The 72,089-nt window shown below is 37.1% G+C and overlaps 1 protein-coding gene and 2 pseudogenes across 1 annotated transcript; 2 read left to right on the top strand and 1 right to left on the bottom strand.

Annotated features, from left to right (window-relative positions):
- The first annotated feature begins 14,946 nt into the window (after nt 1-14,946).
- On the top strand, nt 14,947-15,879 carry LOC127690011 (olfactory receptor 145-like; annotated as a pseudogene).
- A 29,739-nt stretch (nt 15,880-45,618) lies between these two features.
- LOC127690010 (olfactory receptor 8B8-like) lies at nt 45,619-46,547 on the top strand (annotated as a pseudogene).
- Nucleotides 46,548-64,187: 17,640 nt separating this feature from the next.
- On the bottom strand, nt 64,188-65,120 carry LOC127690009 (olfactory receptor 145-like). Its single transcript, XM_052189578.1, has one exon. It carries the CDS (start codon nt 65,118-65,120, stop codon nt 64,188-64,190), a length of 933 nt encoding a protein of 310 aa, XP_052045538.1.
- Nucleotides 65,121-72,089: the final 6,969 nt, after the last annotated feature.

Here is a 72,089-nt window from a genome sequence, read left to right as displayed (position 1 = left end):
ATTCACATTAGCAGTATTAATATTGCAAAGATATACCATCATATATATATGAGATGGCCAATCTTATAGAGTTTAATGAGATTAGAGTGCCTTATGTTAAAAATGACAATTAAATCATAACTCCAGAGTAATCTGTTAGACTTGGTTTTACGTTTAGCAGACTTAAAATTGACTCTATATCTACTGTATTCTAAAAATATCATTTGACTTAGACAATATTGGAATAATAATTCTCTTTTGGAATTTGGCTGTGAATTGAGGAAATATAATGCTAGTTAATTAATTAACTAATTAATTAAATTTGATTCCTTTCTTCATCCTATCCATTTTTGAATAGAAACTAGTTGATACATCTCAATTTGAGCAGGAGGATATACATTTTGCAAGTGCAGCTGGGAAAAGATTTTCTGAAATTTGACCCTGGTATTCTTTTTATCAATGTTTCACAATCTTTTAATTGCTCTGTTGATAATACTTTTGCTGTGGTTTCTATTTGTACGAATGATTCATTGATTCTCTTTGGTTCTTTTCAGCTCCTTGATTTTCTTGCTGATTATTTTCTCTATGATTTCAGTATCATCTTTGGAATGTGTTCCTGAATTGTCTGGGTTCTAAATTGATTTCTAGGTTTCAAGCATCTTATTATTTGAATCCTCTTTATGGTCACTGATTTCGTTGTAAAGTATGCCTTTGAATTTTTTATTTCTGTGTATTCCCCTCTTGTAGATATTTCATAAAGTAAACTAGAATGTCGCACTCTCTTTTCTGATTCCCTTCTTGTAAATGTTTATGTGATAGATCCAAACCTTAGAATGAACCTGTGCTTTATTATTTTTTTATAGCTTAATATATTCTGAGAAAGGAATTTAGAACATTTTGTTTATCCATTCAATATTTAATATATATATATGCTAAATTTACACAAAATGAACTACATCTTTTATTTTATTTTTATTTTGTTACTTTGTTTTGTGAGAATTTTTGGAGGGTGTTTTATTGTATTTGTTCTTGATTTAGCATTCTTTATTTTATTAATATTTTGCTTCATTGTTTTTTCTCTGCTTGGAAAAGAACTGAAGTTGAATGTGTGAAGATGAGGGAGGATCTGAAAATAGGTGGGGCATGGAAAATGATGAAGATATTGTATATGAAAAAATATTTTAACCAAAGTATAAAACCAATATCTAGTTACTTTGCCAAAAAAATGTTCTAAAATATGCTCATTTTTTAGAACCAAGTTAATTGTACAGACATTTTCAATTCCATTCAGTATCTATTAGAGGTAGAACTTCTAACATAGTGACTTTCTAATTTTTTAAACTGTAATTTTATACTATGAGGTAATGATATTTCATTACATTTCTGTTCAAATGTTTATGATTATGAGCAACATATGAAAAATGTCAGATCCCATGCACTACAATAAACATTTGTTGTTTTCCTTCTTTTATATTATTCACCATAGGGGGTGATGTTGGATTTTATAGAAAAACCAGCTTAAGATGAAATATGTATTCTGAGGGATTAGCATCAATGTGTAAAATACTGTGCAAACATAATTTTGAATCAACTGCAGGACAGAATACACCTCCAGACTTAGAGATAGTGCCAATACTCATGACAGTGACCCATTCTCATGGTCTCTGGCACCTTTCAGGGTACCAGGAAAAGACTTTCCTAAACGTGATACTCATGGAAACAGCTGCAGTAGGGACAACAGCTTGGAATGATTGAGAAACAGAAACTTAGGAATTCTACTAAAGACATGCTGTAGCACAGACTTTGAGGCATCTCAGCTGCCTTGTCCATTAATAAATATGATCTTGTTGTGTTCGCAAAGTCAGAAGATACAATTCCTTGCCAAGCATCTTCTCTGTGAACATCAGCTCAACTCACTGCTAGTAACAAGGGCTCACCCCACATACACACACAAAAGAGGATGATAAGGAATCAGGAAAACAATTTTTGAAAGGAACATATATTGATTAGAAATAATCAGCAACTTCTAATAGTGAGTAATAAGTTTTAATAAAAAATTATTAACAATTAATTTTGGATACATAAAAAGTGATCATGAGATAATAAGATGTTTGAAAAGAATTTCTGAGGTTTTAATGTAATTTTATTTATACTTGCTTGGCTGTTTTGTTTAAAAAATTTTCAAACAGTATATTGTTATTCCACTTTTAGATAATGGTGAAAGGGAAGCTGTGGGATTCTTGCAAATTTGCCAGTTAAAAGTGTGAAGATGACCTCATGGGGCCATTTGCATCAGAATATATCCCTGATGTATGTGCAATAGCAGTTTAAAATCAGTGAAAAATAATTTTGTTTTTATGGAACAATGTGTCCTTTCTTTTATATTTCACAATTTAAAAATCATCTGTGCTTTGGCTACTTGCCCAGAAGTGAGATAGTTGGATCCCTTGATAGACATTATTTAGTTTTAGAAAATCCTTCATTTTGCTGTTCTACCTCATTTCCCATGAGATGAATGGGAATAGATGAATGAATTATTATAATATTTCACCCCTCTATGCAGTACACGTGAACGAAGACATCATATCTCTGATTATGTAGACCAAAATTTGTGGGAAATCCATATCTTTCCTGAAAACTTAAAATTAATATGTATTAATGTAAAGGCAATTTAACTGCTAAATTACTGCTACTCCTTTTTTTTTCTTTTTTTAAAATTCAATATATTTTTTATTTATATTTCAAATGCTTTCTCCTTTCCTGGCTCCCTACTCACCCAAAGTCTCATAAGCCCTCTTCCCTCCCCCTGTTCCCCCTTCCACACCTTCCCACTTCCCTGTTATGGTGTTGCCCTATACTGCTACACTGAGCCTTTCCAGAGTCAGGGGCCATTCCTCTGTTCTTCTTGGACATCATTTGATATATGGATTATGACTTGGGTATTCCAAGTTTCTAGGTTAATATGCGCTTATCAGTGAGTGCATACCATGATTGATCTTTTGAGAGTGGGTTACCCTACTTAGGATGATGCTCTCCAGCTCCATCCATTTGTCTAAAAATTTCATGAATTTATTGTTTCTAATGGCTGAATAGTACTCCATTGTGTATATATACCACAGTTTTTGTATCCATTCCTCCCTTGAGAGACACAAGGGTTCTTTCCAGGTTCTGGCTATTAGAAATAGGGCTGCTATGAACATAGTAGAGCATGTATCCTTATTACATGCTGGAGAATACTTTGGGTATATGCCCAGGAATGGTATAGCAGGGTCCTCCAGAAGTGACGTGCCCAGTTTTCTGAGGAACTGCCAGACTGATTTCCAGAGTGGTTGTACCAATTTGCAACCCCACAATCAGTGGAGGAGTTTTCCTTTTTCTTTACATCCTCACCAGCAACTGTTTTCTCCTGAGTTTTTGATCTTAGCCATTCTGACTGATGTGAGGTGAAATCTCAGGGTTCTTTTGATCTGCATTTCCCTAATGACTAATGATGTTGAACATTTTTTAAGATGCGTCTCAGCCATCTGAAGTTCTTCAGGTGAGAATTCTTTGTTTAGCTCTGTACCCCATTTTAATAGGGTTATTTGGTTTTCTGGGGTCTAAATTCTTGAGTTCTTTGTATATATCGGATATTAGCCATCTATCGGATGTAGGGTTGGTGGAGATCTTTTCCCAATTTGTTGGTTGCTAATTTGTCCTTCTGATGGTGTCCTTTTCTTGGATACCTGACAGAACCAGTTAGCAGACATATCCCGAGGCAAACATTGCTTGGGCCTATGCCTGTCATGTTTTTACCTGGACTCAGGGCCCGGGCAGCTAGATGGGCCATTTGTGCAACAACCCAGTTGTGGGATCTTTTGCCCTGCAGAGGGATCAGCACTTGGAAAAGGTCCCCACAGCATCCAACATCATCACTCCCTGAAGGAGTAAATGAGCAATACCAGGTTCATAGGGACAACTTGGGGCAGGTCATACTAGGGCTCTAAGGGCACCCAAGAGGAGGGCAGCACATGAGAAATCTGTGCCACGTCATCCAGAGGTGCTTAAATAGCCTTACAGGCTCACAGGAGGTTCAAACACCAGCCAGTGACAATAAGACCAACTAATGCCTGAGATAACAAGCTGGCAAAAGGCAAATGTAGGAATGTTACTAACAGAAATCTAGGCAATATGGCAGTGTCTGAACCCAATTCTCCCACAACAGCAAGTCCTGGATATACCAACACACCAGGAAAACAAGGTTTGGATTTAAAATCACTGGTCATGAGGCTGCTAGAGGAACACAAAGGATATAAATAAATCTCTTAAAGAAATACGGGGGAACATGAATAAGTTAGAAACCCTTACAATGGAAACACAAAAATCACTTAAAGAAATTCAGGAGAATGTGAGTCAACAGATAGAAGCCAATAAAGAGGAAATGCAAAAATCACTTAAAGAAATGCAGGAGAAATTGAGTCTACAGGCTACTCCTTTCAAATATTGTGAATTTCATTGTAGCTCTGTGTACTAAACAGGATGATATGTTCAAAAATATAATTTAAAGGAAGTTTCTATGGAGACAATGTTAATGGCGGCTACTTTGTTATTTAGCTTTGACATAGGCAAGGGACATCTTGGAAAAGAAAACTTCCATTGAGAAAATACCTCCTGAAAACTAGACTATGGAACATTTTTGTGATCCAGTTGGTGGGCTAGCCCAGTATGAGGTAATCCCATCCATAGGCAGATGATCTTGAGTCCTATAACAAAAGGGTGAGCAAGCCATGGAAGCAATCTATTAAGTAGTGTCACTTCCTGGCCTCTGCTAGGTTAATACTGGAGTTCCTGTCCTGACTCCTCTGGTTGATGGGTTTTATACTAAAGATGTAAGCTGAAGTAACTCTTTCCTTTTCACATGGCCTTTGGTCATGATGTTTTACCATGCCCCGAGAAATCTTAGGTAAGTATTTTGCATGTGTAGATAGGACTATGCCCAGAAAATTACATATGATTGCCAATTTTATGATATTTTATGACTTATGGTTAGATATACAATAAAGGACATTACTGTTGATTTTAATTGATAACTAAGACTAGACAGTGATATCCTGTGGCTGAAGGCAACATGCATATTAATCACAAAATACTGAGAAATCAAGCTGGATCTGATCTAGAAGCTTCTATTCTTCTGGCTAGCTCTTGTGAGGCTAGAATATATTATGCAGGTTGTTAGAGAAAGATTTTCAATAGTCATATCCACCTGTGAACCCTAGAAGCTGGAATGTCTTCCTACCAAAAACAATGTGCTCATTATCCCAAGAGTAATATGACTGCTCTAGTAATAACTATTCAGTACATTTTTTGAGGTTCACTCAACATATGATGGGGAATCTCTACATCATACTGTATACTTAACCAGATCAGTCAGTAGCCCATGGCAAGGGTGGGCCATAAGCCCTATCATGGAATCCACTAATATTGTCTTGTAAATGAATATGGTGTTAAATTGCATTTTTAAATAAATGCTTATACCCAGAAATTAGACTAATGATGTTGAACATTTTTTAAGATTCTTCTCAGCCATCTGAAGTTCTTCAGGTGAGAATTCTTTGTTTAGCTCTGTACCCAATTTTAATAGGGTTATTTGGTTTTCTGGGGCCCTGAGTCCAGGTAAAAACATGACAGGCATAGGCCCAAGCGATGTTTGCCTCGGGATATGTCTGCTAACTGGTTCTGTCAGGTACCCAAGAAAAGGACACCATCAGAAGGACAAATCAGCAACCAACAAATTGGGAAAAGATCTCCACCAACCCTACATCTGATAGAGGGCTAATATCCGATATATACAAAGAACTCAACTAAAATTAGAAATTTTATACTTAGACAGAAAATGAGTAGCAGAGTTAATGAAGAGACCCATAGAACTGGTCAAAGTACTAGAAGCTGGGAATATCCAAGAAACAAATCACATGTCATATGATGCCCAAGAAGAAGGAAGGAGAGGCCCCTAGTCCTAGGTAGGCTCAATGCAGCAGTATAGGGGAATACCAGGATAGGAAAGTAGTAAGGGGTCGATTGGGGATCAGGGGGAGGGAAGAGGGCTTATGGGACTTTTGGGGAGGAGAGATCCAGGAAAGGGGAAATCATTTAAAATATAAATGAAGAATATATGCAATAAAATAAAAGAAAATAAAAAATGTTGAATGTTCATCTCTAAATACAACATCAATATTGCCCCCTAAGTCTCAGAGAACATCATGGAAGAGAGTGAAAAGACACATAAGAGCCAAAAGATGAATAGAGATATTGATGTGAAAAGTTTTCTTCAGGATAGGACTTAACCATTGCATTCATGAAGTTACAGCAACTATTGTAACCTACAAATGACTGGAACAAGATTGGTCCATCATCACTCAATCATGATGGTGGAGATATCAATAAGATCCACGCCTTTATGAAGAATGATTGGCTATTATTGCCTGCTAGAGAAGGAGTTGTTTCTTACAGTGGTAACTACTGATAAGGTTTCCAGGTTCTAGTAAACAGAGCATACAAATAGTAATATTTTAATACTAAAATTTCAATATTACGTATTTAATACAAAATTAATTTCTTACATATAAATCTGGTTAAATTATATATTTTTAAAATATTCATACACAACACACAACAGAAATATTGCAACTAATTGTATTTCCTAGTGGTCATTCCCAAATACAAGGATATAACAGCAACATTAAATGGATTTAGTGAATTGCTTTATTTTATAAATATGCTCATTTATGTTTTTCATGAATAATTCATAGTGAAAATGTATCTGCATCAAAGGATTTAAAGTTACATGTCAATACAACTATTCATAATAGCTTGCATTTGATTTCATTGCTTATATTTGTCATATAATAGAGTTTATCATTTTTATACATAGATATAATTGTTATTTTCCCATACTTACCTCCATTACATTTTTCTCCTCTCTTCATAGTCACACTAAGCTTTGTCCTTTTGAGTTTTTTGATCATACAGAACAGAAAAACCATGATGATTATTTTTCTGAGTATGGTTTATGTTTATTAACTTGGAAATCTTCTGTTTTCTGCATTCTCCTTTATAGGCCTCATTTTTTTTTTGTTTATGCTTGAGAAAAATTCCACTGTGTGTGTGTGTGTGTGTGTATTTGTGTGTGTGTGTGTGTGTGTTTGTGTGTGTCTGTGTGTGAGGATAAAAACTTCCTTTATGGGCACAACAGTTCATTTTTACCCTCTGATATCCCACATTGATCTATAAAGCTCTTTGTGGCCATTGTCTCTCATCCCTTTAGAATACACCACTGTTTGCTGTAAAAAAAAATTCTCTATAATAAGCTAAATGCATCTTATTTTAATTATTTTAATTGAGATTCCCAAAAGCTGAGTAGAAGACTCCATGTAGAGAACCCAGTGACAGAATGGTATTGTAGGTCATGTGTGGGTGGAAATTCCATGCTAATTATCATAGAGAGTACACAGATAGTAGATAGGCATTCCCTCTTGCATTTGTTATTTGTTTTATTGATAAAATTTATTGTGCCATTTGCTTTTGGTTTACACAGTATTTTTTCTCTTCCCTTATATTAATTCTATGTGTCTCCTTAAGATTAAAGAGAGTCTCATATAGATAGAGTATATAGGCATTTTGTTTTGCTTCATTGAGTCATTCTAAGTCTCTTGAATAAGGTGTAAATGATTATTTTCCTGTATGATTCCTGATATTTGAAGATTTATTAATTCAATTTTCCTACTTTATTTTGTTGTTTTATGGCATTTTCCCTACTTGTTATCTTTTCTTGAGGATTGACGTGTTATGCAAAAATTTTGGTTTACAGAGATTATTCCATTTGAATCTTTTCCATTTTTGTTTTGGCAGTTCCAAATAAAGTTTTATTTTATGATTAGTCTAAAAAAATCATACTAATAAGAAAACAAGCATTTTGGCCCATTCTTTCTTCTGGGGCAGAATGGTATCTAATCTGCTCCCTGGAAGACACCACATTCCGAGTCTTCCCAGAAAATACACTGCACTAAGAGTAGTTGGGCAACTGACACCACAGCCTGAGGCATTCCAGGAGAACTATTGCACATATGGCAACAGAGCAAATAAATGGCTGCCAGCTAGTATGATTTCCTGAAGACACCATAGCTTGAAGGCATCCCAGGAGCTCCTCTGTACACAGAACAACTGGTCTACAGACAAGGTTCTCTGAAGACCTCCTGGGGGTCCTGCAGTATGCAGGGCAAAGGACCAGCAGACTGAAATCTTCACTGTAGCTCTGCTGCACAAAGGCAAATAGAAACAACCATCCATAGTCCCTATGGATAAAATCTTCACAAAGACAACACTTTAACTGCTCCTTCCAAAACCCAACAGTCTGAAGACCTCCCAGGAGATCTACTGCAGTTAGGGCAAAAGATCAGAAGCTTCTCTACCCCTCTGAAGAGCTACTAGTTGGAAGGATGCTAGGTGGTCTGCTACAGCCAGGGCCTCTGGCCTACTGGGAGACTTGAAGCAACCCAGGGACAAATGAGGCAGACTCCAGATGGAGTCACCCAGACCAGAAAACACCAGGGATAAACATGTGGTGGGAGACAAGAACAAGACCATAAGTAACAGGAGCCAATATGCATGGGCATCATCAGAACAAACTTCTCCCACCACAGCAAGAAATGAGTAGACCAACACACCTGAAAATCAGGAAGCTGATATAAAATAAAATTCTATCACAGGCCACTATACCCAGCAAAAGTCTCAATAAACATAGATGAAGAAACCAAAATATTCCAGGACAAAACCAAATACAAACAGTATCTATCTACCAATACAGATCTGTAGAGAATACTAGAAAGAAAACTCCAACAAAAGGAAGGAACCTACATCAAAAAATGGTCAAGATATAAAGCCTCTTAAAACAAAGCCAGCAGTAGAGAACCACAAGCACAAAAATCCACCTACTATAACAAACATATCAGTAACCTACTGTCATCTGTTTTTAATATCTATCAGTAGTAATCGACTCAACACACCTATAAAAAGACATAAACTGAAATATTGGATAAACAAACAGGACCCAGAATTTTGCTGCGTGCAAGAAACATACCTTGATAACAAAGGCAAACACTATCTCAGAGTAAAAGGATGGAAAAAGATCTTCCAAGCAAATGGTCCTAGGAACCAAGCTGGCATTGCCATTCTAATGTCCAATAAAATTGACTTTCAACCAAAAGCTATCAAGTGTGATGAGGAAGGACACTTCATATTCAAAAGGGAAAATCTTAAAAGAGAAAGTTTCAGATCTGAACAGCTATGCCCCAAATGCAAGGGTATCCACAATCATACAAGAAACTTTAATAAAGCTGACAATGCCTATTGAACCCCACACATTAATAGTGGAAGACTTCAACACCCTAATCTCACCAATGGAGAGGTCACAGAAACAAAAACAAAACAGAGACACAGTGAAACTAATAGAGGTTGTAAACCAAATGTATTTAACAGATATCTACAGAACATTTCACCCTTTCACCCTTAAAGGGAAAGAATACACCTTCTTCTCAGCAACTCATGGTACCTTCTCCCAAATTGACCATATAATTGGTCATAAAACAAGCTTAAACTGATACAAAAAGATTGGAATAATTTAATGTATTCTATCAGATCACCATGGCCTATGGCTGGTCTTCAATAACAGTAAAAAGAAAAAAAAAAAAAAGAAAGAAAGAAAAGAAAGCCAGAAAGCCTACCTGCATGTAGAAATTGAACAACTCTTTACACAAGGATAACTTGGTCAGGCAAGAAATAAAGAAATTAAGCCCTACTGACATTTAATGAAAATGTTCACACATTATACCCAAATTTATGAGACACATTGAAAGCAGTTCTAAGAAAAATTTCATAGCACTATGTGCCCTGGTAAAGAAACTAGAGAGCTGTTACACTAGCAACTTGACAGCACACTTCAGAGCTCTAGAACAACAAGAAGCAAACTCACCCAATAGGAGTAGAAGACAGGAAACAATCAAACTCAATGCCAAATCCAATCAATTAGAAACTAAGAGAAAAATGCAAAGAATCAATGAAATCAACGCTGGTTCTTTTAGAGAATCAACAAAATAGATAAACCTCTAGTCAAACTAACTAAAGGCAGAAAGTCAGTATCCAAATTAATACAATCAGAAATGAAAATGAAGGCATAACAACAGAAATGGAAGAAATTCCAAAATCATCAGATCCTACTAAAAAAGCCTATTCTCAAGGAAACTGGAAAATCTAGATGAAATGGATGGTTTTCTAGACAAATATCAGATATCAAATTTAACTCAGAATCAGATAAACCATTAAAATAGACTCAAAACACCTAAAGAAAAAAATCAGTCATTAAAAGACTCCCAATCAAAAAATAACAGAACCAGATGGGGTTAGTGCAGAATTCTATCAGACATTCAAAAAGAACTAATACCAATACTCTTCATACTATTCCACAATATAGAAACAGAAGGAATACTACAAAACTCATTCTATGAAGACAAAATTACGCTGATACCAAGAACACACAGTGATCTAACAAAGAAAGAGAACTTCACACCAATTTCCCTTATGAATATCAATGCAAAAAATACTCAATTAAATTCTTGCCAATGCAATCCAAGAGCACATCAAAGCAATCATTAACCATGATTAAGTAGGCTTCATCCCAGGTATGCAGGGATGATTCAATACACAGAAATCCATCAATGTAATCTTCTACATAAAACAAACTGAAAGAAAAAAATAGCCATTTAATTAGATGCTGAAAAAGTCAAAAGACAAAATGGCAATCAACAGATTGGGAAAAGATCTTTTTCAACCCTCCATCTAATATATGGCTAATTTCCAATATATCTTGAGAATTCAAGAAGTTAGACTTCAGAAAACCAAATAAACCTATTAAAAATGGGTTACAGAGCTAAACAAAGAATTCTCAACTGAGGAATACCAAATGGGTAAAAACCACATAAGGAAATGTTCAGCATCCTTAGTCATCAGGTAACTGTATATTAAAACAACCCTGAGATTCCACCTCACACAGTCAGAATGGCTAAGATCAAAATTTCAAGTGACAGCAGATGCTGGCAAGGATGTCGAGAAAGGAAATCTCTGTTACTGCAGGAGTGCTTGCAAGCTGGGACAACAACTTTAGAAATCAGTTTGGCAGTTTTTTGGAAAACTGGACATAGTACTGCTTGAGGGGCCAGCTATACTACTTCTGGGTTTATACCCAGAAAACTCTCCAACATGTAATAAGGAGACATGCTTATAGCAACCTTATTTATAATAGCCAGAAATTGGAAAGAACCCAGATGTCCTTCAACAGAGGAATGGATACAGAAAATGTAGTACATTAACACAATGGAATACTACTCAGCTATTAAAAAAAATGAATTCATGAAGTTCTTAGGCAAATGGATGAAGTTCCACAATATTATTCTAAATTAGGTAACCCAATCACAAAATAACACACATGGTATGTACTCACTGATAAGTGTGTATTATCCGAGAAAATAAGCATACCCAAAATACAATTTACAGACCAAAGGAAGCTCAAGAAGAAGGAAGAACAAAGTATTGATCCACTGGTCCTTCCTAGAAGGTGGAACAAAATACCCATGGAAGAAATTCAGAGACAAAATGTGGAGCGGAAATTGAAGGAAGACCATCCAGAGTCATCTCCTCCTGTAAATCCATTCCATTTACAATCACCAAACCCAGACACTATTGTAGATGCCAACAAGTGCTTGCTGACAAGAGCCTGATAGAACTATATCCTGGGATGTAGCTGCCCATGGCAACATTAAAACAGTTTACTGAGCCAACTGGAAGGAAAACTGGGGATGGGAACAGGGTGGCGAGAGAAACATGGAGTCAAGACAAGATTTCCTTCTCAAGACTCAAAGTTTAATGGAGGTCCCCAAATATATATAGGCATGGTAAGACCCTTTCCCCAAATTCCAGGGTGTGTTCCAGGGAACTGGTCTGGCTCTTCACTGGGCATTGGCTCCATTGCTCATGCAGCTGGGAAGGTAACCTGCTTAATTCAGGAATTCATAGACCGGAGGAACAATGAACTTCATCTTGGTCGATATCAAGTTCCTACCCGGTGGCATGACACCCCAATATGGTCTGTACACTGAGAGGCTCTGCCAGTAGCTTTAAAATACAGAGGTGGATGTTCTCAGCCAATCATTGGACTGATCACAAGGTTCCCAATGGATGACCTAGAGACAGGACCAAAAGAGATGAAAGCTTGCAGCCTCGTAGGAGGAGTAACAATATGAACCAACAAGTACCCCCAGAGATCTCATGGACTAAACCATCAACCAAAGAGTATATATGGAGGGACCCATTGCACCAGCTGCATATGTATCAGAGGATGGCCTTGTTGGGCATCAAAGGGAGGAGAAGTCGTTTCCTGAGAAGCCTAGATGCTCCAGTATAGGGGAATGCTAGGACAGGGAAGCAAGAGTGGGTAGGTTGGAAAGCAGGGTGATGGGGCATGGGATAGTGTGTTTTCAGAGGGGAAATCAGGAAAGAGGATAAAATTTGAAATTTAAAGAAAGAAAATATCTAATAAAAAAGACAAGAATTAACTCCACCCAAAACAATAATAGCTGTGTGTGAGTGTGTATGTATGTGTTTGTGTATGTGTGTATGTGTATGTGTATGTGTGTTTTATGATATATGTTAGAAATTTTTAGAACTAATTGTAAGAAAGCCTGAGGGCAAATTCTGTGGAAAATTAACATTAATATCATGGCGACAACCAGAGAAATAACCACAACAATAGTTTTCCCTGAAGAAAAGAAGTGGTTGGAATCTGTGAGTTCAGCATTAGGTCTATCAAGGAACAACAATAATCCCCAAAGAGAAGGGTATTCTTGAATGAAATACTGAGTTGCCAAGGAAATATAGACGTATCAGCATCTAAATGGCATCACCTCATCTTCTTTCTATATCTAGTATATATTTCCTGGGAAGAAGCTAAAAAATATTCTGCCTTCCTTATGATGTTTAACATGACATTAAAACATGTAAAATGTTTTATAGGAGACAAATATGATCAAAATGAAAGCTGTTTTTTCTTTAGAGAATTATGACTATAATCATTAAACAAAAGCAGTGATTCAAAAAAATGTCCTGAGCACATAAAACAGTAATTTTTTTTTGCAGGATTCTTTTAGAATACAAGGACACAGAGCTCTGGAGCCTGATGGTGTCTTTCCAGAGAAAGAGGAACAAATACCAATGAAAAGGGCCAATAAGATTTCTCTCTTAAATATGGTAAGTTTTGAAATCTGTTTATACTAAAGGCTTACATTTCCTTGAATATATCTACTGAGAAGTAAATATTGTATAGCAGGGTTTATGACATATAGTATTTGTTTTGACCACATATTATTCTGGAAATGATCCAGGAGTAAGGCTCATTCACATATGCCTTTCCTGTATGTTAATATATTGTGTAAATATACCGGCAATAAGAAAATTTCAGGGAAAAAAAAGATAATTTCAGATCGATTCTGTTCGCAATTCACCATTAATTGCTGTTAATAGGTTGAACATTACATCCACTCTTCTGTTGAGGGATATCTGGGTTCTTTCCAGCTTCTGGCCATTATAAATAGGGCTGCTATGAACATAGTGGAACATGTATCCTCATTACATGCTGGGGAAACTTCTGGGTATATGCCCAGGACCCAGACTCAAAAGATGAATCATGGTATGCACTCACTAATAAGTGGGTGTTAACCTAGAAAACTGGAATACCCAAAACATAATCCACACATCAAATGAGGTACAAGAAGAACGGAGAAGTGGCCCCTTGTTCTGGAAAGACTCAGTGAAGCAGGATAGGGCAAAACCAGAACAGGGAAGTAGGAAGGGTTGGGTGGGGAAACAGGGGGAGGGAAGGGGGCTGATGGGACTTTTGGGGAGTGGGGGTCTAGAAAAGGGGAAATCATTTGAAATATAAATAGAAAATATATCAAATAAAAAAATCATTAAAAAATAGGTTGAACATTAGATTTCCAAATACTTTTTATTTTGTAAGAATTAATTTTCCTTTCCCTGGGCCATTTTCATTCCCACTAGCTCTACCACCCAACATTATTCTGCCCTTTAGGTGACTATAATTGTTATTTGACATCATATAGTATTTCTTCTAACAATTTGGTTTTAGTTTTCATAGTGGCTTGATTGTCACAAAGAGCCCAAAAATCTGTAACATTATGAGAAAGTCTAAGGTTCAAAACAAATAAACAGAAAAATATCTAGATTTAGAAAGGGAGAAATGTTACAGTCACTATAAGCACAAACTATGGTGACTGATTTAATAAACTACATTTCTGTAAGAGAGGCCAATATATCTAGATTTATGAATTTTTGTGAACTGGCTATACACACACACAGGCACACACAGGCACACACACACACACAATTAAGGAGTTGGTTTCTTTTGCTTGATATTGGAAATACTGCTCATAATTCTTAGTATGCTGAAGACCAGTCTAGAGATAGATCACCAGCAGAATGCTAAAATTTTTCCTTGAAACAAGAATTGAGAGTAATAATAAAGAAAGGATGAAAAGGAAGGAAGGAAATTAGTTCCTGTGCATCCTATTTGCCCTTTGACTTTAAATTTTTAAATATTCAGATTAGCAATATTAGGTCACTGGTCAAAGCAGTGGTTTATTAGCGATGCTCTTTACTGTGATTAACCTCTATGATGCTAGTTGAGGAAGGCAATGTTGTTCTGTACCATGGTTTCATGAAAGGCTGGTTCAAAGAATTTGAAGCTATTTGTTTATTGACATTCAAAGAAGAAATTGCCATTTGAAAGAGAAGATGTGCTTTTAAATTCTTCTTTTCCTTAAATTTCACTTATTTTTCTGTCTCCACAGAGACTCTGAGAAAAGAATGGCTTTCAAAAATGCTTCTATGGTAATAGAGTTCATTCTCTTGGGGATAACAGACTAACCTGGCCTCAAAATTCCATTGTTCCTACTCTTTTTTGTAGTATACATGATAACTGTGTTGGGGAATTTGACCTTGATCATTTTAATTCTGCTAAATTCTCACCTCCACACACCCATGTACTTTTTCTTGTTTAACTTGTCTTTCATAGATCTCTGTTATTCCTCTGTGATTACACCCAAAATGCTGATGAACTTTATACAAAAAAAGAATGTTATCTCTTACACAGGGTGTATGATGCAGTTATACTTCTTTTGCTTTTTTGTCATTTCTGAGTGTTATGTGCTGACTTCAATGGCCTATGATCGCTATGTAGCAATCTGCAATCCACTGTTGTATAATGTTACCTTGTCTTTTAAGGTATGTTGTTATCTGATGCTTGGCTCATATTTCATGGGCTTTTCTGGTGCCATGATCCATACTGGATGCATCCTGAGACTGACATTTTGTGATAGAAATACCATCAACCACTATTTCTGTGATCTCCGCCCTTTGTTGCAAATCTCCTGCACCAGCACCTATGTCAATGAGATAGAGCTGTTCATTGTAGCAGGAAAAGATATAATTGTGCCCACTCTCATCATCTTTATCTCCTATGGTTTCATTCTCTTCAGCATTCTCAAAATTAAATCCACTGAAAACAGGTCCAAAGCCTTTAGCACCTGCAGTTCCCATATGCTTGCTGTTTCTCTGTTCTTTGGATCAGGTGCTTTCATGTATCTCAACCCTACCTCCACTCTCTCTATCAAAAATGGGAAATTCTCTTCTCTTTTTTATACCATTGTAGTTCCCATGATGAACCCTTTAATTTACAGCTTGAGGAACAAAGATGTCAAAGTTGCCATGAGAAAAACTTTGAGCAGGAGAATATTTTGAACAGAAACTAGCTATCTTTAAGCCTGTAGTTTAACAACAGAGATTGTGTTTGCTATATTTTTTACACTATTTCTGTATTTAATTTTTCTATTGTAATACCTATTATATTTATTATGTTTTTAAAAATGTTTTCATATTTGCTTTTTTTCCTCATTTGAGATCAGATAAATGCTTTTTAGCATTTTTAAATAGATTTTTTTCTCATTGTGTGTACAATTGATGCTTTTTATAATTTTACCTCTTTTAGAATAGCATTAAGTAGCTCTTCTCTTCTGTTGTTTCTTATTATAAACATTAGCACAGGAGATATTTAACCACGTTGTCCATTAATTTAATTAAAATAACATGAATTTGTCAGTATGACTATGCATACAACTAGCTGCACTTGTTATTTGAAATCAACTTTCAAATTCTCTTTGTGTCTGTGTGTTTGCATTCTTGTTTTGTATCCTTCACTGGACAACAATATATTATTCTCTAAAGACAGTATTAAGTAGGTATAGATATGTCTGTCTTGACCATGGTCTCTGACCAATATTTCAGGTATAAGGATGGTGCGTTGAACATTGTTTTGCTAGATATCTAATATTTAACTTGTAAATATAAAGGCGGATATTTTATTGCTAAAATACACTATGGCAAACATATAATAATAGAGATACTGAGATTAACAGTTTACATAATAATATAGGATTATTTAAGAAAGCCCATGAACCTTTAGATTTTTTATCTCTAGCCTACCAGTCTTAAATATACCTTCCAACTAGAAAGAAATATGAGGAATTATTTCTAATGTGTGATTTTATTTTGTTTGCAGATAGTCTATAAATTCACATCAGCATTGTATCTCTCTAGGTGTGTGTGTTTATGTTTGTGTGTGTACCGTATTTATTCAGTAAAACTGTTTGCTATCTCTTTTTATTTTTAAACAGCAGATACATGTTTTATTGGTTAAGTTCCAGATGATTGTTTCAATATGGGGTGAGAATTCTTTAGACAAAAAGCATCAAAAATGTTTTAAGAGGCATTTTGATAAGATATTTGGGAAGAATAGAAGGTAAAGGAAACAGGTTAAAGATAACCATTCTAGAAATATGAAATCTCTGTGTGTAAAATGAGAAATAAAAACTACACTGAAATTTCATCAGATTTTGTGTGAATTTTTAGGCTGAGTTTTTATCTCTGATTATTTTAAATCTTAACTATTCATAAAACATTGCACATTATCAATGATCAATGGATGTATGATGACTAATTTGGTTGTCAACTTCACACATCTTAGAAGAGGGACTCTTCATTCTGGAACTATTTATATCAAATTGACCAGTGGGCACAGGTTTTTTTACGGTATGATCTTGAATGTTCATTGATGTGGGAGTGCCCAGTCCACTGTGAGTTGTGCTGCTCCTAGGTAGGTCTTAGGAGGTATAGGAAGTAGGTAAATGTGAGCCTGAAGGCAAGTAAATATCATTCCTCCATAGTCTCTGCTACAAGGTTACTGCTTTGAGTTTCTGGTTTGAATTCCTTCAATGATAGATCAGGGCCCAAGGACTTGTAAGACAAAATGATTTTTTACTCTAAAATGATTTTGTTCATGGTCTTTTATCATAGCAAGAGTAAGCAAAATAGGATAGTAGATTAAGAGAATTAGAGAGGAGTATTGAAAATGTGGATATTTTTGTGGAAAAAGTTATTAGAGAACTATCATAATAGACAACATTAGTTGCAATTGAAACTTGCTTTAGGGAAATTAATTTTAAATAAAAAAATAAGAATGAAAAATGTCTTACTCTCTTCTAGGGAAATATTTAGAAATAAATGGATATAAGAGTTCTCTCAAGATAACTTTGACTTGACTTATATTATTTAATACTAAGGAAAGTTTAATTTCAAAGTGGAGGAGGAACAGGATAAAACTAAATCATCCTTGTCTTTTTTGATTTTGTTTTCCTCCCCCTCATATATAATAAAAAGACTTTAAAACTTTGTGCTGAGAAAGTAAAGCAAAATTGAAAAGTGTATTTAATGAATAACTCCTACTATGAAAAAGCCTTTCTGAGAGGATGATGAGAAATATAAAAAGAGAGGGGGGCATAATAAGACCAGTAGTTTGAAAGCAGGTTCCTGAGACGATCGATGTCTTCTGATTCTTTATGTTGATTTTTTCTTTTATTACTTTTATTTTGTTACAGTTGAACCATCTTCTTGTTACAGTCCACCTCCTGATCCTCCCTCATAGTTCCTTATTCCATTCCTCCTCCCCTTTGTCTCCAAGAAAATTCAGCACCACCAGGCCTACACAGTCCCTGTGGCCTCAGGTCTTTCAAGGGTTAGGCTGTTTTCTTAGACTGAGGCCAGACCAGTCATCTGCTATACATAAGTAGCAGCCTTGAACCAGCTCCTCCATGCCTCCTGGTTGGTGGCTCAGTATCTGAGAGATCTCAGGGGTCCAGGTTAATTGTGAATGCGGGTTTTCCTGTGGTGTTGTCCTCTTCCTCATCTTCTTCCAATCTTTCCCTAATTCAACCACAAAAATTGCAGACTTTAGTCCTATGATTAGATGTAAGTATCTGTATCTGTCTCAGTCAGCTCTGCTTATTGGGCCTCTCAGAGGACAGCCATGCTAGGTTCTTGTCTGTAACCATACCATAGGATCAGCAATAATGTCAGGACTTGCAGACTCCCCTACAGAACTCAAGAAGATTAACAAGCAGAGGGTTCTAGTGAGGATGCTTCAATCCCACGTGGGAAGGAGAAGAAAATAGTCATGGGAGGCAAACAAAGGGAGGAATGAGGGTGGGAGATGGGAATGAGAGGGGAAATGGAATAGAGGAATATGATCAGGTATGAGGTAGGGGTGGAGAACAGGAGAGGATAGTGAGGGCCTCCAGAATTAAAGGAAATATGCAACATCATGGGGCAGGAAGAAGGCAGATCCCCTAGAAAGTACCATAGATCTTGGAGGTGAGAGACTCTCAGGACTCAAAGAGGGACTTTAGATGAAATGTGCAACAGTGTGAAGAAGGAACTCGTAAAGTTTACCTCTTCTAGAAAGACAGAGAATCATATGGAGAGCTGGGGTTGCCGTCCCACAGTCAAAAATTCTGACCTAGAATTGTTCCTGTCTAAAAGACCTGCTGGGACAAAAGGAGAGAGAAGGAGATCAAGTGTCTTCTGATTTTTAGGAGACATTGCAAGGAGAAATGACAAGAAGGCATGGAGAGCCCATAGAGAAAACCAAGGATCAATAATCCTATAAGTACTTGGCCAGCGAGGACTTCGGCCAACTGTCCTTCTATTCTGAAGGGGTAAAGCTGCTGTTACTCTTGCTTTGTCTAGGGACTGTCTGTCCTTCCTAGACTTCAGTTATTTTTCTGTGTCAGGCAATGAACTCAGGCATTTGTTAGACAATCACCAATACTCATGCTACAGGTTTTGTTTGTTTTTTTCATGAGCAAACAATAGTAAAAAGCTGAACTTAGATTCTTTTAATCTTTCATATTTTCATCACCATGTCCCCAATCAAATATTTTCTAGCAGACTGAGAAAGAAATTAGGTAAATGACACTCTTCACAATAGCCACAAACAACATAAAGTATCTTGGAGTGACTCTAACCAAACAAGAGAAAGAACTATATGACAAGAACTTCAGATCTCTGAAGAAGAAAATCAAAGAAGACCTCAGAAAATGGAAAAATCGTTCATGCTTGCTGATTGGCAAGATCAATATAGTTAAAATGGCCATCTTGTCAAAAGGAATCTACAGATTCAACACAATCCCCATCAAGATCCCAACTCAGTTCTTTATAGGGTTAAAAAGACCAATTCTCAAATTCATCTGGAACAACAAAAAATCCAGGATAGCTAAAACTATTCTCAACAGTAAAAGAACTTCTGGGGGAATCAGTATCCCAGACCTGAAACATTACTACAGAGCAATAGGGTTAAAAACTGCATGGTATTGGCACAGTGACAGACAAGTAGAGCAATGGAATACAATTGAAGACCTAGAAATGAACCCATACACCTATGGTCACTTGATCTTCGACAAAGGAGCTGAAAACATCCAGTGGAAAAAAAGATAGCCTTTTCAACAAATGGTGCTGGTTCAAATGCAGTTCAGCATGCAGAAGAATGCGAATTGATCCATTCTTATCTCCTTTTACTAAGCTCAACTCCAAGTGGATCAAGGACCTCTACATAAAACCTGACACACTGAAACTAATAGAAAAGAAACTGTGGAAGACCCTTGAAGACATGGGCACAGGGGAAAAGTTGCTGAACAGAGCACCAATAGCTTAAGCTCTAAGATCAAGAATTTTACAAATGGGACCTCATAAAATTACAAAGATTCTGTAAGGCAAAGAACACTGTCAAAAGGACAAAATGGCAACCAACAGATTGGGAAAGGATCTTCACCAACCCTAAATCCGGCAGAGGACTGATATCCAGCGTATGCAAAGAACTGAAGAAGTTAGAACCCAGAGAACCAAATAACCCTATTAAAAATGGGGTACAGAGCTAAACAAAGAATTTTCACCTGAAGAACTTTGAATGACTGAGAAGCACCTTAAGAAATGTTCAACATCATTAGTCATTAGGGAAATGCAAATCGAAACAACCCTGAGATTTCACCTCACACCAGTCAGAATGGCTAAGGTTAAAAACTCAGGAGACAACAGGTGTTGGCCAGGCTATGGAGAAAGAGGAACACTCCTCCACTGCTGGTGGGATTGCAAGATGGTGCAACCACTTTGGAAATCAGTCTGGCAGTGCCTGAGAAAACTGGACATGACACATCCAGAGGATCCTGCTATACCTTTCTTGGGCATATACCGAGAGGATTCCCCAGCATGCAATGAGGACACATGCTCCACTATGTTCATAGCAGCCTTATTTATAATAGCTAGAATCTGGAAAGAACCCAGATGTCCCTCAATGGAGAAATGGATATAGAAAATGTAATATATTTACACAATGGAATACTATTCAGCAATTAAAATCAATGAATTCATGAAATTCTTAGGCAAATGGTTGGAACTGGAAAATATCATTCTAAGTGAAGTAACCCAATCACAAAATAATACACATGGAATGCAATCACTGATAAGTGGATATTAATTAGCCCAGAAGCTCTGAATTCTCAAGAGACAGTTAGCATATCAAATGATACCCAAATAGAGGGAAAGAGAGGGCCCTGGTTCTGTAAAGAGTTGATCCAGCATTATAGGGGAATACCAGGACAGGAAATGGGAGGGGGTGATTGGGAAAAGGGCAGAGGGAAGAGGGCCTATGAGACTGATTTGGATGGGGGATCCAGGAAAGGGGAAAACATTCAGAATATAAACAAAGAATATAGAAAATAAAATTATAATCTACAAAGGTAAAAAAACAAATATTTTCTAGGATAATTATAATAGCATTTACTATTTTGGCAGTGTTTCTCACTTTCCATTCAAAATTATCATATATAAAATTAAATAGGAATGGTGTTTTGTCTCAATTGCAGAATGTGTATGCATATCATGGTTAAACTCATGAGTTATGGTTTGACAGGAATTGATCCCCATTTATGGGGATCTCCATTATCAATAAAATTAGTTACTAAAATGGATGGAAGATTCTTACCTTTTTTTTTCCTTTTAGATAAAATAAGTTTTCTTTAAATTGTTTGTTTGACTAAAATTGCTCTGAAATTAGAAAAACTATAATATTTGGAACAATTCATGTATATCAGGACTGTGTCCATTCCTAATGGTTTTCATGACAATTAAGAACTAACAAAAGATGGTTAAACTAGATCACTAATTTTTCATTTGAAGACTTGCAATACACAATTACATCTAACTCCTCTTTGAAAAATATCAATTTCCTAAATAATTTACTTCCATGATCTATTATCTTTTATAAAATTTGTCTTTAATAGTAAAAGTATACATTGTAAATTTTAAGAGAAACAATGTTTGAAATGTTGAAATAGATTTATTTATTTTTATATATTTATATATGTATTACATATTTTTATATACATATTTTTATATATTTATATTTTCCAAAATTTAAATAGTCCTGTTGGATATTTCCATTCATGTTTTATCAAATAAGTGACTTTTATTGTTTGTTTTCCAAAGGATGTATGGGTAATGTGAGAGAAAGTGTAATTGTATTGATGTTTTTACAGCTGAGAGCTATACTAGTATTGTGAAATTCTTGTGTGCCTATATTCTGAAAAGATATTTATATTTGATGGCATGTTTATACATTTTATCTATAACAAAAAATGCACTTTTTCCTACCCTCTGCCCCTCATGATAATTTTTTCTCACTTCTAAATGGGTTTGAAGCAACCATTCTTTGGTCTTCCTTCTTGTCATGTATTCTTTGGGTTTTATTGTGGGTATTCTGAGATTTGGTGCAAATATCTACTTTTCAATGAGTACATACCATGTATGTCTTTTGGGTCTGGGTTACCTCTCTCAGAATGATATTTTCTACTTCTATCCATTTGCCTACAAAGTTCATTAAGTTGTCATTTTTAATAGCTGGGTAGTATTCCAGTCGTGTAAATGTACCACATTTTCTGTGTCCATTCCTCTGATGAAGGACATCTGGTTTGTTTCCAGTTTTGGGATATTAATAAATAAGGCTACTGTGAACATAGTGGAGCATGTGTCCTTATGTGTTGGAGCATCTTTTGGACACATGCCCAGGAGTGGTATAGTTGGGTTTTCAGGCAGAGTTATTCCCAATTTTCTGAGGAACTGCCAGATTGATTTTCAACACGGTTGCACAAGGCTGTAATCCCACCAGCAATGAAGGAGTGTTCCCCTTTCTCTGCATCCTGCCAGAATCTTCTGTCACTTGTGTTTTGATTATAATCGCTTTGGTTGGTATGAGGTAGAATCTCAGGGTTGTTTTGAATTGCATTTCCCTGATGACTATGGAAATTTAACATTTCTACAGGTATTTGTTGGCCATTCTAGATTGCTCAATTGAGAATTTTGTTTAGCTCTATACTTCATATTTATTTATTTGTTTTTTATTTTTTTATTTTTTATTATTTGTTAGATATATTCATTATTTATATTTCAAATATCATCACCTTTCATGCCCCCCCAACCAGATAATCCCCTAAAACATCCTCCTTCCCCTGATCACCAGTCCACCCACTTCTGTTTCCCTGTCCTGATATCCCCCTATACTGTGGCATCTAGCCTTCTCAGGACAAAGTGTCTCTCCTCCCTTTGATGTCCAACAAGACCACATCCTCTGCTGCATATGGATCTGGAGCCATGGGTCCCTCCATGTGTACTCTTTGGTTGGTAGTTTAGTCCCTGGGAGCTCTGAGGTACTGGGTGGTTCAAACAGCTGTTCCTCCTATGGCACTGCAAACCCCTTAAGCTTTTTGGGTCCTTCATTGCATCCATTGGGGACCTTGTGCTCAGTTGAATGGCTGCCTAACAGTGTCCCCCTTTATATCTGTCATGCACTGGCAGAGCCTCCCAGATGACAGTTATGTCAGGCTCCTATCAGCAAGCATTTGTTGGCATGCACAATAGTGTCTGGGTTTTGTAACTGTATATGGGATGGATCACAAAGAGGGGCAGTCTCTGCATGGTCTTTTCTTTACTCTCTGATCCACACTTTGTCTCTGTATCTCCTAGTGTGGGTATTTTGCTCCCCCTTGTAAGAAGGACCAGAATATTCATCCTTTGTTCTTCCTTCTTCTTGAGATTCATTTGATCTGTGAATTGTATCTTGGGTATTCCAAACTTCTGGGTTAATACCTACATTCAGTGAGTGCATAACATCTGTGTTATTTTGTGACTGGGTTGCCTCACTCAGGATGATATTTTCTAGCTCCATCCATTGTGTAAGCCCTTCATGAATTCATTGTTTTTAATAACTGAGTCGTACTCCATTGTGTAAATGTACCACATTTTCTGTATCCATGCCTCTGTAGAGGGCTATCTGGGTTCGTTACAGATTCTGGCTATTATAAATAAGGCTGGTATGGTGGAGCATGTGTCCTTATAACAAGCAGGAGAATCCTCTGGGTATATTTCCAGCAGGGTCCAATTTTCTGAGGAACCGCAAAAATGTTTTCCATAGTGGTTGTACCAGCTTGCAATCCCATCAGCAGTGGAGGAGTGTTCCACTTTCTCCACATCCCTGCCAGCACCTGCTGTGTCCTGAGTTTTTGATCTTAGCCATTCTGACTGGTGTGAGGTGGACTCTTAGGGTTGTTTTGATTTGCATTTCCCTGATGACTAAGGATGTTGAAATTTTCTTTAGGTGCTTTTTATCCATTCGATATTCCTCAGTTGGGAATTCTTTGTTTAGCACTGTATCCCATCTTTAAATAAGGTTATTTGGTTCTCTGGAGTCTAACTTCTTGAGTTCTTTGTATGTATTGGATATTAGTCTTCTGTCAGATGTAGGGTAGGTAAAGATTTTTTCCCAATTTGTTGGTTGGTGTTTTGTCCTATTGACAGTGTCCTTTGCCTTGCAGAAACTTTGTAATTTTATGAGGTACCATTTGTCAATTCTTGATCTTAGAGCATAAACTATTGGTGTTATGTTCAGGAACTTTTCCCCTGGGCCCATGTGCTTGAGTCTCTTCCCCACTTTCTTTTGTATTAGTTTCAGTGTATCTGGCATTATAAGGAGGTCCTTGATCTACTTAGACTTGAACTTTGTACAAGGAGGTAAGAATGGATCGATTTGGCACCATCTCCAAGTGGAACAGAGAGCCAAATATCCACCCAGCAGCTCACGGAGAGGAGGCAGCCAGCACAGGTGAGGCCTGCTCTTCAGCTCAGAGGATCCTGTCTGGAGCCCTCTGACAGGAGTCTTCTGGTTTCTGTCTCTGGATTGGGAACATCCCCTGCCACAGTGTGCCATGTCCAATTGGTGCAGGAAGCTAGCTATGTACCCAGTGGCACAGAAGAGACAGCTAGCAGAGCCTGTATCCAGAGTTGATCTGGGCCACGGAGCTACATACCCAAATACAACTACAAGAGTGTGGGTGTTACAGAAGTACTTACATACCAGTGTACACTGTGAAAACAGGTTTTCCAGAAGTACAGAGAAGAAACAGTCAGAGACAGCAACACCAGCTAACACTAGACATAACCAGATGGCAAAAGGCAAATACAAGAACATCACCAACAGAAACCAAGAGGATATGGATCAAAAGATAGAAGCCCTTAAAAAGAGGAAGCACAAAAATCTCTTAAAGAAATACAGGAAAAAAATGGGTCAACAGGTTGAAGCCCTTAAAGAGGCAATACAAAAATCCCCATAGGGAATTATGGGAGAACATGGGTCAACATGCAGAAACCCATAAAGAGAAATCACAAAATCCCTAAACCTGGAAGTAGAATCAACAAAGAAATCACAAAGTGAGACATCTCTGAAAATAGAAAACCTTAGAAAGAATTCAGGAGTCATAGATGCAAGCATCAACAGCAGAATACAAGAGATAAAAAAAAAAGAATCTCAGATGCTGAAGATTCCATAGAAATCATTGACTCAACAGTCAAAGAAAATGCAAAATGCAAAAAGCTTGTAACCCAAAACATCCAGGAACTCCAGAATACAATGAGAAGACCAAACCTAAGGATTATTGGAATAGAAGAAAGCGAGGATTTACATCTTAAAGGCCCAATAAATATCTTCAACAAAATTATAGAAGAAAACTTCCCTAACCTAAAGTAAGAGATTCCCATGAACATACAGGAAGCCTACAGAACTCCAAAAAGATTGGACCAGAGCAGAAACTCCTCCTGTCACATAATAATCAAAACACCAAATGCACTAAACAAAGAAAGAATATTGAAAGCAGTGAGAGAAAAAGGTCAAGTAACATATAAAGGCAGACCTATCAGAATTATACCATCGTTCTCACGAGAGGCTATGAAAGCCAGAAGATCCTGGGCAGATATCATACAGACCCCAAGAGAACATAAATGTCAGCCCAGACTACTATACAAAGCAAAACTTTCAATTACCATAGATGGTGAAAACAAGACATTCCATGACAAAAGCAAATTTACACAGTATCTTTCCACAAATCTAGCTCTGCAAAGGATAATGGGTGGAAAATACCAACACAAGATAGCAAACCACACTGTAGAAAAATCAATAAAGTAATATTTCATCAAATCCAATAGAATATAGCTACACAACCAGAATGTCACCTTTAACTAAGAAGATAACAGTAAGCAACAATCACTTTTCCTTAATATCTCTTAATATCAATGGTTTCAGTTTCCCTATAAAAAGACAGATTAATGGACTGGATATGAAAACAGAACCCAATGTTTTGCTGCATAAAAGAAACCCACCTCAGTGACAAGAGAATATACCTTCTCAGCACCTCATGGTACCTTCTCCAAAACTGACCATATAATTGGTCACAAAACAGGGCTCAACAGATATAGAAATATTGTAATTATTCCATGTATCTTATCAGATCACCACGGCCTAATGCTGGTCTTAAGATCAAACAAAAGCAATGGAAAACACACATACTCGTGGACTTTGAATAATGCTCTTCTCAATTATAGCTTGGTCAAGGAAGAAATAAAGAAAGAAATTAAAGACTTTTTAGAATTCAATGAAAATGAAGACACATCATACCAAAATTTATGGGACACAATGAAAGCAGTACTAAGAGAAAAACTCATAAATCTGTGTGCCTCCAAAAAGAGAATGGAAAAAGCTTACACTAACAGCTTGACAGTACACTTGAAGGCTTTAGAACAAAAGGAAGCAAATACCCTCAAGAGGAGTAGGCAGCAGGAAATAATCAAACTTGGAGCTGAAATCAACCAAACAGAAAAAAAAAAAAAAAGAACTATACAAAGAATCAACAAAACAGGGAGCTGGTCCTTTGAAAAAAATCAACAAGATAGATAAACTCTTAGCCAGACTAACCAGGGGGCACAGACAGTACCCAAATTAATAAAATGAGAAACGAAATGGGAGACATAATAACAGAAACTGTGGAAATTCAAAAAATCATCAGATCCTAATACAAGACTTTATACTCAACAAAGTTTGAAAACCTGGATGAAATGGATACATGCCAGGTGCCAATGTTAAAACAGGATCATATAAACCATCTAAATAGTCCCATAATCTCTGAAGAAATAGAAGCAGTCATTAATAGTCTCCCTTCAAAAAAAAAAGTCCAGAACCAGATGGGTTTAATGGGGAATTCTACCTGATCTTCAAAGAAGAGTTAATGCCAATACTCTTCAAACTTTTCCACAAAATAGAAACTCAAGGAACACTACCCAACTCATTCTATGAACTCACAATCAAGCTTATACCTAAACCAAACAAAGACCAAACAAGGAAGAAGAATTTTAGACCAATCTCCCTCATGGACATTGATGCAAAAATACTGAACAAAATCCTGGCCAACCAAATCCAAGAATGCATCAGAACTATAATTTACCACGATCAGGTAGGCTTCATCCCAGAGACGCAGGGATGGTTCAATATATGGAAATCCATCAATGTAATTCACTATATAAACAAACGAAAGGAAAAAAACCCACATGATCATTTCATTAGATGCTGAAAAGGCTTTTGACAAAATTCAGCATCCCTTCATGATAAAAGTCTTGGAGAGATCAGGAATTCAAGGCCCATACATAACCATAGTGAAAGCAATATACTGCAAACTGGTAGCCAACATCAAACTAAATGGAGAGAAACTCGAGGCAATCCCACTAAAATTGGGGACCAAACAACGCTGCCCACTCTCTCCCTATCTATTCAATATAGTACTTGAAGTCCTAGCCAGAGCAATCAGGCAGCAAAAAGAGGTAAAAGAAATACAAATTGGGAAGGAAGAAGTCAAACTATCACTATTTGCACATGATGTGATAGTATACTTAAGCGACACCAAGACTTCCACCAAAGAACTCCTAAAGCTGATAAACAACTTCAGCAAGGTGTCTGGATATAAAATTAACTCAAGCAAATCAGTAGCCTTCCTCTACTCAAAGGATAAACAAGATGAGAAAGAATTAGGGAAATGACACCTTTCACAATAGTCCCAAATAATATTTCATACCTAAGTGTGACCCTGACAAAGCAAGTGAAGAGTCTATATGAAAAGAACTTTAAGCCTCTGAAGAAAGAAATTGAAGAAAGTCTCAGAAGATGGAAAGATCTCCCATGTTCATGGATTGGAAGGATCAATATAGTAAAAATGGCCATCTTGCCAATAGCAATCTACAGCTTCAATGTAATCCCCATCAAAATTCCAAATCAATTCTTCATAGATCTAGAAAGAGCAATTCTCAAACTCATCTGGAATAACAAAAAACCCAGGATAGCAAAAACTATTTTCCACAGCAAAAGATATTCTGAGGGAATCACCATCCCTGATCTCAAGCTCTACTATAGAATGATAGCGATAGAAACTGTTTGGTATTGGTGTACATACAGGTAGGAAGATCAATGGAATAGAATTGAAGACCCAGAAAAAAACCCACACATGTATGGCCACTTGATATTTGACAAAGGAGCTAAAAAAAAATCCAGTGGAAAAAAGACAGCATTTTTAAAAAATACTGCTGGATCAACTGGAGGTCTGCATGCAGAAAAATGCAAAGCAACCCATTCTTATCTCCTTGTACAAAGCTCAAGTCCAAGTGGATCAAAGATCTACACATAAATCAGACACACTGAAGCTTATAGAGGAGAAAGTGAGGACAAACCTTGAACACATGGGCACAGGGGAAAAGTTTCTGAACAGAACACCAATGGCTTATGCTCTAAGAACACAAATCGACAAATGGGACCTCATAAAACTGTAAAGCTTTTGTAAGGCAAAGGACATAGTCAATAGGACAAAATGGCAACCAACAAATTGGGAAAAGATCTCTACTAACCCTTCATCCAATAGAGGGCTAATATCCAATGTATATAAAGAACTCAAGAAGTTAGTCTCCAGAGAATCAAATAACCCTATTAAAAAATGGGGTACAGAGCTAAACAGGGAATTCTCAACTGAGGAAACTCAAATGGCTCTAAAGCACCTAAAGAAATGTTCAGCATCCTTAGTTATCAGAGAAATGCAAATCAAAACCACACTGAGATTCTACCTTACACCAGTCAGAATGGTTAAGATGAAAAACTCAGGGGGCAGCAGATGCTGGAGAGGATGTGGGGAAAGAGGAACACTTCTTCATTGTGGATGGGATTGCAAGCAGGTAAAACCACTCTGGAAATCAGTTTGGCAATTTCTCAGAAAATTAGACATAGTACTACCTGTGAACCCAGCTCTACTACTCCTGGGCATATACCCAGAAAGTGCTCCTACATGTAATAAGGACACATGCTCCACTATGTTCATAGCTGCCTTACTTATAATAGCCAGAAGCTGGAAAAGACCCAGATGTCCCTCAACAGAGGAATGGATACAGAAACTGTGGTATATATACACAATGGAGTACTATTCAGCTATTACAAACAATGAATTCATGAAATTCTTAGGCAAATGGATGGAACTAGAAAGTGTCATCCTGAGGAAGGTAACCCAGTCACAAAAGAACACACATAGTATGGACTCACTAATAAGCAGATGCTAGTCCAAAAGCTCAAAATAAACAAGCTACAATTCAGCCAGAACAGGAAGCTCAAGAAGAAGGAGGACTTAAGTGAGGGTGCTATGGTTCCTCTGAGAAAGGGAACAAAATACTCACAGGAGCAACAAGGGAGGCCACGTGTGGAGCAGAGTGTGAAGTAAAGGCCACCTCACGAGTGCCCTACCTGGGGATCCATCCTATAAATAGTCACCAAACCCCGACACTACAACGAGAAGTGTGTACCAAAAGGAGTATGCCATGGCTGTCTCCAGAGGGGCCCTGCCAGAGCCTTACAAATACAGAGGCAGAAACTAGCAACCAACTATTGGACTGAGCTTGGGGTCCCCAACAGAGGATTTGGATGGTGGTCCAAAGGAGCTGAAGGGGTATATAGCTCCATGGGAAGAACAATGACTTCAGACACCCAGACACCCCAACACTCCCAGGGACTGAACCATTAACCAAGGGGTATACATGGTTCCAGCCAAAAATGTGGCAGAGGAATGCCTTGTTGGGCATTGGTGGGAGGAGTGCTCTTTTGTCAGGTAAAGGCTGAATAGAGGTCACAACAAAAGGAAACAGACAGGGGTGGGAGTTGGCGGGGAGGTGGGACTGTGTCGGGTAGAGGGGCATATACATGGATGCAGGGGGTGGGAGGAGGGGTAGGGAATCGTTGGAAAGGGGGGCTTTTGGGAGGGGGGAATTGGGAAAGGTCTTACCATTGGCAATGAAAATGAGGAAGACACTCAATAAAAAAAAAAATATCTCTTAACATCAATGGACTCAATTCTCTAATAAAAAGACATAGACTAACAGACTGGATACGTAAACAGGACCCAGCATTTTGCTGCATACAGGAAACACACTTCAGTGTTGTAAACAAACATTACCTCAGAGTAAAAGGTTGTAAAACAATTTTCCAAGCGAATGGTCCCAGGAAACAAGCCTGAGTAGCCATCCCAATATCAGATAAAATTGACTTTTCACCTAAAGTCATCAAAAAAGATGTGGAAGGACACTTTATATTCATCAAAGAAAAAATCCACCAAGAAGAACTCTCAATTCTGAACATTTTTGCTCCAAATGCAAGGGCACCCTCATTTATAAACCAAATTTATTAAAGGTCAAAGCACACATTGTGCATCACACAATAATTGTGTGTGACTTCAACACTCCACTCTCCTCAATGGACTGATCAGGGAAGCACAAACTAAACAGAGACACAGTGAAAGTAACAGAAGTTTTTGACCAAATTGATTTAACAGCTTATATATATATATATATATATATATATATATATATATATATATATATATATATATATAGAGAGAGAGAGAGAGAGAGAGAGAGAGAGAGAGAGAACATTTCATCCTAAATCAAAAGAATATACCTTCTTCTCAGCACCTCATGGTACCTTCTTCAAAATTGATCATATAATTGGTCACAAGACAGACCTCAACAAATATAAGATCAAACTAATCCTATGCCTCCTATCAGATCACTATGGAGTAAAAGTAGTCTTCAATAGCAATAAAAACATCAGAACACCCACATACACATGGAAGCTGAACAATGCTCTGCTCAATGATATCTTGGTCAAGGAAGAAATAAGGAAAGAAATCAAAGACATTTTAGAATTTAAGAAAAATGAAAGCACAAACTATCCAAAGTTATGGGACACAATAAAATCAGTTCTAAGAGGAAAACTCATAGCCCTGAGTACCTCCAAAAAAGAAACTGTAGAGAGCATACACTAGCAGCTTAATGGCACACCTGAAAGCTCTGGAATAGAAAAAAGCTAATACAGCCAAGAGGAGTAGAACGCAGGAAATAATCAAACTCAGGGTTGAAATCAAGCAAGTAGCAACAAAAAGAACCATACAAAGAATTAAAAAACCTAGGACCTAGTTCTTTGAGAAAATCAACAAAATAGAAAAACCCTTAGCCAGACTGACCAAAGGGCACAAAGTATACATATTAACAAAATCAGAAAGAAAAGGAGATATAACAACAAAAACTGAGGAAATTCAAAAAATTATCAGATGCTACTAAAAAAGCCTATACTCAACAGAACTGGAAATTTTGGATGAAATGGACAATTTCCTAGACAGATATCAAATACCTACATTAAATCAGGATCAAATAGACCATCTAAACAGTCCCATAACCCCTAAAGAAATAGAAGGGGTCATTGACAGTCTTCCAACAAAAATAAGCACAGGACCAGATGATTTTAGTGCAGAATTCTATCAGACATTCAAAGAAGACCTAACACCATTACTCTTCAAACCATTCCACAAAATAAAAACAGAAGGAACACTACCCAACTTGTTCTATGAAGACAAAATTATGCTTATACTAAAGCCACACAAAGACCTAACAAAGATAGAGAACTTTAGACCAATTTTCCTTATGAATGTCAATGCAAAAATACTCAATAATGTCCTTGCCTACTGAATACAAGAACACATCAAAACTATCATTCACCACAATTAAGTAGACTTCATACCAGGGATGCAGGGATGGTTCATCATATGGAAATCCATCAATGTAATCCACTACATAAACAAACTCAAAGAAAAATACCACATGGTCATTTCATTTAGATGCTGAAAAATCATTTGACAAAATTCAGCATCCTTTTATGCTAAAAGTATTAGAAAGAACAGGATTCCAAGGCCCATATAAAAACATACTAAAAGCAATATACAGAAAACCAGTAGCCAACATCAAACTAAATAAACAGAAACTTGCAGCATTCCCACTAAAATCAGGGACCAAGCAAGGCTGTACTCTCTCTCCATATCTATTCAATATAATACTTGAAGTTCTAACTAGAGCAATTAGACAACAAAATGTGGTCAAAAGGATTCAAATAAGAAAGGAGGAAGACAAGTTATCATTATTTGCAGATGATAAGATAGTATACTTAAGTGAACCAAAAAACTCCACTAGAGAACTCCTGCAGCTGATAAAAAACTTTAGCAAAGTGGCCAGATATAAAATTAACTCAAGCAAATCAGTAGCCTTCCTATACTCAAAGAATAAACAGGCCGAGAAAGAAACTGGGGAAATGACTCCCTTCAAAATAGTCACAAACAATATAAAATACCTGGGGGTGACTCTAACCAAACAAGTGAAAGATCTGTATGACAAGAACTTTAAGTCTCTGAAGAAAGAAATTGAAGAAGACCTCAGAAAATGGAAAGATCTCCCATGCTCATGGATTGACAGGATTAATATAGTAAAAATGGTCATCTTGTCAAAAGGAATCTACAGATTCAATGCAATCCCCATCAAAATTCCAACTCAATTCTTCATAGAGCTAGAAAGAGCAATTCTCAAATTCATCTGGAATAACAAAAAACCTGGATAGCTATAACTATTCTCAACAGTAAAATAACTTCTGAGGGAATCAGTATCCCCAACCTCAAGCAGTACTACAGAGCAATAGTGTTAAAAAAAAAAAAAAGCGCATGGTATTGGTACTGGGACAGGCAGGTAGATCAATGGAATAGAATTGAAGACCCAGAAATAAACCCACATATCTATGGTCACTTGATCTTTGACAAAGGAGCTAATTTCATCCAGTGGGGAAAAGATAGCCTATTCAACAAATGGTGCTGGATCAACTGGAGGCTAACATGCAGAAGAATGCAAATCCATCCATTCTTATCCCCCTGTACTAAGCTCAAGTCCAAATGGATCAAGGACCTCCACATAATACCAGATATACTGAAACTAATAAAAAAAAAAACTTGGGAGGAGCCTTGAACACATAGGCATAGAGATTCCTGAATAGAACCCCTATAGTCTATGCCCTAAGATCAAGAATTGACAAATGGGACCTCATAAAATTACAAAGTTTCTGTAAAGCAAAGGATACTATCAATAGGACAAAATGGCATAAAACTAATTGGGAAAAGATCTTTACCAATCCTACATTTGACAGAGGGCTAATATCTAGTATATACAAAGAACTCAAGAAGTTATACTCTAGAGAACCAAATAACCCTATTAAAAATGGACTACAGAGCTAAACAAAGAATTTTCACCTGACAAATATTGAATGGCTGAGAAGCACCTAAAGAAATGTTCAACATACTTATCCAGCAAGGAAATGCAAATCAAAACAACCCTGAGATATCACCTCACACTAGTCTGAATGGCTCAGATAAGGCACTCAGGAGAAAGCAGGTGCTGGAGAGTTTGCAGAGAAAGAGGAACACTCCTCCACTGCTGGTTGTATTACAAGCTGGTAAAACCACTCTGGAAATCAGTCTGGCAGTTCCTTAGAAAACTGAGCATAATACTACTGGAGGATCCTGCTATACCACTCCTGGGCATATACTCAGTAGTTTCTCCCACATGTAATAGGGGCACATGCTCCACTATGTTCATACAAGCCCTATATATAATAGCCAGAATCTGGAAAGAACCCAGATATCATTCAACAAAGGAATGGATACAGAAAATATAATATATATATATATATATATACATATACATATACACAATGGAGTTCTGTTCAGTCATTAAAAACAATGAATTCATGAAATTCTTAGACAAATTGATGGAACTGAAGAATATCTTCCTGAGTGAGGTAACCCAATCACAGAAGAACACTCATGGTATGTACTCACTGATAAGTAGATATTAGCCTAGAAGCTTGGAATACCCAAGACACAAATCACATATCAAAAGATGCCCAAGAAGGAGGAAGAACAAAGTATGGATACCATAGTCCTTCTTAGAAGGAGGAACAAAATACCCACAGAAGGAGATACAGAGACAAAGTGTGGAGCAGAATCTGAAGGAAAGACCATCCAGATACTACCTCACCTAGGAATCCATCCCACATACAATTACAAAACCCAGACACTATTGTGGATGCACAAAAGTGCTTGCTGACAGGAGCTGGAGATAGCTGTCCTGGGAGGCTCTGCTAATGCATGACAAATACAGAGGGGAAATTCTCAGCCAGCCATTGAACTGAGCATAGGTCCACAATGGATGAGATACAGAAAGGACCAAAGGAGCTGAAGGGGTTTGCAGCGCCATAGGAGGAACAATATGAGTCATCAAGTACTCCCAGAGCTCCCAGGGACAAAACCATCAACCTAAGAGTACGCTTGGAGTTTCCCATGGCCCCAGACACATCAGTAGCAGAGGATGGTCTTGTGGGACACCAAATGGGGGAGAATCTCTTGGTCCTGGAAAGAATTGATGCTGTAGTGTAGGGTAATACCAGGACAGGGAAGCAGGGGTGGGTTGATTAGGCAAAGGGAGCTTGCTTATGGGATTTTCAGGGGAGGAGGGAGCCAGGAAAGAGGACAACATTTGAAGTATAAATAAAGAATATACCTAAATAAAAAAAAAAAGAATGAATTGATTTGCATTGTTCTGCATGCTAACCACCAGTTGAACCAACACCATGTGTTGAAAAGGCTATTCTTTTTTCACGGGATTGTTTTAGCTCTTTTGTCCAAGATCAAATAACCATAGGTGTGTGGGTTCATTTCTAAGTCATCAATTCTATTCCCATTGATTTACCTGCATGCCACTGTACCAATTTTTAAATTGAATTATTGGGATTTCTAGAGTCTAACTTCTTGAAATCTTTTATATTTTAGATGTTAGCCCTCTATCAGATGTTGGGTTGATAAAGATCTTTTCTCATTGTTTAGGTTGCTATTTTGTCCTATTGACAGTGTCCTTTGTCTTACAGAAGCTTCTCAGTTTCATGAAGTCCCTTTTGTCGATTATTGATCCTAGAGCCTGAGACATGTGTTCTGTTCAGGAACTTTCCCCTGTGCTGATGAGCTCAACGCTCATTCCCACTTTCTCTTCCATTACATTCAGCATATGTGGTTTTATGTGGAGGTCCTTGATCCACTTAGACTTGATCTTTATACAAAGAGATTAAAAATAAACCAATTTGCATTTTTCTACATGCAGACTGCTAGTTTCAAAAAGAAGAAAATGTTCTTCTTACTTAAGTTTCCACAATGAAAGTTCAAATGTAATTGATTAAATCTTTCTCAGGGCATGCTTCTGCTTCTATCAGGTTTGATTTTGCAAGGACCATGACCAGGAACACTCTGCTGGAAAACTGATGAGTAAGAGTTAAAGAGACTGTGAGCTCTGCTTATAAGCCTTAAATAACATCATTGTATTACGTGTAGAGTAAACCTACCTAGATTTTGTATGATTCTGTTTGTTGCTATAGTAAGCCTTATAGTCTCTGCCTTGAAAAAGAAATTTAGCATGGGCTGGAGAGATGGCTCAGTGGTTAAGAGCATTGACTGCTCATCCAGAGGTCCTGAGTTCAATTCCCCACAACCATATGGTGGATCACAACCATCTGTAATGAGATCCAATGCCCTCTTTGGGTGTGTCTGAAAAAGAAATTTAATGGTTATTTGACAGACAAGTATCCTTGTTATTACATATGTGTGAGATAACATTAACAAAAATATAAAATGTCCTATTTCATGCTTATATGTTAAAAATATTCCTGATAAAGAAACACCAATTTAAAAAAAGGACATGAATTTGAAAGAGATAAAAATATTAAAGATTTGAAGGGAAGAAAGGAAAGGTAGAAATAACTTGATTATCTTGTAATTTAAAAAATAAAAATACTATTAAAAATAGAACATAAAATGATTTATATATACCTTTATATTCCCCCAACACCTTGTTTTGGTTAACAACATTCTTCTCTAACTATATTGAATTTTATAAGAATGTATACATATATAAGCATATATGTAATATATATAGACAAATATAAAGAGAGATATTTAAAAACTTTTTTGTGAAATGGGTGTGTAACTTCACCTATATATAATAAGAATCTACTTCTCTATCTCAGCACATTAAGGTAAAGACTCTTTTAGTCTTGGGATCCATAAAAGTTAAATGCTCATTACAAGAATGAATATATTTTGACTCAGTTATTCCCTGTCTCTCCATACACATTTGGTCAGATATTTTATTCAAAAAGCCACAAATATATTTTATTTAAATGTGTAGAAATAAATGACTATAAGATTCTATTTGTTAGGATTCTGTTAGGCCCCAACCCCAGAGTTACTTGGCAACAATGAGGTAGGCCTGGCCCATTATAAAAGGGGATGCTTGACCCCTCCTCTCTCTCTTGCCTCTCTCTCTCTCTCTCTCTCTCTCTCTCTCTCTCTCTCTCTCTCTCTCTCTCTCTCTCTCTCTCGAGTCTTACATTTGTCTCTTGGACTCTTACCACTCTTCTTTCCCCCCCTCTCTCCAAGCGGCTATGGCCAGCCTCTTCTTCTCAACTCACTTCTTCTCTCTGTGTTTCTCTGCCTCTACTACTTTCTTAAGTCCCCTCCCCATTCCCTAAATAAACTCTAGTCTGTGCTATACAGTTGTGTGGCTGGTCCCTCAGGGGGGAGGGATGTCTTGGCATGGGCCCACCGAGACATCCCCTTCCCCCACACCTCACCACAACCCTATAGAACATATTCTTATACCTCTTTATCTTTTTATAATCACAATATTACCACTATTATATATATATAACCAACAAAAGCTAGGCACAGTGTATAAAGATATGAAAGTTAGTTTTAACATTTGAAATAGAGTATTTACATTCTGTATCATATAACTACCAATGATCTTTAGTCAAAAGTAGTCCAAAATTTGACAAATATAAGTATCTCTATTATCAACATGAACATGCAAATTTTCCATCAGTGCTAATGGTTGATTTTTTCTGTCACTGTCATTAGGATATTTCATTGCAAATGAAACTGAACCCTTTATTTTGGAAGACACTTATGTGTTGTGCTTTTTGTAGAAAATATGTAGCTTCGAACTTTGAAATTATAGTAAGTATAGAAAGCTGAGTCTCCATCTCCCCAAGTGAGTTGGAGACTTATGAAGCATCAGTAGTACTTACATCTTTCTCAGTCACAGTACAATCACTACTATCCAAGATCAGTGTACAGATACATTCTAATTAAATGATAAACCACACGAGAGGTATGCAGTTTTTTTCTCACAGTGTCTTATTTATTGGTCTCTCTGCTCCTCAAAAGACAACTGGTAACTCAAAAGAGAAAAGAATTTAGTCTTTCATATTTCCTTGTCATGAAGCTTAGAAATGCTTGCAAATATTTTGAAGTCACAATTTAAATAGAAGAATCAACTGAGAACACAGTTTCAATATAACATTGTCTAGAATAAATGGTCCTGGGCATATACCTATAGGTTTCATGATGATTATGCTCACTGATGTGTGTGCCATATGGGTAGCACTATTCCTAAGGTTTTAGGCCTGTACTGTGGAGAAAATGAGGTTAGACCTTATTCTTTCTCTGTTCTCATCTTACACATTATCTCTAATTCTGATAATGTGTAAATGGATGCCTCTAATTCTGTTTTTGACTCACACACAATGCTAACACTTTATACCTTAAAGTTGATTTTGTCAGTATGTATTACTATAGCAATAGAACGGATACAAGGAGAATATGGCAGACCCCCCCCCCCATGGTTACTGTATAAAGTATAGCCAGAATACAAAATCAAAAATAGATTGCAACTGACATTGGAACCAGGGTCTCAGAACATCCCTTGTCTTGAGAGAGCCACTGAAATTGAGGACTGAAGATATATCATGCTTGTGGACTATTTGTAATGCCTTTAAGCTCCACCCAACAGTTACCTAGAAACAGTTGCCTGGCAGGTAAGTCAGGAGCCAGGCATATAGAAAACTGCTCCAAGCTTCATGCGTGTTTTCGCTGTGGATGTCTGAATCAGCTGCTGGGTGGAGTCTCTCAAAGGGCAGCCATACTAGACTCCTGTCTGAAAGCATGACAAACTATTGTTAATAGTCAAGGATTCGTGATTTCCCATGGTATGAATCTCAAGTTGGCACATTATTGGTGCCATTCCCTCATTATCTGTCCCATTCCCCCATCTCTGCATTTCTCGTAGACAGGATAAATTTTGGATCAAAAGTTTTATGGGTGGGATTGTATTGGTATCACTTCACAAGAGTTCCTTCCAGGCTACAGGAAGCAGCCTCTTCAGGCTCTATGTCCCCAGTGATGTAGTCACAGCTAAGATCACCCCCATTGATTTTTGTGTTCTTCCCTTTTCCTGAGTCTCTGTCACATCCTGACTCTTATAAAAGAATAGGCAGAAGGAATGTGGCTCTAAAGCATGTAGGTACTTGACAGGAAGACCAAAAGAATCAAATTAACTGGACATTTGAGTCTCTCAAGAGTCTGGACCACCAACCTAGACCATACACAGGCTATGCATAGGCCTCCCCACACACACATGTAGCAGATGTGCAGATGCATTTTTATGTATGTCCTGAACTAGAAAATAGAATATGCAAAATATTCTTCTATTTGGGTTGCCTTGTCTGGCCTTAGTGGGAGAGGATATGCCCAGCCTCTCAGAGACTTGATATGCCATCATGGTAGAGGGATAAAAGAGGCGATACTCACTCAGATGTGAAGGGGAGGGAGGCTGGGGATAAGAAACGTGGGGGTTGACCTGGAGGGGACGTGAGGGGGACATAACATGAATACGTAAAGCAAAATAAAATAGAATAAAAAGAAAACTGTTCTTTATCTCTCTCTTTTCTTCTCTTCTGCTCTTTCTGCCTCCCTCCCTTTTCTGTGTGTACTCCCTTGTTCAGGACACTTTCCTGCCAATAAACTTTCTTTTATACTAAGTATGTCCTTCAGCTGATTACTCAGAGGGAACACCTCAGCATGTGGCCACTGAGGTGCTCCCTCCCACACACATTGCACCACTGCTGATTTTATAAAACTCAACACAGACAAGACAAGCAAGCTTGTGATAGATTCCAAACTTTTGGCACACGTCACAACCTCAGAGTGAAACATAAGGTGAAGCCCAAAGTCTCAGGTCATTTTAGGTCTCGAAGAAATATTTCGGATTGGAGCTGAAGTCTGCATGCTCCATGACCTCAGAGAGTCTCTTGCTGTGAGTGGTAAAGCTTCAGCCTTTACATTGACCTAAGAAAATAATCCAGGGTAGCATCTTAAGTACCATCACACTTGTCAGAAGGTGACAGATCATGTGAGCCAAACATTTGATATATTTTTTATATTCACATCTTGTTTTTAATACATTTAATATATGTCTGTTATTAGAAGAGTTGACGATTTTCATCTGTAAGCAGGTAAAAGTACTTCCTGATGAGGCATGGGACATGAATTCAAGTACCCATCACTCATATGATAAAAACTGATGTTGTTAAATACATATTAAATCCCTCAACGCTATGGAGCCTAACTCCATGATTAATTATACCAGCCTAACTCCATAATTAATTAGAGACAATAACTCAATGAATAAGATGGGTAATGATAAAGCAGGACAGGCCTGTGGCTTAAATGAAATCACACAGGTCTATACCCAAAAAATGTATATTCTACATACCCAGGCACACACATACCTTTGAAATTTAAAAATATGAAAAATTGTTAGTACACATGTAATTGAGTCACTGGCTGATTCTATTCTTCCTTTACTTACCCTCCCCCTGAACTTGGCATTATTCATTCAACGCCAGGCTGTCTCTGATACAAAATATCTAAACAAATGAAGAATACCCTCAAAATCTACAAGTAAATTTGGATAGATCTTTGCTCATACTCATTTACTATTTATCAATAACAGATGCTGCATGCAATAGAGTCCTACATACACAAAATATGTATTTTCTGGCTTTGCAGAGAAAGGTTGACAGTTCTTAATATAGTGTTGGAACTATATGTTCATTAATTTTTAATTTATTTTCTCTCCCTCTACTTTTTGGTGAGTGCTGGATTTTTGATACTTAATTTCACTAGGTAGTTTGGTTTACCCAGAATATAATTGGGCATATGAGCTGGCATGGAATTCATAATTCACTTGACTTAATTTTATTATATCTAGTTTATAAGAACATGTCTCTTCACAAGTATTTAAATAATTCATAATATATTCTACCAAATAGACTCAAATATGGAGAGAATATAAATGGCTGTATGCATCCTATGGACAATATTTAGATAATGTGAAAGTCCAGTATTGGAGCATATAAAAGTGTCCTAAAGATCAGAAAATATGTGTTGTCTCCCTTGTATACTATGAACAAAATTAAATTAAGATAATAACGTAAATGACACTGTTCTGTTTATGCTCTTAGTAAACTCATATTTAGTTTATTACTAGAACAAGCATCATAGCTGGCAACTGACAGATATTAGAATCTGTAGTTGTCACATTTGCAGAATTTTCATGGCCTGCATTCATTGTAGCACCAACATTGTAGTTTATGCAAAGAATTTAAATATATTTAAACTTTAGATTTTTTTTATTTTTTTTTAATTTAGAGCTCATTTGGTGAAAGTTATTTTCATTAGATATATTCTTTAGTTACATTTCAAATGATTTCCCTTTTACTGGTTCCTACCTCCCCAAAAGTCCCATAAGCTCTCTTTCCTCCCCCTGTTCCCCAATCACATCCAGCCTGCTTCCCTGTTCTGGTATTCCACTACACTGCTGCATCTAGCTTTTCCCAGATCAGGGACCGCTCCTTCCATCTTGGCATCATTTGATATGTGAATTGTCTTGGGTATTCCGAGTTTCAGGCATAATATCCACGTACCAGTGAGTGCGTACCATGTGTGTTCTTTTGTGATTGGGTTACCTCACTTAGGATAATATTTTCCAATTCTACACATTTGCCTAATAATTTCACGAATTCATTGTTTTTAATAGCTGAGTAGTATTCCATAGTGTAAACATACCTCATTTTCTGTATGCATTCATCCATTGAGGAACATCTGGGTTCTTTCTAGCTTCTGACTATTATAAATAGGGCTGCTATCAGCATAGTTGAACATGTGTCCTTACTACATTATGGGGAATCCTCTGGTTATATGCCCAAGAATGGGATAATGGGGTCCTCGCAGAGTATCGTGCACAGTTTTCTGAGGAACCGCTAGACTCATTTACAGAGTGGTTTTACCACCTTGCAATCCCACCAGCAGTGGAGGAGTGTTCTACTTTCTCCATATCCTTGCCTGCACCTGCTGTGTCCTGATTTTTGATCTTAGCCATTTTAACTGGAGTGAGGTGAAATCTCAGGGCTGTTTTGATTTGCATTTCCCTGATGACTAAGGATGTTGAACATTTCTTTAGGTGCTTCTCAGTCATTCAGTATTCCTCAAGTGAAAATTCTTTGTTTAGCTCTGTACCCCATTTTTAATAGGTTTATTTGGTTCTCTGGAGTGTAACTTCTTGAGTTCTGTGTACATATTAGATATTAGCCCTCTGTAGGATGTAGGGTTGCTAAAGATCCTTTCTCAGTTAGTTGGTTGCCATGTTGTCCTATTCACAGTGTCCTTTGCCTTACAGAAAGTTTGTAATTTTATGAGGTCCCACAAGTCAATTCTTGATCTTAGAGCATAAGCTATTGCTGTTCTGTTCAGGACATTTTTCCCTGTCCCCATGGCCTCAAAGTTCTTCCTGTTTCTTTTCTAGTAGTTTCAGTGTGTCTACTTTTATGTGGAGGTCCTTGATCCACTTGGACTTGAATTTAGTACAAGGATGTAAGTATGGATGGATTTATATTCTTCTGCCTGCTAGTATCAAGTTGTACCAGTACCATTTGTTGAAAAGGCTATCTTTTTTCCACTGAATAATTTTAGCTCCTTTGTCAAAGACCAAGTGACCATAGATGTGTGCGTTCATTTCTGGGTCTTCAATTCTGTTCCACTGATTTACCTGCCTGTCATTGTACCAATACTAAACAGTATTTAAAACTGTGGCTCTGTAGTATTGCTTGAGGTCTGGGATACTGATTCCCTGAGAAGTTCTTTTACTGTTGAGAATAATTTTAGCTATCCTGGGTTTTTTGTTGTTCCAGATTGAGAATTGCTATTTCTAACTCTATGATGAATTGAGTTGCGATTTTGATGGGGATTGCTTTGAATCTGTATACTGTTTTTGGCAAGATGACCATTTTTACTATATTAATCCTATCAATCTATAAGCATGGGTGATATTTCCATCTTCGGAGGTCTTCCTTGATTTCTTTCTTCAGAGACTTGAAGTTCTTGTCAGACAGATCTTTCACTTGTTTGGTTAGAGCCACACCAAGATACTTTATATTGTTTGTGGCTATAAATGAAGGCTGTCATTTCCTTAATTTATTTCTCAGCCTTTAAACTTTGAACATAGAAAGTCTACTGAATTGTTTAAGTTAATTTTATATCTGTTCACGTTGCTGAAGTTGTTTATCAGCTCTTGAAGTTCTCTGGTAGAGTTTTTTGGGTTGCTTAAGTATACTATCTTATCATCTGCAAATAGTGATAATTTGACTTGTTCCTTTCAAATTTGTATCACTTTGACCTCATTTTTGTCTATTTGCTCTAGCTAGAACTTCAGGTACTATATTGAACAAATATTCAGAGAGAGGACAGCCTTGTCTAGCCCCTGATTTTAGTGGGATTGTTTCAAGTTTCTCTCCATTTAGTTTGATGTTGGCTACTAGTTTGCTGTATATTGCTTTTATTATGTTATACCTATGGGCCTTGAATTCCTGTTCTTTCTACGTCTTTTAAATAAAAGGATGCTAAATTTTGTCAAATGCTTTTTCAGCATTTAATGAAATGACCATGTGTTTTTTTTTTTACTTGAATTAGTTTTAGAAGTGGATTACATTGATGGATTTCTGTGTATTGCAACATCCCTGCATCCCTGGGATGAAGCCTACTTGTTCATGGTGAATGATCATTTTGATGTGTTCTTGGATTCAGTTCACAGAATTATATCCAGTATTTTTGCATTGATATTCATAAGGGAAATTTGTCTGAAGTTCTCTTTCTTTGTTGGATCTTTGTGTGGTTTTGGTATCAGTGAATATTTTAAACCCATGATGAAGTAATAGGTATATAGACTTTCATAAGCTCAATAACTTTTTTATGTATAACATTCTATTGTTTCTCATATGCAAGGCAACATTTCATTCATAATTTAACACAGCAATCCATAAAAGTTTATTGTGTGTTTACCCTTACTAGGTGAACAAGAAGCACCATAAGCAAAAAATATCATTTTTTAAATTTTTTATGTTAGTGGGGAGACAAATGCAGAGGATTCAAATACAGAACCTATAACCTTGAGTAAATTACTGATTTTAAAAACTAAACAGTAGTCAAGCAGTAATTAACATTCATGTCAAAAATGTGGAAATATATATCAATGGTGATTATAGAGGCTGGAAAGTAATTAAGAAGTACAGTATTCCTGTGTAATATGTACATGGCCCTGAGTTCCACGTACAGAGTAACAAGCTAAAGTAATTCAATAACAAACCAAAAAGTTATGAGGGAGAAAATGTATGCCTATGTTACACTTTTGGAAAAATTTTTTGAGAAAGTAATATGGCCTTGGGGTAGACTTTAGGAACATTACTGCTAAAACATAAACAAAGAAGCAAGCCATCAATTTCTTATGATAAGAATGTGCTGGACGATGGGAGTTTAATGCTGGCTCAAGAAAGAAGGATGCAAAATCCCAAAAGAGAATTTCATGTGTGATTAAAATTTTCTGTCCCTAAGGAAATGAAGATATATCATGGTTGATCACATAAACATATTCACTTCATTCCCTGGTTCTATAGATGTGATATGATTTTAGGAAAAGACTGAACATATTTCTATTTTGATTATTAAAAGAGAAAAATGAAATGATAGCTATTTTACTATTACTGATTCTCATCAAGTGGCTCATGTGACAAAAGAAATACTTTTTATTTTACTTCTGACAATACTGGCTAATATAATAGCATAATAGCGTTATAAATTATGACTTACATGTCAGAAGTCATCTCAGAATTTTTTGATGTTCTTTTAAAAATCCAGGATACAATGAGAAGACCAAAAATCAAAATACCTAACTGCTTCTGAGTCCAAATATTGCCTTTGTAGCATAACTGATAATGACAATGTCTAGGTACCAACAACGTTTTTTCTCTTAAATATTTAGGTAAGTTTTAAAATAAGTGCATGTTAGTGCCTTCCTTTTAAAGACATTGATTGTCATTAAAGGACAAAATGACTGACATGATGAATGAGTACTTATTATTTTACATTGAAAAGGTATATTCTGTATCAAATTAGGGTATGTAATATAACATTCTTAACTGTTTAATAATGCTGAATTTAGATTCCTAGAACATGTCTATAATGTCTGTCTATTTAGCCTATGTAGCTAACTTTCACTCCACAGGGGCCAGAGATCATATTCCTGTTCTGTTTCTGCCAACATATTTCTTTTAGAATATACATAAGAAGATTATGCAGAATTTTCTATTAAATGGGGTGTATTTTACCTTGACATACTGCTTTGGGTTAAGAAGAGTCTAAGGATCCTTGATGCACCTCTCTCATACTTTTGTTCAATCATAAGACTATATGAAAATTTTCTGAAATAGGAATATCCAGAGAGTCAGTAGACACTCCAGTCCACTTGAAGTGTCCTATTAAGTAATTTGATTCTTCATGGACAGATCTCATATTCTTTTACATTTATGAAATTTGTCCAGAGATTGACAGAATCTTAGGCATTCCTAGAATCTAGTTTTTCATACTTTTACTAATGACAGTTCTTGATATTAACTTCTGAGACTGCAAACTTAGATGAGCACCAAGTTTTATAACTACTTTCAATATTAAAAGAAGCTGCAGGAATAAAGAGAAATGGAAATAAAAATTCTATCCTGATCCATTCAATTCCTCTATTTCTGTGATTAATTAATCATTTCAGCATAAAAGGTCCTCAGTCTTACCTAGGTGGACAGTTGTGAAAATATTTTCAACTATATTTACCATTGAAATTCTAAGATGGGGAAACAATTGTCATTTCACTTCATGATAGTATGAGAAATGGTTTAACTGATACAAGGTTGTTCTTTGCAGACACACCCTGTTTATATGTCAGGCTTGTGAGAGAAGATATGATTGGAAGTTCTGTGAGGTTCTCCTCAGTCTCTACAGATTCTTGAAAGTTCTTTGAAGTTCTCTTAGGTCTCTACAGATTCGTGACTGAAGAATGGCTCTGGAAAATGGTTCTTTTGTAACTGAATTTATTCTATTGGGCTTAACAGACCAGCCTGACCTCCAAATGCCACTGTTCCTAATTTTTCTCATAATATATTTGATAACAGCATTTGGAAATTTGACTTTGATAGTTTTAATTATGTTGAATTCTCACCTTCAGACACCCATGTACTTATTTCTCTTTAATTTTCCTTCATAGACCTTTGCTATTCTTCTTTGATCACACCCAAAATGCTGATGAACTTTATACTAGAGAAGAACATTATTTCTTACAAGGGGTGCATGACCCAATTTTACTTCTTTGGCTTTTTTGCAATTTCTGAGTGTTATGTGCTGACAGCAATGGCCTATGATCGCTATGTGGCCATTTGCAATCCACTATTGTATAGTGTTGCCATGTCTCCAAAGAAGTGTTCCTATCTTATTTTTGGTTCATATTTCATGGGATTTTCAGGTGCCGTGATCCACACAGGTTGTGTAATGAGACTGACCTTCTGTGATCAAAACACCATCAACCATTATTTTTGTGATCTCCTTCCTTTGCTGCAACTCTCTTGCACCAGCATCTATGTCAATGAGATAGAGTTGTTCATTGTAACAGGAAAAGACATCATTGTGCCCACTGTGATTATCTTTGCCTCTTATGGCTTCATCCTCTCCAGCATCGTCAAAATAAAGTCCACTTCAGGCAGGTCCAAAGCCTTCAGCACTTGCAGTTCCCACATAATTGCTGTTTCTATGTTCTTTGGCTCAAGTGCATTTATGTATCTCAAACCTTCTTCAGCTGTATCTATGAATGAGTCAAAGTTCTCTTCCATATTTTACAGCATTGTGGTTCCGATGATGAACCCTCTAATATACAGCTTGAGGAATAAGGATGTCAAAGCAGGCTTGAAAAAAACTCTGAGAAAAATGTTTTAGTGAAAAGCCTAATCTCATTATAGATGCAGCACAGAGACTTTATATTTAGTATATTTCTGGTGTCAGCTTCATTTAATTGTGATTTTGAAATATGAAGATGGAAAATGATTGATTTATTTACCATTTTATAGTAGGCTAATTTTTAATATTTACCATTTTTCTTATTATTATACCTTGATAAGAACCACATTACATATAGTTTCTTTTGTTAATTATACTTATAGATTATCAACAATGATAATTGCTTTATACTTTGTTATAACTGTAAACTTGTAGAAAATCAATTATATTTGTTTCTTTAAACAGTTTCTTTATATCACATTCTCTCTGTTCTCTCATCTTTGTCCAATGGGTGAAAAAATACCGTTTTTAGACATCTATATTGAATAGACACACATCGTTCTGCACTTACTTTTAATACACCTGTATTAGATATGTAAATACTATATAGTAAGCATTCATTTGGCAGATGTGTGACTTTAACTTATAAATATAAACAAAAACATTTACATTTAAAAATATTTTCATTATATTAATAGTATACTGAGGCTCAGTAAACTAACAACTTACAAAATGATACAAGAATCCTTAATCAGAGGATAAATATTCAGACATTTGATTTCATGGCTACCATTCCATCTCACTATTTCTACTTATATTACTGAATTTAGATTCAGTACTATTAAAATTACTGAGTTTATTAATGGAATGACATATGAGGCAAAAAGTAAGCCTTGAGGTTTATATTTGTGTGCTGTTTTAGGATCTCTAAATTTAATGGGCTTTGGTACCATTATTATTTCCTCCTGACAAAAGTATAATGATGCATTTTAAGGGAAAAGAAGATACCCACTGTTCCAGTAGGTGACAGGCTTAAATAAGAATCTACCTTCTCATACAAAAACATTCTGAAATACTTTAGGGAGCCTTTGGCTTAGTAAGCATGGTATTGGTAGACAGTGGGGTGCACAAAATTTACTTACTAGAAAAAAATTTGTTACAAAATAAAGTTTGGTATGTGGGAACAGATATATAGAAACCAACCTGTAAGAGCAAAATCCTGAAAACAAAAATTGGAACTAAATTTGAGCTATCTTCCAAATTTTATATTTTACATCTTTATTATTAAACTGAAAGTGTTTGAATGTGTTCATAAATTCACCTGGTCTAGGTAATAAATGCAAATGGTAGAGAGTGACTTATTTCATGTCTCTTAATTTTGATACAAAAACAGTTTGTAGTTGAGCACAGTTTCTAGTTAAATCCCACCACAGGTATTGCAACCACAGGTATTGCAATAGGATCAGGCCATTTAGTCACAAGTGACAGCTGTTCTCTTTTTTGTTGTTGTTGTTGTTAATATTTTGGATTATTTTCTAAGTTTAAATGCCTCATCTTGGTAATGATGCACTGATGAAACAAATTAGCCAATTAGATTTTATCAGTGTATGAAATATTCCTTTTAGCAAATATGAAGTTATACACAAAATGTGGATTAATTAGAGTCCTTATTCCATTTGTGGTGTACTGGCTAGCTTTACATCAAGTAGAAATGAGCTATAGTCATTTGGAATGAAGAAACCTCAATTGAGAAATTGTCTTCTGTAGTCTGGCCAAAGGACAGTCCTATGGGAATTTTCTTTTCTTTTGTGTTGATGGTTAATGTAGAAAGGCATAGTTTATCATGGGCACTTCCATCCTTTGGTACATTGAAAGGTGGTCCTTAGTCCTATAAGAAATTAGGCCATGAGGAGAAAGTCAGTAAACAGTAATTTTCCATGGCCTCTGCTTCAGCTTTTACTTCCAGGTTCCTTCCCTTACTTCTCTCAGTAATGTATTTTAATTTGGAAGTGTAAAATGAAGGAAAATGTACCAAGTTCCCTTTTATTTAAATACTTTTTAAGACTTAATTTCATCATTTTCCTCTTCATTTCCTCCATCCCAAATCTCCTCTAATATATTCTGTCTTGTTTCTTATTCAAATTCAGTACTTCTGAATCTTTGATCAATATATATTGATCAAAGATATATATATATATATATATATATATATATATTCCTTTCCTTACAATGTTATTTTTATGTATGTTTTAGTTAGCTTAGGTAGCCAATTATTTTGTTCTTTCCTGGGAATACCTTGATCTCTCTGCTTGCTCTCATGATATTGACCTTAGTATTTTGTCTTGCATTTGAGGAGCACTGAACTTTTCCTCAGACTATCTGTGAATTCATATGAGCTTTTATAATGTTGAATTAGAGGTCTGTGTTCTTGTAAAGTTCTGCATCAATACTTCCAAATGTCAGTCAGGCATATAAAAGGGTTTTCTTGAACATCACCCAAGAGTTTATTCTTAACCTCTTTAATTCATCTTTCATGTCCTTGAATTAGTTGATGAAGTAAATAAATGGTTTTTCATTTCAAATTTCTGTCCTGGAGTTCATGTATGGAATTCTCATTGGAGATTATTTCTGTAGTACTAATGGTTTTATGGATGCATAGTGTCATGGTCTTTTATAATTCTTCTGGTTTTACATTATTACCAGAGCATGTGACCTCCTTTTTAGCTTTGTGTAACATGTGAGATTATAAGATATTAGGTGGTTTTGTCTGTGAGGGATATATTATCAGAACTTGGCCAGAGATAGTTGGTGAATAGGGTTAGCAACTTATCTATTCTTAAACTATGTAGTGCTTAACTTCTTATCTAAAGCAATAAGACAGGACAAAAGGAATAAATGAAATACAGAAAAATGGAGAAAAATTCAGTGTCCTTACTATTTGAAGTTGTTATAATTCTAAACAAAAATGATTGTAAAATATCCTTCAAAAATTCTTTGATTTGATTGAAAATATAATTGCTTAGCCATGATAAATAAACAGTATACTAAATTAATACACAAAAAATCAAAAATATTTCCTAATACTAACATGCTGTCAAATAAATCCAGAAGTATTATCATTTATGATTACAAAAATAAGCCTGGACCAAGTATGAAAAGGATGTGAAAAGCTTTATGATTCAAAACTATACTCGTAAATTTGAAGATGACTCTAGAAGATGGAAAGACTTCTCACACTCATTATTGGGAAAATTAACATTGTGAAAAATGACCTTACCACTAAAATATATTTCAAATTACATGCAATATCTATCACCATTCAATGCCATTCTTCAAAAGACTATAAATTCAGTGTAAATTTCTATGGGAGCAGAAAATGTCTTAGAGATACAAAATAATCCTGAAAAAAATAAAAGGATCAATCTAGTGATGTTCCCCTTTGTGGTTCTAAGATGTATGAAAATATCATAGTATAAGAATATATAGTATAATACTGATGTATGAAAATATCATAGCAGAAGAAAATATAGTATAATACTCAGGCAAATACAGTGGAATTAAATAGAGGACATGGTTATAAACCCATGAAGGTATATACCTAATTTTTTGGCAAATATGCCAAATTTTGTTGAATATGCCAAAAATATACTGTAGAAAAGATAGCCTATTAAAAAAGGCTGCTATTGGAGGCAGTGCAGCAGTGGCTGGTCTAGCTGGAGGGCCATCAGCAGTGGAACCAAGGCAACACAGGGTCCAGTTAGTCCCTGGGCCCATGACCACTGACCATCGCTGACCAACCGGGCTGCAAGCAGCTGCGGTTTTGCAGTGCCTTTCGCTGCACGGAAGCCACTTCAGAACTCAGCCTCCCGCCAGTCAGGAGAGGCTCACCTCCATCTTGGTTTCGGCTCCAGAGAGATTGGACAGACTGAGATCAGCCTGGCAGCGGCACCACATCTCCAGGTCCTGCAAGAGGCTAGAGGGGCTTCCGGGCGGCCAGCTGGGAGAAGTCGGTGTGCTCTGGTGAATCCAGCGGACCCCAGCGGGAGGCTTCGGGTGCCTGCTTCGGGATCTGAACAGCTTGGGCAGGAGCACCCTGTCTACAGGCAGTGCAGGAGGAAACACACCTCAGGGTCAAAGACAAACACTACCTTAGCGTAAAAGGCTGGAAGACAATTTTACAAGCAAATGGTCTCAGAAAAGAAGCTGGAGTAGCCATTTTAAAATCAGATAAAATTGACTTTCAACCCAAAGTCATCAAAAGAGACTCTGAGGGACACTTCTTACTGGTCAAAGGAAAAATACAACAAGAAGAACTCTCAATCCTGAACATCTATGCTCCAAATGCAAGGGTACCCTCTTTCGTAAAAGAAACTTTATTAAAACTCAAAGCACACATTGCACCTAACACAATAATTGTGGGTGACTTCAACACTGCACTTTCCTCAATGGACCGATCAGGAAAACAGAAACTAAACAGGGACACAATGAAACTAATTGAAGCTTTGGACCAATTAGATTTAACAGATATATATAGAACATTCTATCCTAAAACAAAAGAATATACCTTTTTCTCAGCACCTCATGGCACCTTCTCCAAAATCGACCATATAATTGGTCACAAGACAGACCTCAACAAATATAAGAAGATCGAACTAATCCCATGCCTCCTATCAGATCACTATGGAGTAAAAGTGGTCTTCAATAGAAACAAAAACAACAGAAAACCCACAGACACGTGGAAACTGAACAATATTCTACTCAATGATACCTTGGTCAAGGAAGAAATAAAGAAAGAAATTAAAGACATTTTAGAACACAATGAAAATGAAAACACAACATACCCAAATCTATGGGACACAATGAAAGCAGTGCTAAGAGGAAAACTCATAGCCCTGAGTGCCTCCAAAAAGAAAATGGAGAGAGCATACATTACAAGCTTAATGACACACCTGAAAGCCCTGGAACAAAAAGAAGCTATTTCACCCAGGAGGAGTAGAAGGCAGGAAATCATCAAACTCAGGGCCAAAATCAATTAAGTAGAAATAAAGAGAACCATACAAAAAAATCAACAAAACCAGGAGCTGGTTCTTTGAGAAAATCAACAAGATAGATAAACCCTTAGCCAGACTGACCAAAGGGCACAGAGAAAGTATCCAAATTAACAAACTTAGAAATGAAAAGGGAGATATAACAATGGAAACTGAGGAATCCGAAAAATCATCAGATCCTACTACAAGAGACTGTACTCAACACAACTGGAGAATCTGGAGGAAATGGACAATTTCCTTGGCAGATACCAAATACCAAAATTAAATCAGGACCAAATAGATCATCTAAACGGTACCATAATGCCTAAAGAAATAGAAGGAGTCATAGAAAGTCTTCCAACCAAAAAAAGCACAGGACCAGATGGTTTCAGTGCAGAATTCTATCAGACCTTCAAAGAAGAGTTAACACCAATACTCTTCAAACTATTCCACAAAATAGAAACAGAAGGAACACTACCCAATTCCTTCTATGAAGCCACAATTACGCTGATACCAAAGCCAGACAAAGATCCAACAAAGAAAGAGAACTTCAGACCAATTTCCCTTGTGAACATCGATGCAAAAATACTCAATAAAATTCTTGCCAACTGAATCCAAGAACACATCAAAACGATCATCCACCATGATCAAGTAGGCTTTATCCCGGGAATGCAGGGTTGGTTCAATATACGGAAATCCATCAATGCAATCCACTACATAAACAAATTCAAAGAAAAACCCACATGGTCATTTCATTGGATGCTGAAAAAGCATTTGACAAAATTCAGCATCCTTTCATGCTTAAAGTCTTGGAGAGAACAGGAATTCAAGGCCCATACCTAAACATAGTAAAAGCAATATACAGCAAACCGGTAGCCAGCATCAAACTAAATGGAGAGAAACTTGAAGCAATCCCACTGAAATCAGGGAACAGACAAGGCTGCCCCCTTTCTCCTTATCTTTTCAATATTGTACTTGAGGTACTAGCTCGGGCAATCCGACAACATAAGGAGGTCAAAGGGATACAAATTGGAAAGGAAGAAGTCAAACTATCATTATTTGCAGACGACATGATAGTCTACCTAAGTGACCCAAAAAACTCCACTAGAGAACTCCTACAGCTGATAAACAACTTCAGCAAAGTGGCAGGTTATAAAATCAACTCAAGCAAATCAGTGGCCTTCCTATATTCAAAGGATAAGCAGGCTGAGAAAGAAATTAGGGAAATGACCCCCTTCACAATAGCCACAAACAGTATAAAGTATCTTGGGGTGACTCTTACCAAACATGTGAAAGATCTGTATGACAAGAACTTCAAGACTCTGAAGAAGGAAATGGAAGAAGACCTCAAAAAATGAGAAAACCTCCCATGCTCATGGATCGGTAGAATCAATATAGTTAAAATGGCCATTTTGCCAAAAGCAATATACAGATTCAATGCAATACCCATCAAAATCCCAACTCAATTCTCCACAGAGTTAGAAAAAGCAATTATCAAATTCATCTGGAACAACAAAAAACCCAGGAAAGCTAAAACTATTCTCAGCAACAAAAGAAAATCTGGGGGAATCAGTATCCCTGACCTCAAGCAATACTACAGAGCAATAGTGTTAAAAACTGCATGGTATTGGTACAGTGACAGGCAGGAGGATCAATGAAACAGGATTGAAGATCCAGAAATGAACCCACACACCTATGGCCACTTGATCCTCGACAAAGAGGCTGAAAACATCCAATGGAAAAAAGATAGCCTTTTCAACAAATGGTGCTGGTTCAACTGGAGGTCAGCATGCAGAAGAATGCGAATTGATCCATCCTTGTCTCCTTGTACTAAGCTCAAATCCAAATGGATCAAGGACCGCCACATAAAGCCAGACACTCTGAAGCTAATAGAAAAGAAACTGGGGAAGACCCTTGAGGACATCGGTACAGGGAGAAAGTTTCTGAACAGAACACCAATAGCATATGCTCTAAGAGCAAGAATTGACAAATGGGACCTCATAAAATTACAAAGTTTCTGTAAGGCAAAGGACACCATCAAGGGGACAAATCGGCAACCAACAAATTGGGAAAAGATCTTCACCAATCCTACATCAGATAGAGGGCTAATATCCAATATATACAAAGAACTCAAGAAGTTAGACTCCAGAAAACCAAACAACCCTATTAAAAAATGGGGTACAGAGTTAAACAAAGAATTCTCACCTGAAGAACTTCGGATGGCATCTTAAAAAATGCTCAACTTCATTAGTCATCAGGGAAATGCAAATCAAAACAACCCTGAGATTTCATCTTACACCAGTCAGAATGGCTAAGATTAAAAAATCAGGAGACAGCAGGTGTTGGAGAGGGTGTGGAGAAAGAGAAACACTCCTCCACTGCTGGTGGGGTTGCAAATTGGTACAACCACTCTGGAAAGCAGTCTGGCGGTTCCTCCGAAAACTGGGCACCTCACTTCCAGAAGATCCTGCTATACCACTCCTGGGCATATACCCAGAGGATTCCCCACCATGTAATAAGGATACATGCTCTACTATGTTCATAGCAGTCCTATTTATAATTGCCAGATGCTGGAAAGAACCCAGGTATCCCTCAACAGAAGAGTAGATGCAAAAGATGTGGTATATCTACACAATGGAGTACTATTCAGCCATTAGAAACAATGAATTCATGAAATTCTTAGGCAAATGGATGGAGCTAGAGAACATCATACTAAGTGAGGTAACCCAGATTGAAAAGGTGAATCATGGTATGCACTCACTAATAAGTGGATATTAACCTAGAAAACTGGAATGCCCAAAACATAATCCACACATCAAATGAGGTACAAGAAGAAAGGAGGAGTGGCCTCTGGTTCTGGAAAGACTCTTTGAAGCAGTATTCGGCAAAACCAGAACGGGGAAGTGGGAAGGGGTGGGTGGGAGGACAGGGGAAGAGAAGGGGGCTTATGGGACTTTCGGGGAGTGGGGGGCTAGAAAAGGGGAAATCATTTGAAATGTAAATAAATTATATCGAATAAAAAAAAGAAAAAAAAGTCTGCTATTAAATCTAGGTAGTCATATTATAGTAATGAAATGATGCCTATTTATCACAAAAATCAGTTTCAAATTTATTGAAGACATTAAAGTAAGGCCTGAAATCCTTAAACTGTTATGAAAAAAAGTGATAGAATAGAATCACAGATGGTCAGAATGGGAATCTGATCACTCAGAACAATGCCAACAACTGAAAAATTAAATCTTGTAAAATTGAAAAGTTCTACATAGCAAAGAAGAAGATAATTTATAGACTTTGATAACTAATCATCTTATAGAAGATGGAAAACTAGCATATAAAAATATAAAAGAAAACTTAAACAACTTTAAATTAATCAACCAATCAATAAATGTATTAGTCAGAAACTGCAAGCAGTCTGGATGTTATCAACTAAGGAATGGATAGAGAATGTAGTACATATACACAAGGGAATATTACTCAGATGTTAGAGCAATGACAGCAACAAAAAAGAATGAAATTTGCAGACAAATGAATGGAACTGGAAGAAAATCACACTGAGGAGGCAATGAGCAATAGAGAAAGATATGAACTGACTTATAAATGGATATCAGCATTTATATAAAAGATAATCATGCCACAACCCACAAACCCAGAAAGATTAAGTAACAAGTGAAGGATGCATAGATCTCCCTTGGAAGGGAAAATAAAATAAAAATTACATAGACTGAGGAGGGTGGACATAGAAACAGGTGGAATTTGATGGAGGAGGGAGTATAAGGAAAGACTACTGAAATATGGGAATTTAGGGGGCAATGTGAAAACCTATTACAGAGGGAACTTCCAGAAACTTATGAGCATGAGCCTAGCACGGACTCCTAGAAGAGGAGGGTCTGGAGCCTAAACCAGCAGTCTTCTGTAACTAGGCACGCTTCCCAGTGCTAGAACTGGGACCACAACCCAACCCAAATCACTTGGACTTACAACCTATCCTGCCTGTGAGGGTGGTCATCCAATGATTGGTCTCATGAGACCAAAGCCACAAAAGGGATCCTGTGTCCTACACTGCCTAAATTGGTAATAATCAGAAGCTGAATGATCCAGACACATATACTAGAAGCAAACACAACTTCTATAAAAAGTGAATGAATAAATGAATGAATAAATAAATAAATAAATAAATAAATAAATAAATAATACCTACTTATATTATAAGGTTAACTTGGGTCCCCCAAAACTGTCTGCAAGAGATAGCTTCTGGGAACCTGATTGGTAAATAAAGATGCGAGCAGCCAACAGCTGGGAAGAGGAGAAAGTGGGAGGATTTAGTTTTGCCAAGTTTGGGACAAGGAGGAGAGGAGAGAATGAAGTGGCCATACCTTAGGAGTGTGTGCAGGGAAGGAATGAAGAAGAATACACAGGAGTGCTGCTCAACTGGGTGAAGAGCAGCTAAAATAGAACATAGAAATTAGTAAGTAGCAACTCAGAGTTAGAGGTAAGAACGTAGTAACTCAGAGTTAGAGGTAAGAAAGTCAGTTCTAATTAGGCACTTGCCCAGCTACTCTGATGCTTAAGGCATATTAAGGTATAAAGTTATATGTATGTCTTTAATTCATAGATGGTCTAAGGCTGGAAGAAGCCCCATGCCAGGATTTAAAAAATATTCATGCTACAATAGGTAAATAAATAAATAAATAAAATAACAGAGTAATAAAATAAAAAGTATAAAAGTAATTGAAATGATTCCTAAAGATATTCTGCCAACTTAATAGATTGGTACCTAGCCAAACTCTCATCAGTGAGGCTTCCTCAGGCAACTGGTGGGAACAGATTCAGAGACCCACAATAGAACATTAAATGTAAGGGAAGAGGAGGGAGATGGATTCTAGAAGCCAGAAGGGTTGAGGACACTACTAGAATAAGGTCCACATAATTAACTAAACAGTGTTCATAGAAGCTCACAAGATGAAGCAGCAGTCACAGAGCCTGCAAGGGTCTACGATAGTTCCTCTGCATATATGCTATGGTTGTTTAGCTTGAGAATTTGGGGAACTTCTGACAATGGGACAGTGAGTACCTCTGATTCATTTTCTGATTCTTGGAACCCTTTCCCTCCTACTGGGTTGCTGCCTCTTTTCTGGAAAAGAACAGAGGAGCTGTTGATCTAGGGGAGATTGGAGGTAGGATATGGTCTGGGAAGAGGAGAAGGGGAGAATACTGTTGAGATGTATGAGAGAAGAATAGATAAAAAGAAAAAAAGAAAGATATATAAAACTAATTTTTTGTAGTACTAGTTCTGTTACAGATTCTTAATTTTTGTTGGCTGATATGTTCATCAAAATATAATCATATTCAAAATAAAAGGGTAAAATTTAAATGTGAAGATCCACAGTTTCAAATTGCATATTGAAAGTGTATAGGAGTTTGGCTCTGATTAATCTAAGTGTATTATTGGATTTTTGTTTTGTTTGGGTTTTTTTTTGCAAATTTTTATTATAAAGTGTCGCGACCACCCTCGCCGGCAAGGAATGACGCAACACAGGAATATCTTGTTCAAGCAGTTTACTCAGGATCCCTGTACTTCTTCTTCTGACCCCGGAGAGAATCAGCCCAGCCCTTAAATACTAATAGCCAGCCAATCAGGCTTAGCCACGTGGGCATTGCTGATAGGCTGTATCCACGCAGAAGGCGCAAGACTCAACAGGATCTACCCAAATAAGGACTTGTTAACTGTTAACAACAGGGAGCCCGCCAGTGGGAAGGTGGAAAGCGGAAACCCGCACCATTTTAAGGGCTCAGGAGCAACAAGCTCCCTACAGTTCCTCCTTTTTCTTTTTAAACACGCATTCAGGCGAGAGTAGAGGTTTGACCTCTGATATATCATTTGCCCATCAGGTGGACTCATGGACCTTGTTTCGACGCCCTTCTGAGCCATCAGCCCAGTGGATTTCGTCAAACCCATCCAGTACCTTTTGCTCAGAGACGGGTTCTGGGGTACCAACCCGTGTGCAGTCAAACATGCTCCCCTCAAGGGCTCTCCAATCATGAGCCATGAGTGCAGTGCTTAGCCTCGCATCCTGAGCGTGGAAAGCATCTTATTAGGCCTTCATAGCTGCCAGCCAGGCCTGGGAGGGCTGTCCAGCTCTAATGGCTGTGAATGCCCGTACCATCATTGCAACCTGTCTTTGTTGGATAAACCTCATTCTGCAGATACACCACAGGCAAACAATTGAAAGAACTATCAAAAGGAAGGCAAGGGCATACTTTTCATTTACACTTCCCTCCTCTTTATCTAAAGGTGAATAAGGTATATCAAGAGACTTGTTAGAACTAAAACGACAAGGAAACAGCTTAGCATCATGGTGTATCGGCATGGGTCTCGGGAGCACCGACAAGATCGCCCATCTTGGCTCCATCTACACCAGCATCAACGTCTCGCCGAGAATCAGTAGCAGCAGGAGGATCTTCATTTTTATTGCAGCGTCTGGTCAGCCGCTCAGGCACCCTCAGTGGATCTTGTTGAGTCTGAGGAAACACACAAACAGAACCTCTCGCCCACGCCAACACTGGATCAGGGCCATGCCATAATCCAATAAGCACATCCTTCCATTTAACATAACCCTTCATGGTATTATTAGGGCATTGGTGCTGATTAGCTGCAGCCAAACCATCATTATCCAGATTCACAAAATTTAAAGTAAATAATGCCAATGAAAGTCGTTCTTCGGGTGTTCTACCATACCCAATTCCCTCTTTTTGTTTTGTTAAATATTCCTTAAGGGTACGATGAGCACGTTCAACAATGCCTTGGCCCTGAGGATTATAGGGTAGACCATGGTTCAAGATTATATTCATTTGCTTGCAAAAGGATTGAAAAGACTGAGCTGTAAGGCAGGGCCATTGTCTGTCTTAAGCTGTTGAGGTTGCCCCCAAGCCACCCATGCTTCAAGGCAATGTGTAATAACGTTACGTGTCTTCTCTCCACTCAAGGCTGTAGCATGAATGATGCCAGAACAAGTATCCACAGAAACATGAACATATTTTAAAGTTCCAAATTCAGAAATATGAGTAACATCCATTTGCCAAATTTTTAAAGGTAGCAAACCTCTTGGATTAATTCCTAAACTAGGGGGATGATTATAAACAACACATTGTTGACATTCAAGCACGATTTGTCTGGCATCTGCTCAGGATAATCCAAACCTTCGTTGCAAGGTCTTTGAAGGAACATGAAATTGCTTATGAAAAATTCAGGCATTTTCCAAAACAGAACTCAAAAAGGCATATTCCATTCTAGTGCAACGATCAACCAGATCATTTCCTTCACTTAATGGGCCAGGCAAGCCTGTATGAGCTTGAATATGTTGTATAAAAAATTTTGATTCTCTCAGCCAAATGATCTTTTGTAACTCTCTCAGTAACTGACAAACGGTACTGCTTTGTTTTATAGGTCTGGCCACCTCTAGAATTTTTACAGCATTTACCACATATGCCGAATTGGAAAGCAAATCGAAGGGAAAATGGCATTTTTTTAAAGACTTCCAAGACAATTTGCAACTCAACCACCTGTGGAGAATTTGGCTGGAATTTGCCCGCCGCTATGTTAGCGGCTTCCTGCTCAGTTGCAAATTCTATAAGGAATGCTCTCCAATCAAGGTTTTGTCCTGGGCTTAGGCAGGCACGAACCAATGAACTCCAATCCCCAGGAGTCATACAGTGCCTAGCTAGAGCCTCAACTTGAGCCACCGTGAAGGCAGCAGATGTTCCATAATTGTGAACTGATTCGGCCAGAGATTTGATAACTTTAAAGTCTAAAGGCTCATGACTCCTATGCCCTTGTGGATCCTGAAACACTGGATAAGCTAAAGAGATCTCGGTGCAAACCTGTGACCAAACTTGTGGACAAAAGGAACTCCCTGTATACTGGGTAGTCTCTAGATAAGGTGGAGGAGTGGAAGGTGCTGGCAGGGTGGGGACGGCCACACCCATTGATGGCGCCTGCCACCCCTAACTTATCTCTAAGTTTCTTCCTCTGTTTTAGGCTCGCTCCCTCCAACTGTTCAACCAGAGCATGTATCTCCTCCTCCTCAAGATCAGAATCTTCCGAACTGAAATCTCCTAGTCCTTCTGAGGCAGGGTAGAGAGACTTTGCCCCTTTTTCTTTAACACTCTCTGCCTTTTCTGATCTTTCCTCTTGTAAGATTTCTAAAGCAGTTTGTCCATCCTCTACGGCCTTACAGCATTTTTTATCTTCTAAACAGCCCCTAACAAGCTTCCAAACAGGTCTTACTCCTCCTTTGAGTGTGCCCTGATCCCAGGCTAAGTCCAGATCCTTCCCTAACCTATCCCAGCAGGCGACCGTTAGGCTGCCATAAACAGCGAACCAGGGTGCCACGTTATCACATTCATTAAGAAATCTCTCTAAGGTTGATTTGTTGATCTTTAAATTCTTTGATAAAAGCAGCTCCTGAAAAGCCAGAAAAATTGGATGAGACTGTGAGGTCCCCATTTTAAAAATTAAGGCTCTAAGTCCTTTTACTTGCGATCACCGGGGGTGCACGTCGGTCAGCAAAACCAGAACACGACTCCCCAAAAAAGAACGCAGACAAAAATGTAGGATACTGCTATCAGAGCAGGGTCCATAAATTGTAACTCTTTAATTTTCACTAGGTTGCTAATCTGCGAACTTAAACCTCCGCGGACTTTACTTTCACTTTGGTTTGCTTTCAGCAAACTTTTCTGCTCCCTCTTTGTCTACAGAGAGGAGCAGGCTACCTGCTTTTAACGGTCCCTTATGTCCCAACTTACCTTGGGAACTTACCAGTGCACTACCCTGATTGAGAGAAGTTCTGATCTTCGAACCCCCCAAATGAGGAGAGTTTCCGGGTTTCGGCACCAGTTGACACAACACAGGAAGATCTTGTTCAAGCAGTTTACTCAGGATCCCTGTACTTCTTCTTCTGACCCCGGAGAAAATCAGCCCACCCCTTAAATACTAATAGCCAGCCAATCAGGCTTAGCCACGTGGGCATTGCTGATAGGCTGTATCCACGCGGAAGGCGCAAGACTCAACAGACTCCACCCAAATAAGGACTTCTTAACTGTTAATGACAGGGAGCCCGCCAGCGGGAAGGCGGAAAGTGGAAACCCTCGCCATTTTAAGGGTGCGGGAGCAAGCAGCTCCCTAATAAAGCATTTTTTTTATTTTAAAGAAAGTAAAAGGCAAAAGATTTATACAATCTGAAGAGAAACCAGAAGCTGGAAAGAATCCAGATGTCCCTCAATGGTGGAATAGATACAGAAAATGTGGTATATTTACACAATGGGATACTACTCAGCGATGAAAAACAATGAACTCATGAAATTTTTAGGCAAATGGTTGAATCTAGAAAATATCATCCTAAGTGGAGTAACCCAATCACAAAAGAACACACATAGAATGCAGTCACTGATAAGTGGATATTAGCCCAGAAGCTCTGAATACCCAAGACACAATTCACATATCAGATCATTCCCAAGAAGAAGGAAGGAGAGGGCCCTGGTCCTGGAAAGGCTTGATGCAGCATTGTAGGGGATGACCAAGACAGAGAAGTAGGAAGGGGTTGATTGGAAAATGGCAGAAGGAAGAGGGCTTATGGGACTTATGGGGAGGGGGGAAAGGGGAGGGAAAATCATTTGGAATGTAAACAAAGAATATAGAAAATAAAAAAAAGATGTTGGACAATGATACACATATGAATAGATGATAGATAATATTACACATAAACATGCCAGTATCAAAAGGCTTGTTTACCCTAAAAGTATGCTTTCAAAGTCAGTATCTCCTCTCCCACAAATACCGTGGAAGACCAAGTGAAATTTTTCACATTGTAGACCCAGTAATTGTGTAATTCCAATTCTATCAAGCAAGAAAAGTAAGCACAACTTTTTATTGTCAGGATCTGTTTTGTGTTAGTTGATTTTTAAAACTCTTTACTCCATTTTTAATTAATTCTCTTATGTGGGAGGATTGCATTGGACCTTTTCTTTTGTCCATCTCATTTTATATATTGCACATCCACAAGAGTTCTCTCTATAAATATTCAAAGGCTAATTCTCTTAAAAAGATAGAATTAGCTTTTAGTTACTCTTTATTCAAATTGACACACATATATAAACATAATTCATTGTGAGTTGTATTTACATGTTACAACAGAAAAACAATCAATGCTGTGGAATCCCATAAAGAAAACTTTGTCTAAGTCTTAGGCAATTCAAAGGTGTTTCCACGCATTTAGGACACATAGGTAAAAGGATAAAAAAAAATGATATAGTACAGTAAGATAAAAGGAAATATGTGGATCAAAGATTACAGAATGCTAAAAGTTGCAAGACAGCAGAGATATTACATACTAGATACACTTTCATTCAACAAAGAAAATAATTTTATTGACTCAAGAGGTATGGCTCAGTGATTGCAAGCAATTATTGCTCGTGCAGAAGACCTGAGTCCATTTTATTGAACTCACATGGATGCTCATAACCTTCATTAACTCTAGTACTCTCCGTCTTGTACCCTCTTCTGACCCCTGTGGACTCGTTTATGTCTGTGGTGCACCTATATTAGAATCAAGTACCTACATATAAACACGTTTTAAAAATGAAAGTGTTAATCAAGACATAAACACTAGATAATATTTTCCAAAATTTATGCACATATTTTATATCTAATATAGGTAAATTTTGTAAATTAATTTTTAAGGAAATATCAAGCAGATAAATATTGGTTTCAGATAGATAAATGGAATGAACTTTCTAAAGTATAGGTCAAGGATTTAGTAATGTAAAAAGCCTATCTCAATAGACCAAAGTTGTTTTTTAAGCTAACTTTTAAAATGTTAAAAAAATATAATGATGTTTAAAAAAATTAAACACTAACAAGATATTTATGTTATCTTTAAAAAGTTTAAATTGCAGTTTGATAACCTTAGATTTAGTATCTTAAGGATAGTCAGGTTTTTTAATAATAATAATAATAATTAAACATTGTATTCCATGAATGATATTATTATAACTTAGGTTATTTTCTAAATACTTTTTTTCCATTTTTTTATTGATATATTTTTTATTTACATTTCAAATGATTTCCCCTTTTCTGGGTCACCACTCCCTGCAAGTCCCATAAGCCCTCTTTTGTCCCCCTGTTCTTCCATCTACCCCTTCCTACTTCCCTGTTCTGGAATTCCCCTATACTCTTGCACTGAGTCTTTCCAGAACCAGGGGCCACTCCTCCATTCTTTTTGGACATCATTTAATTTGTGGATTATGTCCTGGGTATTCAAAGTTTCTAGGCTAATATCCACTTATCAGTGAGTGTATACTATGATTGATCTTTTGAGACTGGGTTACCTCACTTTGTATGATGTTCTCCAGCTCCATCCATTTGTCTAAGAATTTCATGAATTCATTGTTTCTAATGGCTGAATAGTACTCCATTGTGTAAATATACCACATTTTTTGTATCCATTCCTCCATTGAAGGACACCTAGGTTCTTTCCAGCTTCTGTCTACTACAAATAGGGCTGCTATGAACATAGTGGAGCACGTGTCCTTATTGCATGCTGAAGAATCCTCTGGATATATGCCCAGGAGTGGTATAACAGGGTCCTCAGGAAGTGTCATGACCAGTTTTCTGAGGAACCGCCAGACTGATTTCCAAAGTGATTGCACCATCTTGCAATCCCACCAGCAGTGGAGGAGTGTTCCTCTTTCTCCACATCCTTGCCAACACCTGCTGTCTCCTGAATTTTTGACCTTAGCCATTCTGACTGGTGTGAGGTGAAATCTCAGGGTTGTTTTGATTTGCATTTCCCTAATGATTAATGATGTTGAACATTTCTTAAGGTGTTTCTCAGCTCTCCGAAGTTCTTCATGTGAAAATTCTTTGTTTAGCTCCGGGGCCCACTTTTAATGGGTTTATTTGGTTCTCTGGGTTCTACTTTCTTCAGTTCTTTGTATATATTAGATATTAGCCCTCTGTCGGATTTAGGGTTGGTGAAGATCCTTTCCCAGTCTGTTGGTTGATGATTTGTCCTTTTGACGGTGTCCTTTGCCTTACAGAAACTTTGTAGTTTTATGAGGTCCCATTTGTCAATTCTTGATCTTAGAGCATAAGCTATTGGTGTTCTATTCAGGAACGTTAAAAAGATTAAATGTCTTATGTTAGCCATTCCAGATATTTCTGGCTCAAAATCATGCCTAAAACACCTGGAAAAAAGACTCAACATATTAACAAAGTTCTTTGTTGAAACATAATTCATTCATAGTACTTGAATATATAAGTGGGCAACTTGAATTCAGCTTTGTAAAGAGGTTATCTTCCAATAAAGGAAGGAATAACCAGAATAGGAATATCTTGTGAATGCGTGTTTCTGAATGTCAATACAACTGATTCCCCTTTTTTTTTTACTTAGCACATTAAGTAATAATGTCGTTAAATATTAATTTTTCTTCACAGGAAGAGATTGTGAAAATTATCCTACTTTTGAACACCTAAATTTCTTCTCCACTAGAATTCTTAATTTACATGTGAAAGAACAAGAGAAATTATGGCAATATTGAAGAAAAATGTCATTATATATAAAAATAACAGAAATAAATTATTGAAATGAAATTCAAATTTTCCTCATTCTAAAAACAAATAAACAAGCAAAAACATATGATAATTGCCACACAAATGGAATTAATAAAACTGACATTCCAAACCTAGTAACTACATGAGACAGGACAGTCTTTCAGATCAGCACTTTCTCTTACTCAGAGTCTTTACCAAGGCAACTTTAACATCTTTGTTCCTCAAACTATAGATTAAGGGATTCAGCAGAGGAACTGTATTGGTATAAAAGACAGAGGAAATTTTACTATCATTCATTGACTCAGCAGAAGATGGTTTGAGATACATAAATGCACCTGATCCAAAAAACAGAGAAACTGCAATTATGTGGGAACTGCAAGTGCTAAAGGCCTTGGACCTGCCCTCCTTGGAGCTGATATGAAAGATGCTTGAGAGGATGAAACCATAAGAGATAAAGATGGTGATGGTGGGTACAATGATGTTGATGCCTATAACAACAAAAACCTCCAGCTCATTGACATAGGTGCTGGTGCAGGAGAGCTGAAGCAAAGGGGGGATATCACAGAAGTAGTGATTGATGGTGTTTGCACCACAGAAGGTCAGTCTCAGCATACATCCTGTATGAGCCATGGCACTAGAAAATGCCATGATATATGAGCCAAGTATGAGGTTCAAACATAATTTAGGAGACATGATAATATTGTACAAGAGTGGATTACAGATGGCCACATAGCGATCATAGGCCATTACAGTCAGCACATAGCATTCAGAAATGCAGAAAAAACTGAAAAAGAAAAGCTGGGCCATGCATCCTCTATAGGAAATAATGTTCATCTCTGATATAAAGATCATTAACATTTTTGGTGTGAACACAGAAGAATACCAGAGGTCAACAAACGACAAGTTAAAGAGGAAAAAGTACATTGGGGTATGAAGGTGAGAATTCAGTACAATTAAAGTCATCAAACTCAGATTTCCCAACAAAGTGAGAACATACATCACTAGAAACAGGATGAAGAGGGGGCACTGGAGATCAGGCTCCTTGGTTAATCCCACCAGAATGAACTCAGTCACTGAAGAGCCATTTTCAGAACCCATTCTTCTTTAAAAGAATCTGTGAACAGAGACCAAGAGAAATCATGTTAGAAGAAAATTTAACCATTCCCACAACAGTCTTTTAAACATATAGAGTATCACTAAAATAATGTTTTCCTTTAATTGTGATGGTTCTCTCATTTACATTATTTTTACTTTCTCTTTCTGTCTATATCTGTCTCTCTCTCTCTCTCTCTCTCTCTCTCTCTCTCTCTCTCTCTCTCACACACACACACACACACACACCATTATTTCATAATACTTGATCATATTTACTCTCTCTTTTTCTGCCTACCCTACTTCATTGCTTTTTCTTAATCATGCTCTTTTTTGTTGGTCATATATTATTGGAAGTGTGTGCTGCTGGAAGATGGTTGGCTTACCAGGAGCTACCCTCTTAGCACAGACTCACTCTCCTACCAGCAGTTTACTATTGCCAATAGCACTTAGCTAAGGGTAGAGCTAGTTGACTTACTTCTCCTCCTATGCTAGGATTTTGTCTGGCTTGGGATTGCAGAGATCTTGTGCATTCTGTCACAGTTATTGTAAGTTTGTGTGTGTAAATGTCCTCCTGTGTCCAGAAGACATGTTTTCCTTATATTCATCTGTCCTCTGCCTCTTTTACTATTTCTACACTCAATAAACAACTAAGTACAATATCATATTCATTCCACAGATGATTGGCAGTGCTTCTCTGTGAAAACATACAGTATCCAAAGACAAGAAAGGACAGAGCAGAGTCAAGATTTAACCCGTGTTTGCATCATTGGTTTTACTACTCTTGAATCTCCCCTCATTGATGATATTGGAGGTTTATACCTTGACCATGTGCATTGGTTTCTTACACAGGTTAGACTTTGAGGAAATGAGATTAACATATTTTTCTAAGGCATAAGGGCTAATTTTAGAATGTTATAGCTACCCCCATGTGGTAGAAATATTCATTATTAAAATGTATTGAAGGTCTGCCCAAAAGAAGGATTTCATTAAAGTTTCTACCTATTCTAAGGTCCCAAATATCTTTGAACAGTCTCCATGTCCCACTTTGAGCAGATTGTTATATCAGTTTCACTTGAATCTCTGTATTGCACAGTATAGAAAATAGTGGCTGACATATCTCAGTTCTTTGGACTTCAGTCCCAAAGCAAGACAGTAATGTGAATTGAATTCAGAACTTCTTAATTATTAAGTAAAAAAGTGGTGGATCCTCATTGTATTATATGGTCCTGGAAGAACAATTTCATCCAAGATACAATTCTACTATATTCAATTAGTATAACTAAACTAAAACTCATAGATTATCATGTTATGGTCATCTCAAGTAGCAGAGAAAAATTACCTTCATATTTACCTTTGATAAGTTAGAGTTTCAATGTGCTATCAGTGTTTTTCATTCACACCCTTATAGGCAGAGTAGCTAATAAATCATACTTCTCTAGGGAATAGTTTCTATGTATAATAGGGAGACAAGTGGTTTACAGCTACAACGTGGACCTTAATATGTCATCATTTCCTTAGGGGAATGATGTTTTACTCAAGATTTCCTTCACTTGAGGGATTTAACATTCTCCAGGGAGAATGAGTAATAAATCACTTTTAATTCAGCAATGTGATGGATAAGGAAGTATAGAATCCTTTATTAACACAGCAACTGAGCCACAATTATATACTCATCATTTGTGAATAGTCTAATAATTAGTCATGGGGTTCTTGCATTCTGGTCCTCTGTGAAACCAGCCACACTGCATCTGGTATGGAAAAACAAGCTATACTCTTACCATACACTATTACTGACATAGCAAAACAAAATTAGGATGAACACCCTGGTAAAGTAATGTAATACAAATACACTCTATCTATGCCACATCTTGTTCACAGTCCATCTATAAGATGATTTTCCATTACCCTGTCTCACTGTTTTTTTTCTTCAGGAAAGCACAATATATATTCTAAACCCCAAATGCAAGTGGAAAGGTAAGGAGGCTATGCCTGGCATAATTCATAAACTTAGCTCAATATAGAAGTGAAAACTGAAAAATGTCAAATTTCCCCCCAGTTTCTCCTCATAGGAGAAAGATGTACATGGTACTTGCAATGCCACAAATTGTGGAGTAACCAGATCTTTGGCTACTATCTAGGATTCTAAGATATAGTGAAATATTTATAGCAAGTAAAATGTAGTGACCTGGTTTTCAGTTTTAGTAAGAATTGATGCATACTTTAATATCTCCCCCGCCTCTCTCTCTCTCTCTCTCTCTCTCTCTCTCTCTCTCTCTCTCTCTCTCTCTCTCTCTCTCTCTCTCTGTGTGTGTGTGTGTGTGTGTGTGTGTTTGTGTGTGTGTGTGTAAAATCTGGCTGTGGGTCTCTGCATGGTCTGGGATCTATTGTAGAAAGTCTTTCTGACAATAACTAGATAAAGAACTGATTTATTAGCATACTAGAATATCATTAGGTGTCATTTAATTGAGTTTTCCCAGTCATATGGACAATAGCAAGTTGAGGGTTTGTGATAGGTTTGTTATCCACAAAAAGGTTTCTCTTTCCATAGATTACAGAGTATCTGTTCTACCAAAGAGACTAGAATACAGGGGTGAAACCTTCATGTCTGCACCAGCTAAACCTCTCTATGTTCAATGACCAGTGTATCTGTCATGTATACTAGCATCAGCCTGAATTGCTTAGGGATTTCCCTGGGACCTCTTCTGTCAACAACTAAAATGACTATAATCCACACACCCCCGCACACATACACACTGGAAGTGCTTCCTGGCAACAGCAGATAGGCAGTTCAGACCCTGTATTCTCTATTACTAGGAGTCCACACTATGGTCACCCTTGTAGATTCCAGGAAGTTTCCACAGCATTAAGTTTTCTCACTGTCCCTCTAATGCCCCAAATTCCAGCTGTTTTTCCCCATATACATTCTCTTTCCATCCCTCACCCACTAACTTAATCCCTCTAGCTCCTGTCCCCACCCACTTCCAGTCCTTTCACAAAATCTATTCTATTTCCCTTTCCCAAGGTGACACATACTTAAGTACTATACTTCTCTTTACCTAACAACTATGGGTCTGTGTATTGTAGCTTCATTGACTTTACAGCTAAAATCCACTTCTAATCTCATACATACCATGCTTTCTGGGTCTGGGTAGCACATTCAAAATTATCTTTTCTACTTCTATTTATTTGTCTGCAAATTTCATTATACATACACTGCTGAGTGATACTTCACTGTATAAATGTACAATATTTTTGGAGGATTACTAGGCTCCTTGCTTCCTGTATCTGGCTATTATGAATAGAAATGTTATGAGCAAAGTTGAAATGGTGTTATTGCACAATGAAGCATCCTTTGTGTATTTTTCTAAGAATGGTATAGCTGAGTCATGAGGTAGATTAATTCCCAATTTTCTGTAGTTCTACTATATTGATTTCAATGTGGTTGTAGGTGTTTGCATTCCCACCGAAAATGCAGGAGTGTTTCCCTTGCTCCAAATCCTCAGCAGCATTAGCTGTCCCTCCTGTTATTGATCTTAGGCATTATGAAAGGAGTAATACATAACCTCAGAATCATTTTGATTTGCATTTCCCTATTGGCTAAGGATGTTTAACATTTTTTAAGTGTTTCTCAGCTATTTGAGAGTGCTCTGTTGAGAATTATGTTTAGAACTGTACCACATTTTTACGTATTTGTCAGTGCTTAGTTCCATGAGTTCTTTTAATATTTTGGTTAGCCTTCTGTCATATTTGGAGGATTTGAAAATCTTTTCCCATTGTCTGGGCTGCTGTTTTGTCATTTGCCTTACAGAAATTTCACAGTTTTATGAGGCCCCTTTGTTGATTTCAGTTCTTAGTGCCTGTGTGATCTGAGTTCTGTTCAGGAAGTTGTCTCTTCTGTCAATGAGTTGAATCTAATTTTTCTCTTCTTTTCATTTCAGTGTATCTGGTTTTAAATTGTGGCTTTGTTCGGAATGATAGATATGCATCAATTTGCATTCTGATATATGTTAATATCTAGTTATACAACACTATTTGTTGATGATGCTTTTATTTTTCCATTGTGTGTTTTTTGCTTTGTCAAAAATCAAGTGTTTATAGGTATGTGGTGTTATTTCCAGTTCTTCAATTTGATGCCATTTATCAACATGTCTGCTTTTACACCAGTAGCATGTAGTGTTTTGGTTGCTTATTTTTTATTATTATTATAATTCTTACCTTTGCTCTGAGGTTCAGCCGGAAATACAGCATTGTAATATGTCCAGATGTTCATTTATTATACAGAAGATTTGTAGGTATTCTAGGTGTTATTGTTTTTTCATGTGAAGTTGAGCATTATCCTTTAAATGTCTGTAAAAAACCGTGTTGGACTTTTGATGAGGATAACAATGAATCTGTAGATTGCTTTTGGTAGGATGTCCACTTTTACTATGTTAATACAAACTGTCCCTGAATACATGGGATATTAAATTTATTTTTTCTTTTCTCTCTTTTATTTATTTTTTTGGTGTTTTGAATTTGTTGTTGTTGTTGTTGTTTTTTTTTTTTTTTTTTTTTTTTTTGAGACAGGGTATCTCTGTATAGCCTTGGTTGTCCTGGAACTCACTCTGTAGACCAGGCTGGCTTCAAACTCAGAAATCCACCTGCCTCTGCCTCCCAGAGGGTTGGGATTACAGGTGTGCAACACCACCACCTGGCAATTTATTTTTTCAAAGACTTAAAATTTTAAATTACACAAGTCTTTCATCTTGTTTAGAATTACCTCCAAGATATTTTCTATTATTTGTGGTTATTATAAAGAGTGCTCTTTCCCTGTATTCTTTCTCAATTGTTTGGTTATTTTCATATAGGAAGAGTAGTGATTTAGTTTTGTTTCCAGCTACTTTGCTGAAATGTTTATCAGTTGTAGGAGTTCTCTGGTAGAATTTTGAAGGTAACTTATACTATCATATCATCCTCAAAGAATGATATTTTGTACTTTTTGGTTAATAGTCACTCATCAGTGAGTACATACCACATATTTCCTTTTGAGTGCAGGTTACTTCAATCAGGATGTTTTTCTACTTTCATCAATTAGCCTACAACATTTACAATGTTCTCATTTTTTTTTAAATTTTTTTATTCGGTATATTTTTTATTTACATTTCAAATGATTTCCCCTTTCATAGACCCCAACTCCCAAAAAGTCCCGTAAGCCCCCTTCTCTTCCCCTGTCCTCCCACCCACCCCTTCCAACTTCCCCGTTCTGGTTTTGCTGAATACTGCTTCACTGAGTCTTTCCAGAACAAGGGGCCACTCTTCCTTTCTTCTTGTACCTCAATTGATGTGTAGATTATGTTTTGGGTAATCCAGGTTTCTAGGTTAATATCCACTTATTAGTGAGTGCAAACCATGATTCATCTTTTGAGTCTGGGTTACCTCACTTATTATGATGTTCTCTAGGTCCATCCATTTGCCTAAGAATTTCATGAATTCATTGTTTCTAATGGCTGAATAGTACTCCATTGTATAGATATACCACATTTTTTGCATCCACTCTTCTGTTGAGGGATACCTGGGATCCTTCCAGCATCTGGCAATTATAAATAGGGCTGCTATGAACATAGTAGAGCATGTATCCTTATTACATGGTGGGGAATCCTCTGGGTATATGCCCAGGAGTGGTATAGCAGGATCTTCTGGAAGTGAGGTGCCCAGTTTTCGGAGGAACTGCCAGACTGATTTCCAGAGTGGTTGTACCAATTTGCAACCCCACCAGCAGTGGAGGAGTGTTCCTCTTTCTCCACACCCTCTCCAACACCTGATATCTCCAGAATTTTTTATCTTAGCCAGTCTAACTGTTATAAGGTGAAATCTCAGGGTTGTTTTGATTTGCATTTCCCTAATGACCAATGAAGTTGAGCATTCTTAAGATGCTTCTCCGCCATCCGATGTTCTTCAGGTGAGAATTCTTTGTTTAACTCTGTACCCCATTTTTAATATGGTTGTTTGGTTTTCTGGAGTCTAACTTCTTGAGTTCTTTATATATTGGATATTAGTCCTCTATCTGATGTAGGATTGGTGAAGATCTTTTCCCAATTTGTTGGTTGCCGATTTGTCCCCTTGATGGTGTCCTTTGCCTTACAGAAACTTTGTAATTTTATAAGGTCCTATTTGTCAATTCTTGCTCTTAGAGCATACGCTATTGGTATTCTGTTCAGAAACTTTCTCCCTGTACCTATGTCCTCAAGGGTCTTCCCCAGTTTCTGTTCTATTAACTTCAGAGTGTCTGGCTTTATGTGGAGGTCCTTGATCCATTTGGATTTGAGCTTGGTACAAGGAGACAAGGATGGATCAAATCGCATTCTTCTGCATGCTGACCTCCAGTTGAACCAGCACCATTTGTTGAAAAGGCTATCTTTTATCCATTGGATGTTTTCAGCCCCTTTGTCGAGGATCAAGTGGCCATAGGTGTGTGGGTTCATTTCTGGATCTTCAATCCTGTTCCATTGATCCTCCTGCCTGTCACTATACCAATACCATGCAGTTTTTAACACTATTGCTCTGTGGTATTGCTTGAGATCAGGGATACTGATTCCCCCAGAATTTCTTTTGTTGCTGAGAATAGTGTTAGCTATCCTGGGTTTTTTCTTATTGTAGATGAATTTGATAATTGCTCTTTCTAACTCTGTGAAGAATTGAGTTGGGATTTTGATGGGTATTACATTGAATCTGTAGATTACTTTTTGCACAATTGCCATTTTAACTATATTGATCATGCCGATCCAGGAGCATAGGAGGTTTTCCCATTTTTTGAGGTCTTCTTCCATTTCCTTCTTCAGAGTCTTGTAGTTCTTGTCATACAGATCTTTCACATGTTTGGTAAGAGTCACCCCAAGATACTTTATACTATTTGTGGCTATTGTGAAGGGGGTCATTTCCATAATTTCTTTCTAAGCCTGCTTATCCTTTGAGTATAGGAAGGCCACTGATTTG

This window comes from Apodemus sylvaticus, chromosome 7 (genome assembly GCF_947179515.1).
Source record: "Apodemus sylvaticus chromosome 7, mApoSyl1.1, whole genome shotgun sequence".
In the NCBI taxonomy this organism is placed as follows: Eukaryota; Metazoa; Chordata; class Mammalia; order Rodentia; family Muridae; genus Apodemus; species Apodemus sylvaticus.
The sequence above is the reverse complement of the archived record's forward strand: the minus strand, read 5'-3'. Positions and strand labels throughout refer to the sequence as shown.

Excerpts from the sequence above, each read along its gene's own strand:
- LOC127690009 (XM_052189578.1), bottom strand. The coding sequence starts at position 65,120 with ATGGGTTCTGAAAATGGCTCTTCAGTGACTGAGTTCATTCTGGTGGGA.